Source organism: Amblyraja radiata, chromosome 6 (genome assembly GCF_010909765.2).
Source record: "Amblyraja radiata isolate CabotCenter1 chromosome 6, sAmbRad1.1.pri, whole genome shotgun sequence".
Classification (NCBI taxonomy): Eukaryota; Metazoa; Chordata; class Chondrichthyes; order Rajiformes; family Rajidae; genus Amblyraja; species Amblyraja radiata.
The window spans coordinates 66,906,932-66,979,020 of record NC_045961.1 but is presented as its reverse complement, the minus strand read 5'-3'; positions in this window follow the sequence as shown (position 1 = coordinate 66,979,020).

The following is a 72,089-nucleotide window of genomic DNA, read 5'->3' as shown; positions in this document are numbered from 1 at the left end:
TGGCCAGGATAGACTAGTAACTTGTACATAAAGGGTTGACGGTGGAGATGCAATGGCAAAGATTTAAAGACCGCATGGATGAACTTCAAAAATTGTTCATGCCTGTGTGGCGAACAAAATAAACGGGTAAGGTGGCTCAACCGTGGCTAATGAGGGAAATCAAGGATAATGTTAAATCCGAGGAAAAGGCATATATTGGTCAGAAGAAGCAGCAAACTGGACTGGGATAAATTTAAAACTCAACAGAGGAGAACAAAGGGGTTAATTAAGAGGGGGAAAAGAGCATGAACGAAAGCTTGTGCGGAAAATTAAAATTGACTCAAAAAGCTTCTTTAGATATGTAAAAAGGTTAGTGAAGCCAAATGTAGGTCCCTTACAAATCAGACAGGTGAATTTATAATGGGGAAACAAAGAAATGGCAGAACAGTTAAACGAGTACTTTGATTCTGTCTTCCTTGGTGAAGATGATAATTGCTTGTTTCTAAGCTTCCCCCCCCGGTCTAATTTCAGTAAAAACACTGAATCAAGCACCTGAAACAACTAAATTTTACAACTACTGTACCTATCCCACCATTGGTTCGATCCTCGTGTCTGCCTGTTCAAGCCCTCTAGGCCTTGCTCACACAGAGACACTCCAGAGGTTCACGCAGTCCAAAGCGTTCTTCCACAAGGTCGACGCTGAGCCTCGTGATCGCAGACTTTTACATGTCCCGGGACCTCAAGGGGCTGAACCACAAGTGGGTGGTCTCTCAATAACCCAATTACAGATATTGATTAACCCCAAACATAACAGGTATTTCCCTAACCTAATGGTACAACAGTTCAATACATTGTATTCAAAACGGACTTTGAGAGGAAGCCAATTTAGCAACATTTACCCTGATTTATAGAAAACCCAGACAAGGCTCAACACCTCATCCAATCAACACTTGGCAAACTCAAAATCTGCGACATTATTTACAACTATTTACAAGGTGTATGTCTGGTTTGCAGCCATCCAATCCATCCTATGCATTTTGCACCAAATTGACAGGGTTTGCAGGTCTTCCCATTCTTTGCTTGCAATTTGTATCTATGCTCCAGACACTCTGGCACCTCTCCGCAGCTTGTCCCAGCTCTGCAAAGAGCAATTCCAATTTGAACAAATCGCCCAGCAACCCTGAAACTTAACCCCATTTTGAGGTCCTAGCTGCTCCAATTTCGCCACAATTAACATTCCTTCCTTTTCTCACAATGATAACCCATCATTAATGATAACAAAAGTGGCTCAATAATCACCTAACCAGATATACATAAGTGTGCTTTACATTAGAGCGAGTGACTAAATAGTGACTAAAATTAGAGCACATGGTATTGGGGCTGGGTGTTGACATGGATAGAAAATGGTTGGCATACCAGAAGCAAGAGTAGGAGTGAACGGGTTATTTTCAGAATGGTAGGCAGTGGCGAGTGGAGTGCCACAAGGCTCGGTGTTGGGGCCGAAACTGTTTACCATATATATTAATGATTTGGATGAGGGAATTAGGAGCAACACTAGCAAGTTTGTAGATGACACAAAGCTGGGTGGCAGTGTGAACTGTCAAGAGGATGTTAGGAGGTTGCAGGGTGACCTGGACAGGTTGAGTGAGTGGGCAAATGCGTGGCAGATGCAGTATAATATAGATAAATGTGAGGTTATCCACTTTGGCGGCAAAAACAAGGGGGCAGATTATTAACTCAATGGGGTTAGGTTAGGTAAGGGGGAGGTGCAGCGAGAACTGGGCGTCATTGTACATTGGTCACTGAAAGTTGGCTTACAGATACAGCAGGCAGTGAAGAAATCTAATGGAATGTTGGCCTTCATAACAAGAGGATTTCAGTATTATAGTAAATAGGTTCTTCTGCATTTGTATTGGGCTCTGGTGAGACCACATCTGGAGTATTGTGTACAGTTTTGGTCACCTAATTTGAGGAAGGACATCCTTGTGATTGAGGCAGTGCAGCTTAGGTTTCCGAGATTGATCCCTGGAATCACAAGTTCTGTCTGAGGAGTCTTCAACTCCCGGGTTTTTGTGGGCATGAATTCCCTCCATTCGTGTTCCTGCCCAGTCTTCCATCACCTTCCACAGTCGAACTTAACCCTGAGAACCTTGGGACAAAGCAAGTTACGATCATGCACTCAAGGTTTCACACACATTTGCTATTTCTATTTCACTGTCATATGAGGAAAGATTGAAAAGGCTAGGCTTGTATTTACTGGAGTTTAGAACGATGAGGGGGGGATCTTATAGAAACTTATAAAAGGTCTGGACAAGCTAGATGCAGGAAAAATATTCCCAATGTGGGGCGAATCCAGAACCAGGGGCCACAGTCTTAGAATAAAGGGGAGGTCATTTAAGACTGAGGTGAGAAAAACATTTTCACCCAGAGAGTTGTGACCTTATGGAATTCCCTGCCATAGAGGGCAGTGGAGCAAGTCACTGGATGGATTTAACAGAGAGAGTTAGATAGAGCTCTAGGGGCTAGTGAAGTCGAGGGATATGGGGAGAAGGCAGGCACGAGTTATTGATAGGGGACGATCAGCTATGATCACAATGGATGGCGGTGCTGGCTCGAAGGGCCGAATGGCCTCCTCCTGCACCTATTTTCTATGTTTCTATTTACCATCTATCAGTAACACAAAACGATGATGTTTCTTCTCAAAATCTTGTCAAGTGTCCTGAGTTTTCACGGGCATAACATCACAAGTTCTGTCTGAGGAGTCTTCACCTCCCGAGTTTTTGTGGGCGTGAATTCCCTCCATCCGTTTCCCTGCCCAGTCTTCCATCACCTTCCACAGTCGAACCTAACCCTGAGAACCTTGGGACAAAGCTAATTACCATCATGCACTCAAGCGTTCACACACATTTTCTATTCCTATTTCTATGCCTTCTCATACCCACACAATGTTATAATATGTATATCTGATGACAGGTAATCATATAATTTCAGCTGGGTTCATTCCAGATGCGTGACTTTAATTAAAAGCAACCCATGATCAATGTTCCAATTTAAGCAAATTCAGTCTCAGCCTTCAATTTACTCTTTTGAATTTCAATGCCCATTTCCACTTTCTCATTCCACAGCATTGTAGCCGATAATACATTTCCATTCCAATTCCTGTGGAATTCCCAGCTGTTCAAATTTAAACAATCAATTTCCTTTTCTATTAATTTTAGAAACATAGACATAGAAACATATAAAATAGGTGCAGGAGTAGGCCATTCGGCCCTTCGAGCCTGCACCGCCATTCAATATGATCATGGCTGATCATCCAACTCAGTATCCTGTACCTGCCTTCTCTCCACACCCCCTGATCCCTTTAGTCACAAGGGCCATGTCTAACTCCCTCTTAAATATAGCAAATGAACTGGCCTCAACTACCTTCTGTGGCAGAGAATTCCAGAGATTCACCACTCTCTGTGTGAAAAATGTTTTCCTCATCTCGGTCCTAAAAGATTTCCCCCTTATCCTTAAACTGTGAACCCTTGTTCTGGACTTCCCCAACATCGGGAACAATCTTCCTGCATCTAGCCTGTCCAACCCCTTAAGAATTTTGTAAGTTTCTATAAAATCCCCCCTCAATCTTCTAAATTCTAGCGAGTACAAGCCGAGTCTATCCGGTCTTTCTTCATATGAAAGTCCTGACATCCCAGGAATCAGTCTGGTGAACCTTCTCTGTACTCCCTCTATGGCAAGAATGTCTTTCCTCAGATTAGGAGGCCAAAACTGTATGCAATACTCCAGGTATGGTCTCACCAAGACCCTGTACAACTGCAGTAGAACCTCCCTGCTCCTATACTCAAATCCTTTTGCTATGAATGTTAACATACCATTCGCCTTCTTCACTGCCTGCTGCACCTGCATGCCTACTTTTATTGACTGGTGTAGCATGACACCCAGGTCTCATTGCATCTCCCCCTTTCCTAATCGGCCATCATTCAGATAATAATTTTATTAATAATAATTAATTTTATCCTAAGTCCAATCAAAAATGCCAAATCCAGGGACAATTTCTTTCCATCTTGATAATATAAGCCGCTTTACCATCAAGGATTAAACAATTCAAATCCATCGGGCGAATATACATCGGCTTTGCAATTCCCAATACAATTCAAGTTTATCCATACAGTTAACCAAGTATTTCCTACACTAACTCCTCTCATTAATGCATGCACTCCTCACTATGGTAACTTGTTACTATGTTGATTCTTCATTATGTTGGCTGTTTACTATGTTGGGTTTGTTCTTTGTCTAGGGGTTCTCGCTTTTGCTTGTTTGTTTTCCTATCAGGTAATTTCCTCGATGGTTAACATTGATCTTCCGAGGGGAACTCATTATCAACATTTTCAATCTACCTCATCATTTTATGTACCACCACCTTGTGTTCCCATGATACTTTCTTAGTTACTAAATCGGCATTATGATTTCCAATGTCCAGTAGGGTCTATCCTTTAGTATGGGCACTACATTTTATTACAGAGATGTGTCAGGGTAGCATTAAGGCCTTCAATAAATTTGTCACCAATTGTTTGTGTGATATTTGGGTTCCTGCAGAAATTAGAAATCCCCTATTTTTCCATAATTGTCTGAAATCTTGCACCACCCCAAATGCATATTGAGAATCAGTGTAAATGTTTACTTTTAGATCTTCCCAATAATACAAGCCATAATTAAAGTGAATAATTCAGCTTGTTGTGCTGAATAGGGTGATTCAAAAGCAGCTGCTTCTACAAATTCCATCTTTTGATTAGTAATTGCATATCCAGCCAACCTCTCACCCCGCAGTCCAATGGATGCACTACCATCCACATATAATGTGATGTCAGGATCTTCCATGCGTACATCCCTCATGTCCTCTCACTGATGTTTCCTCTATAACAAATAGGCAGTCGTGTCCTGGGTCTGCTCGCTCTTCTGGGGGTGAAATAAGAAAAGAGACTGGGATAATTAATGTACAGTGTTTAAACTGCAATTTCAGATTATTTAGCAGGTAGATCTCATACTTATTTTGTCAGGCCATTGTTGGGTTTGAAGCCCGTGCTTTCTAGACTCGGTTGTAATGATCTTGATTAGACTCTTTCACAAGCCTGCGAATGATCGATCTGCTCCGACTCACGATGTGCCGAAAATCAATGCGAAAACCGCACCGTGGGCCGGATCGCTGCACTCGTGATCGAAACAGCTCAACACCCCTGAATGCAAACTTGTGTTTGGGGGGGTTTTGAGATCCCGTATGAGCCCTCAGTGATAATTGCTTGTTTCTAAGTTTCCCCCAGTCAAGTTTCAGTAAAAACACTGAATCAAGTACTTGAAATAACTACATTTTATTTTACCAAAAGTGCGTTACAGATCAACTACTGTACCAAACCACTGCGGGTTCGATCCTCATGTCTGCCTGTTCAAGCCCTCTAGGCCTTGCTCAGACAGAGACACTCAAGAAGTTCACACAGTCTCAAGTGTACTTCCAGAAGATCGACGCTGAGCCTCGTGATCGCGGACTTTTACATGTCCCGGGACCTCGAGGGGCTATATCACATTGGGGTGGTCTCTCAATAACCCAATTACAGATATCGATTAACCATATACACAACAGGCATTCCCCTAACCCAATGACACAACAGTTCAATACATTGTATTCAAAACTGACTGTGAAAAGAAGGGTTTCGGCCCGAAACGTTGCCTATTTCCTTCACTCCATAGATGCTGCTGCACCCGCTGAGATTCTCCAGCATTTTTGTGTACCTTAGAAACATTTACCCTGATTTACAGAAAACCCAGACAAGGCTCAATACCTCATCCAATCAACACTTGGCAAACTCAAACTCTGCAACATTATTGACAACTATTTACAAGGTGTATGTCTGGTTTGCAGCCATCCAATCTATTCTATGCATTTTGCACCAAATTGACAGGATTTGCAGATATTCCCATTCTTTCCTTGCAAATAGTATCTAAACTCCAGACACTGTGGCGCCTCGCCACAGCTTGTCCCAGTTCTGCAGAGAGCAATTCCAATTTGACCAAATCTCCCAGCAACCCTGAAAATTAACCCCATTTTGAAGTCCTAGCTGCTCCAATTTAGCCAGGATTAACATTGACAGCACCAATCTCCGAGATATACAAGGGGACCGAGGACCTCGTGGGAGGGAGGAACTGAAGGGAATCCACATTAGTCAGGAAATGGTGTTAGGTAAACTGTTGGGACTGAAGGCAGATAAATCCCCAGGGCCTGATTGTCTGCATCCTAGAATAATCACGGAGGTGGCCCTTGAAATCATGGATGCATTGGCGATCATTTTCCAATGTTCTCTCAACTCTGGCTACCCTCCAGTCCACAGGAACTGATCCAATGTAGCCCCACTTTTCAAGAAAGGAGGGAAAGCGAAAACGGGGAATTATAAACCAGTTAGCTTTGCATCGGTAGTGGGGAAGATGCTTGCGTTGATTGTTATCTGCTCGAATTCTTTGAGGAAGTAACAACCCGGGTGGATAAAGGGGAACCGGTGGATGTGGTATACTTGGACTTCCAAAAGGCTTTTGACAAGGTGCCACATAAGAGACTTTTGCTAAAAATAAAAAATTATGGGATTGGGGGTAATATATTAGCATGGGTAGAGGATTGGCTAACAAATAGGAAGCAGAGAGTGGGGATAAATGGTTCATACTCGGGATGGCAACCGGTAACTAGCGGGGTTCCGCAAGGGTCGGTGCTGGGACCCCAGTTGTTCACAATTTATATAAATGATTTGGAGGAGGGAACCAAGTGTAATATATCAAAATTTGCGGACGATACAAAAATGGGAGGAAAAGTAGGGGATGAGGAGGATAGGAAGAGTCTGCAAAAGGATATAGATAAGCTAGGTGAGTGGGCAACAACTTGGCAGATGAAATTTAATACTAATAAATGTGAAGTCATTCACTTTGGGAAAAAAATGATAGGGCAAGTTATTTTCTAAATGAGGAGGAGCTGCGTTGTAATGCAACGCAAAGGGATCTAGGGGTATTAGTACATGAATCACTAAAAGTTAGTATGCAGGTGCAGCAAGCAATTAGGAAGGCCAATGGAGTTTTGGCCTTTATTGCGAGGGGGATTGAGTATAAAAACACGGAGGTCTTGCTGCAGCTGTACACAGTATTAGTGAGACCACATTTGGAATACTGTGTACAGTTCTGGGGTCCATACTTAAGAAAGGATGTACTAGCCCTGGAGGCAGTGCAGCGAAGGTTTACAAGATTAATTCCTGCAATGAGGGGATTGACATATGAGGAAAGGTTAAGTAGGCTGGAACTCTACTCTTTGGAGTTTAGAAGAGTGAGAGGCGATCTCATTGAAACATATAAGATCGTGAGGGGCCTTGATCGGGTGGATGCACCGAGGATGTTCCCAATGATCGGGGAAACTAGAACTAGGGGACATAGTCGCAGAATAAGGGGGGGCTCTTTTAAAACTGAGATGAGGAAGAACTTCTTCACCCAGAGGGTGGTTAATTTATGGAATTCACTGCCCCAGGGAGCAGTGGAAGCAGAAACGTTAAATATATTTAAGTCTAAAATAGATGGTTTTTTAGCTGCCAAGGGGATAAGGGGCTACGGGGAGAGGGCAGGGATATGGACCTAGGTATGGTTAGTATAGTAATAATAATAATAATAATAATAAATTTTATTTAATGGGCGCCTTTCAGACATCTCAAGGACACCTTACATAGGTTAATAGAAATAAAAACATATAATCAGAATAAAATAAGTAATAAAGACATCACAGAGACACAAATTAAAAACAGAATTCATTCCAAAAACAGAAAATCAAAAACACAGTGTGAAGAGGGAGCAGCGGCAACCAAATCGTGCCAGCGTCCACTCTCTCTTCACGGCAGCCATCTTGGACACAGACTTACAGGATTACATTAGACAAAAAAATCATCCCCCCACAATGGATACCACTGTGGGGGAAGGCACAATGTCCAGTCCCCATCCCCAGTTCACCCCAAAGTCAGGCCTATTGAGGCCACCGCAATTGCCTCTACGGAGGCCCGATGTTCCTGGCCGTTCTCACCGGGTGGTCTTGCCCCGGCGTCGGGAGAGTCCTCTCGGCGGCTGGGCTACCTGGAACGGCTGCTTCCTAGCTTGAGACCGCGGCTTCCGGAGCCGACAAGGCCGCGCCGGTTTGGAGCTCCTAGGCTCCCGATGTTAAAGTCGGCGCCGCCTCTCCGCTCCGCAGACCCGCAGCCCGGAGATGTTGCTCTCGCCGGTCCAGCTCACCAGAGCTCCAGCGCGTCGCTCCAGCGCGGCGACCCAGGCAAGGCATCGCCCGCTCCGCTCCGCTCCGCGATAGCGCTCCAACACTGTGCCGCCACCGAGGCCAAGCTGCTGGGCGGTGCCCACCAGGAAACGGCGCTCCAAGCCCGCTGGTAGGCCACGAGGACGGGTCAGCGGGCAGCCCGGAGAAAAAGCTGCCACACCGACCAGGTAGGGACCTAGAAATACTGTTGAGACCTACCCCCCACATTAAAAAGTCCATATCCCCTACAAACGAAAAACAGGACTCACTAAAAACTATAAAAAAAACGAATTAAAACGGACGGCTGCTGGCTAGCAGCTGTTCACCAAGATGGCTCCTCCTCCTGAGTGAGACCTGAGTGATCTCCTGGACAAGTGTCGATCGCCTGGATTGGGGTCGGAGAGGAATTTACCGGATTTTTTTCCCGAATTGGACTTGGGTTTTTATCCGGTTTTTTGCCTCCCCCAGGAGATCACGCGGTTCTTGGGGTGGAGAGGGGTGATAGCGGTATAAAGGGGAGGGTAGTGTCTGGTGTTCTGTGTCTTGTGTCTACTGTTTGTGGGTAAGTGTGTCTGTTTAGTGTTCAGCCATGAGCGAATGGCGGTGCGGGCTCGACGGACCTGGTGGTCTACTCTCGCACCTACTTTCTATGTTTCTATGTTTCTATTAAAGATGTTATAGCAGCGCATTTGGAAAGCAGTGACAGGATCAGTCAAAGTGAGCATGGATTTATAAAGGGGAAATCATGCTCGATTAATCTTCTGGAATATTTTGAGGATGTAACAAGTGGAATGGGTAAGGGAGAGCCAGTGGATGTGGTATATCTAGACTTTCTAAAAGCCTTTGACAAGGTCCCACACAAGAGATTAGTGTGCAAAATTAGAGCACATGGTATTGGTGGTAGGGTATTGAAATGGATAGAGTACTGGATGGCAGACAGGAAGCAAAGAATAGGAATTAACGGGTCATTTCCAGAATGGCAGGTAGTGACTAATGGTGTGACACAAGGCTCGGTGCTGGGACCCCAGTTATTTACAATATAAATTAACGATTTAGACAAGGGAATTAAATGTGACATCTCCAAGTTTGTAGATGACACAAAACTAGGTGGCAGTGTGATCTGCAATGAGAATGCTATGAGGCTGCAGGGTGACTTGGATATGGTGGGTGAGAGGGCAGATGCATGGCAGATGCAGTATAATGTGGATACATGTGAGGTTATCAACATTGGTGACAAGAACAGGAAGGCAGATTATTATGAGATTAGGAAAAGGGGAGGTGCAATTTGCAGCTGGTGATTTCTTGCAAGCTCTTCCAAACTGAAGAAGAGTCACTAGCTGAGAACTTGTTCCTCAACTTCTCAGAGTACTTTTCCTTGACAGCTCTGATTCTTCTTCTCAGCTTTTACTTGGCCTGCCTGTAGAGGTCTGCATCCCTGCTCCTGTAGGCCTCCGCTTTAGACTGTCCAAGCTGTCTGAGTTCTGCAGTAAACAAGGGCTTGTTGTTGAACCAGGTCCGGGTCCTAGTTGGAATGCAACTGTCCTCACAAAAGCTGACATATGATGATACAGTGTCCATATACTCATGGAGGCTTGTGGTTGCTTCCTTGCACACATTCCAATCCGTACAAGCAGGATTGTGGGTTCTCAATGCCCTCGCTTGTCCACCTTTTCGTTGTTCTGACCACAGGCTTAGCAGATTTTATTTTCTGCCTGTAGGTCGGAATAACCTAGACAATGAACTAGACAATGATCAGAGAGACCCAGACCGGCCCGGGGAACAGAACGATATGCATTCTTGATTGGCGTGTAACAATGGTCAAGTGTTCTCTCCCCTCTGGTGGGGCAGGTAACATGAAGTCTGTACTTTGGAAGGTCACGGCTGAGGTTAGCTTTGTTAAAGTCCCCAATACAATGACCATGGAGTCCAATAATTCACTCTCTACCTTCATTACCTGGTCAGCGAGTTGCATTTGCGCCTCATGTATGCAGTCCAGCAAGAATAAAGGAGTTAAATTCCCTTGGAGAGTAGAAGGGTTTGCAGTTTATAAAGAAGGATTCTAGTTTGGGAGAGTGGAAATTTGACAGTACCGTAATGGCGCTGCACCAGTCCTGGTTGGTATAGAAGTATATTCCACCGCCTCTTGATTTCCCCGCTGCCTCCACTTCGCGGTTCGCTCTGTGAAGTTGGAAGCCAGCCAGTTGCAGCACGCTGTCGGGGGTCAACTCGCACAGCCAGATCTCGGTGAAGCACAGGGCAGTGGCTCGAGAGAAGTCCTGTCTGTCCGGCGCAGGAGTTGCAGTTGGTCCACTTTGTTATTGAGAGAATGTACGTTTGCCAGGAATATGCTCAGGAGGGGTGTGCATGATCCTCGTCGCCGGAGTCGGGTGAATGCTCCAGAGCGCTTCCCACGGGTCCTCTGTCTCAAGACCTTGAACGCAGCCACAGCCCCACCGACGACCATGTCCAAATAATCCAGCGAGAGAGAGAAATCCGGAACGATGTTTGGAGGTGCTGCATGTCAGATGTTTATGAGTACCTCTCTCATGAAAGCAATCTTTGTAGGGTTTTCACAGATGACACAAATGAACAAACACATACAAAACAGCAAGGAGCAGTACACCATGGCCGCCATTGTCGGCGCCAGCAGCAGCAGCTACACTGCAAGTAGCAATGTTACAAAATGTTGAGATTTTAAAAATCAAGTCTTTAATTTATCCCATCAGATAAAGCATAAAAGTAAGTTTAATTTGACACCTAATTCACTTTCATATCTTCACTATTAAACAAGTTATGGCCATTTTCATACACGGAAATTGGTATCTTGTTCCCTATTGCTTTTTCATTGACTTAACACAAAAGCTGTGATCGAGAACATTTAAAATCCCATAACTTTCTTAAAATTTAAGAGAACTGAAAGAATATTTCAGTTATTATAGATTGAAGCATTTTGAAACAAATATGAAACAATCTTACTTAGATGACTTGAAATTAAAGCATATAATTAGTTAGTTACCTAATTGTAGCTAATTACAAAATTCAATTACTAGATCTAAACATCTATCCATTTCTTAAGAATAGATTAACATTTTTAAATAGCTTAAGTGTCCAAATAACATTCACACAAGAATTCAGAATATAACATAATTTATAAATCTCATTGTCATGGGTTTATAGGCCAAATGGAAGGAATTTAAAGTTTATACCTGTAAATTAATGGCCATTTAAATCAACTCGCCTGTGGGATTTTCTGGAACGGGACCATTTAGAACGTTGAGGTTGTGGTGATTTTAGTCCCCATATCGGCAGCAAATACACTGCCGGTTCTTCGGGGGGAAAAATCACCGTTTCGCAACCTAAAATGTGAATTAAATGCATCTTAAGAAACACTTTTATACATAAAAATAACCTACTTTCTTTTACCTGTCCCCTACATAAAATCCGGCCCCGTTGTCGGCATTGATGGCTTCGGAAGCTGATTTTAAAATTACTCCAGCAATTAACTTGTCGGGCGAATTAAAAAAAAAAACGCACAGAACGGCCGTCGGAACGATTCTTTAGCAACATCTTGCACTCCAACAAATATAATCCAGGACCTAGTCGGAAAAAAAATCGCGTTTTAACCCCGCCCCCCCCCCCCCCCAAACGCACCAAAACCGCGCACATGGCCAGTGGCAGAATTGCAGCGCCGCTGAAGGTAAGTATTGTAACATTCCTACTGCAAGCAGCTACAAGTTTGCAAGAGGATTTGAGTTTAGGAGCAAGGAGGTCCTATTGCAGTTGTACAGGGCCCTGGTGAGACTGCATTTGGAGTATTGTGTACAATGTTGATCTCTTAATTTGAGGAAGGACATTATTATTGAGGAACCTGCTCCCTTATACATCAAAGGAGACATGGTGGAGAGAGTCAACGACTTTAGGTTCCTGGGAATAAACATCTCTCAGGACCTCAAATGGCAAATGAACACCGTCACTCTCTTGAAGAAGTCTCATCAGCGGCTGTATTTCCTGAGGTCTCTACGGAGAGCTAACGTCTCACAGCCGTTGCTGCTGTCCTTCTATCAATGCGCCGTGGAAAGTATCCTCACCTACGGAATCCTGGTGTGGTTTGCCAGCTGTACTGTGGCTGAGAGGAGGGCGCTGCAGGGAATTATAAAAACTGCGCAGCGCATTACAAACGCTAACCGCCCTCCTTGGATGACATATACAAGGCCCGATGCTTGCGCAGGGCCATAAATATCAAGAAAGACACATCCCACCCTGCCAACCACCTTTTTACTCTGCTACCCTCGGGGAGGCGACTCAGGTCTCTGCAGGTTCGCACCGGTAGACTAAAAAATAGTTTCTACCCATGTGCGGTAAAAGAGCTTAACTCCAATAGTGAACACTGGGAAGCAAGAAGTAACTTCGAGGAATACCGCTAAATTCTTTTAAACTTTTTTTTTAAATGTATCTATTATTTTACTATTAACTGTACATATGTGTATTGGTTGTTGTGTTGTATTTCTTTTAACGGAGGAGAAGCAAATGGAATTTCGTTGCTCAGTTTTGTGCAATGAAAATAAACATATTCTATTCTATTCATATTCTATTCTATTCTATTGCTATTGAGGGAGTGCAGCATAGGTTCACCAGCTTAATTTCCGGGATGGCTGGACTGACATATGATGAAAGAATGGGTCGACTGGGCTTGTATTCACAGGAATTTAGAAGGATTAGAGGGGATCATATAAAAACATATAAAATTCTCAAAGGTTTGGACAGGCTAGATGCAGGAAAAATGTTCCCAATGTTGGGGGAGTCCAGAACCAGGGGTCACAGTTTAAGAATAAGGGGTAGGCCATTTAGAACAAAGATGAGTAAAATCTTCTTCACCCAGAGAGTTGTGAATCTGTGGAATTCTCTGCCACTACAGACAGTGGAGGCCAGTTCACTGAGCTCTTAGATTTAGCTCTTAGGGCTAAAGGAATCAAGTGATATGGGGAAAGAACAGGGATAGGGTGCTGATTTTAGATGATCACCCATGATCATTTTCAATGGTGGTGCTGGCTCGAAGGGCTGAATGGCCTACTCCACCTATTTTTCTATGTTTCTATAATTTATACTCCAAGCCAATTAACCTACATACCTAAGGTCTTTGGATTGTGGGAGGAAACCGAAGATCTTGGAGAAAACCCACGTGGTCACGGGGAGAATGTACATACTACAAACTCTAATGCTGCGCCACCGCGGCTGCATAATGTTAAAGGCATTCTACTTTTTTTCTTTGTTGCAGATACTGGCTGTTAGCACCAGGTATATTGCCAATCCTGATTGCTCTTGAAAAGTTGTTGCTGAGCCACATAGACTATTGTTCATTGAATTCTGAAATAGACAATTGACAATAGGTGCAGGAGTAGGCCATTCGTCCCTTCGAGCCAGCACCGCCATTCAATGTGACTTTGACTTTGACTTTGATCATGGCTGATCATCCCCAATCAGTACCCCGTTCTTGCCTTCTCCCCATATCCCCTGACTCCACTATCTTTAAGAGCCCTATCTAGCTCTATCTGTGGAAATATCTTCTACAATCAATATATATAGAATTAAAATACATTTTCAGCAGTGGAAGTGCAATGCAAAAAAAACCTGAAACTACATCTGTTGTGATTCATTCTTATTACAGCCTCTGTACAGATAGATCTAGATTTGCTCTGAAGAATCCAAGTTTGCTTAACTGATGTTACAGAAATAAAGATGAAAATAAATGCCAGCAATGAGATTCTTATAAGTTTCTGCACAGCTAATTTGAAGAAGTGGAAACAAAAATCACATCACAAAGAACATAAAATTGAAACTTCATTGTCACCCAAAAAAAAGATGAATGTTGGACATAAATTACAGAGGGAGTGAGGTTCACTTAACCTTGACCTTGCTGTGTGGTCAATCACTGCTCTGTCTATCTAACTTGCGCTAACAGGCATCTACCATTGGTGAGCAATGCCAACCATGGCATTTCCTAAGGATGACATATGAGAGCAGCTAATGGTAACTGAGTCAGCAATTTTATAACATACTGCAACAATTGTACGCATTTTATGATGGAATTGAATCTAAACTGATCATTGAAATATATATGCTTTTATGCAACTGTGGGCTAATGTGCATTTAATGCCTGATTACTCAATTCCCTTATTTCCATTTGTAATGCACATGACATATTCATTGTACTTGTGGCCTTGAACAAAATGGAGTCAATTAATTGTATTGGGCCAAGGCAACTGTTGTTGTCATGAGACAGGAATTTGCAAAAGTTGGAAGAGTCTGTGTGCAAGCTGAGGAACATTTGCCAAGTTGGAGGTTTTTAAAACTGAAACATGGAGAGTTCAGGGACAACATCTTTACACGTAGAGTGGTGAACCTGTGGAATTCTCTGACACAGAAGGTAGTTGAGGCCAGTTCATTGGCTAGAATTAAGAGGGAGTTAGATGTGGCCCTTGTGGCTAAAGGGATCAGGGGGTATGGAGAGAAGGCAGGTATGGGATATTGATATGTATGATCAGCCATGATCATATTGATTGGCGGTGCAGGCTCGAAGGGCCGAATGGCCTACTCCTGCACCCATTTTCTATGTTTCTAACATGTTCTTGTTAGAGTGAAGGTCAATAATGGCAGAATTTTGGAACCCTTGTTGACGAGGGATATTGAGGCTGCATTCAGAAAACGAGGCACATGGCAAGTATAGAAAGCTGAGATCAAGCAAATTGTTTGAGGAATATATGAGATTTAGGAGAACACTTAAGAGGGATATTTTAAGGAGCATAAAAGGAGGACATGATATAGCTTGGGCAGATAAGGTGAAGGAAAATCCCAAGACATTCTGCAGGTATGGTAAGAACAAAAGTTTAAATGACGAAAGAATAGGTTCCCAAAAGGATCAACTATGTGTGGAGTCATAGGAGATGTGTAAAGTCTTAATTAAATATTTATCATTCGGCGGCGGCGCGACTCACTGTTGCAGCGGCCCCTACAGCCTGTCTGTCTTTTTTTTTATTTTTGTCTAGTTAAATGTAGTTGTTTGTGTTTTTTAATAGTGTTTTTAACTGTGTATATGTGGGGGGCGGGGGGGTGGGAAGGGGGAAACTTTTTAAAATCTCTTCCCTGTACGTGAGACCCGACCTTTTCCTTGTCGGGTCTCCGTTGTCGTTGGGGCCTAGCACCGTGGAGCGGCCTCCAGCCTGAACGACCTGGGGGCTCCAGTCACGGAGCCTGCGGAGCTGCGGACTTACCATCGTGGGGCTGGCCGGCATAGAAGCGTGGGGAGCGGTAGTGACTCGCTGCTGCGGCCCGACCACGTAGCTCGGAGGCTCCAGCTGCAGCCGCAGGTCCGGTAGACTGGGACATCGGGAGCTCGCGGGTCCGGGGGGACAGAACGCTTTCCGGAGCTGCCGCAACGCGACTTCTCTAGCCCGTGCCGCAAGGTTGGAACAACCCAGAGCGGGGCCGTACATCGCCCGGCGCGGCTTCATGGCCATGGGACATTCCAGCGCCTGCCGGGGGCTCCAACTTTGTGACATTTAGACTGTGAGCGGGGCCGTAAATCGCCCAGCACGACCTAAAATGGCCGTGGGACTTATCATCGCCCGCCTGGGGCTTCGACATCGGGAGAGAAATGGAGAACAGGGGAGAGAAAAGACTTTGCCTTCCATCACAGTGGGTTCACTGTGATGGATGTTTTTGTAAATGGAATTGTATGACTGTAGGATATTGTCTTTGTTGTATGGCTGTGGAAACGGAGTTTCGTTTGAGCCTCACTGAGGTTCAAATGACATGTAATAAATATTGAATAAATATTGAATTGAATTGAATCTTGTGTACTTCACATGGAGAAGATCATGCAAGGCTATAAAGAGCCTGTCCCACGGGCATGCGACCTGCATGCTGCAAGCGCGACCTAAAGGGCCGGTCCCACCAGCATGCGCCTGCATGCGGCAAGCGCGACCTAACGTGGTCGCTTGAGCCGTACGGCATGCGGCAAGCGCGACCAAACCAGAAGCGGGAGCCGCGCGGAGGTCGAGTGAGTGACACGGCGTCGAAGCGGCTGTGGGCCGGTAGGCCGTTGCCGCACAGAATTTTTAAACACGGTCAGTTTTTCGGAGCCCCGCGCGATGTCGGAACCAGCTCCGCACAACTCCATACGGCTCCGGCGATCGGTGGGACCGGCCCCTCGAGGCCGTACGGCTCAAGCGACGTTAGGTCGCGCTTGCCGCATGCAGGCGCTTGCTGATGGGACCGCCCCTTTAGGTCACGTTTGCCGCATGCAGGTCGCATGCCCGTGGGACAGGCCCTTGAGGAATTAGCAAAATAATACTGATATAATGTAACATATCCACACAATAAAACTGGAGGATCTGGCTGTCTTGAGGCATATTTGATCAAGTGTATCTTCAGACATTGGGGGAAGCTAAAAAAAAAATGTAGGGGGCAATATTTGAATCATCTTTGTCATGGGAAATTACTGGAAGATTGGAGGGTGGGTAATGTGCTTTTATTTAATGAAGGTCGCAAGGACAAGTCAGGGAACTAGAGGCATGCAAGCCTAATAAAGTGGTGGGAAAGTTACTGGGAATAATCCTGAGACGTGGGATTAACCAACATTTAGAAAGACACAGTCCAATTAGCAACAGCGAGTATGTCACCGCACGTGGGAAATTGTGTCTCATAAAATTGATTGAGTTTTTATGAAGTGGTTGGAGAAGAACTGAGCAGTAAATGATGTATACACATACTTTTGCAAAGCCTTTGATAATGGAACCTGGAAAATGGAAAATGGCATTTGGAAGCTGATCTGGAAGATTAAGGGCCTGTCCCAATTGCATGATTTTTCCAGTGACTCGCGGTACTCGTCATTAGTTCCAGCAGGTGGCTGAAAATTTCAACATGTTAAATATCCAGCCAGGTGGGACATGTCGCGGGGTGACGCCTGTATGGTCATGTGTAGTTGCCCAAAGAGTCATATCTTTTTCTGGTTGCCTTTGGATTTTCAACATGTTGTAAATTTTCAGCCACCTGCTGCAACTAATGATGGGTACCGGCAGTCACCGAAAATGTTTTGTAAGTAGGACAGGCCCTTTAGATCAGATGGACCCAGGATGAGCTAGTGCATTGGATACAAAATTGGGAGAGTGAAATGAGTCAGAGGGCAGTGATAGAGAGTCATTATTCAGATTAGAGGCCATTGAGCGGTGGTATGTTTCAACAATCAATATTGTATCCACGATTACGTGTCATCTATTTTAATGATTTGGATGAGACTGTCATTGGTGTGGTTAGTAAGTATGAGGATAACACAAAAACTGATGGTGTAGTGGACAGGGTAGAGGCAATGAAAGATTACAACAGGATCTGGCTATCAATTTCTGGAAGCGAGGTATGGGTGACCATGAGCCCTTATAGAAACATAGAAAATAGGTGCAGGAGTAGGCCATTCGGCCCTTCGAGCCTGCACCGCCATTCAATATGATCATGGCTGATCATCCAACTCAGTATCTTGTACCTGCCTTCTCACCATACCCCCTGATCCCTTTAGCCACAAGGGCCACATCTAATTCCCTCTTAAATATAGCCAATGAACTGGCCTCAACTACCTTCTGTGGCAGAGAATTCCAGAGATTCACCACTCTCTGTGTGAAAAATGTTTTCCTCATCTCGGTCCTAAAAGATTTCCCCCTTATCCTTAAACTGTGACCCCTTGTTCTGGACTTCCCCAACATCGGGAACAATCTTCCTGTATCTAGCCTGTCCAACCCCTTAAGAATTTTGTAAGTTTCTATAAGATCCTCCCTCAATCTTCAAAATTCTAGCGAGTGGGTGATCACGAGCCCTGTTTTCTTTTTAAACATGCCTACCTGCAGCAGCTCTCGTTGGATATCCGCCTGCAGCTTACCAGCGACCCTTTCACCGACATGCAGTTGGTGGGCGAACGCGTCGATGAACTTTGACTGGTCCATCAGCAGGCCCTGGATGCGCTGAAGGGTGCCGGGCAGTGCACAGCAGGTCTGTGCTTCAATTGACCACGTCCCTGCCACGCCTAAACACCATTCGCGGCGGGATCCAGCCGCATTGCGCACCCTGGCGCCTGCACGTCATTTCAGTGTGGCATGCCGTCAATTCATTTGGACGCCACCAGAGATCGCTGGTGGTCGGATCAGCCTGCACCTCCACCTGTTTCTTCAGACGCCAGCAGGGGGAGCATGTGCTACTATCACTGCCACTGGGGGGCTGCAACTCGTCAGTGTCGGCAGCCCTGTATGTTCCCGGGAAACGCATGGGCCGGTCGACAGTGATTGCTTTGGCGGCCGGCCAGATTCATCGTGTGTTTGCGTGGGATCGCCGCACTGGGGCTTGTTTCCTCGTTGCCACCGGGCAGAGATAAGTGTGCTGCCCCCTTCTAATGGCGACGTCCATCTGTGGCCTCCTCCTCACCGCGGCAAATGGGAGCCGAATCAGCTCATATGGGGTGCGCACGCTCTACCACAACTTCGGGGATGGCTTTTCATGGCCATTCGTCATTGCTGATGTTTCCCAGCCGTTGCTGGGCACGGACTTCCTACGCGCACATTCCCTGCTTGTGGATGTCAAGCGACAGCGTCTGGTGCACTCTGTAACATTGGAGCCTGTTTCCCTCAGCATGGGTGACCCGGTCGTGCTGCCTGATGGGCCCCGGTCATCCGTGGATGCTACATTTTTGCATGGGGTGGAGCATCACATTCCGACTACTGGTCCGCCCTTGCACGCCCGGGTGCAGCGTCTTCCACTGAACAAACTCCGTCTAGCTCGGGAGCAGTTCTACCTCATGGAGTCGTGCGCCGCTCAGACAGCCCGTGGGCGTCCCCGCTCCATATGGCGGATGGTGGCTGGCGCCCATGCGGAGACTATCATCGGCTTAATGATGCCACCATCGCTGACAGGTACCCGGTCCCCCACATTCAGGATTTCAATGCGCACCTGGCCGGGGCTGCGGTGTTCTCCAATTGCGTGGTGCGTGGCTACAATCAAATTCCTGTCCACACCGACGGTGTGCCCAAACACCATTCGGCCTTTACAAGTTCCTGCGCATGTCATTCAGGCTTAAGAACGCTGCGCAGGCCTTTCAGTGGCTTATGGGCTGCGTGTGCTGTGGCCTGGACTTTGTGTTCGTCTACCTCAATGACATCTTGGTGGCAAGCCGCTCGCAGCAGGAGCTGTGTACCCATCTCCGCCTGCTCTGCCAGCGTCACAGCGATCATGGGCTGGCCGTCAATATAGCCAAATGCCGTTTCGGGGTGACGTCCATTGATTTTCTGGGCCACCACATAACTCCGCAGGGTGCGGTGCCATTCCCGGCCAAGGTAGATGCTGTGCGCCAGTTTCCATGACCAGCCACTGTGAAGAGCCTCCAGGAATTCATCGGGATGGTGGCCTTCTCCCACCATTTTTGTGCCGTCCGCGGCCAGGATCACGCGCCCGCTGTTTCACCTCATGGCGGGCAAGCAAAAGGAGGTCGAATGGACTGACGAAGCGGTGACAGCATTCCACCAGGCCAAGGAGGCCCTCGTTTGGGCCACGATGCTTGTGCACCCGCGGGCGGATGCACCAATCGGGCTGACGGTCGATGCTGCTGATGTAGTGGTTGGAGCGAAACTCGGTGCTAGAGCAGCTAATCGACGGGCGTTGGCAGCCTCTCGCCTTCTTCAGCAGGCACCTCAGTGGTGCACTGCAGTGCCCATGACCGCGGGCTCCTCACCCTTTACCACAGTGTGCGCCACTTCCGTTACTTTTTGGAGGGGCGGACATTTACCGCTTACACGGACCACAATCCGCTCACCTTTTCATTCGCCAAGGTTTCCAACCCGTGGTCCGCTCGCCAGCGGCGGCAGTTGCCGTTCGTCTCTCAATACATCACCTCCATTCGTTTCATCAAGGACAAAGACAACAGAGTAGCTGACGCCTTTTCTCGTCCCGCAGTGAACGCCATTTTGCTGGTGTCCAATGGCATCGACTGCTCACCCCTGGCTGCTGCCCAGCTGACGGATGATGAGATGTCCGCCTATCGTATCGCAGTTTCGGGCCTGCGATTGGAGGACATTCCATGTGGCCCCGGGGGGGGGGGGGGGGGGGCAAGGCTGCTGTGCAACATCTCGACTGGTCAGCCATGACCACATCGTCCCCGTCGCCTGGCGGTGCAGAGTGTTTGAGGTGCTCAACGGGCTGGCCTACCCACCGTTCAGATGACGACGGCACTCGTGGCTTCCCGTGTCATGTGGCACGGGTTGCGCAAACATGTTGGGCATTGGGCGCACACCTGCATCCCGTGCCAAACTGCCAAAGTAAAGCGGCATGTGCGGGCACCGCTCCAGGAGTTCTGTGTCCCTCTCCAGCGGTTTGACCATATTCACGTGGACATCGTGGGGCCGCTGCTGCCTTTTAATTGGAACATAGGTGATTTACTTGAACTATGGGAGAGCGAGAGATAAGATGACACATGGGGAAAGAATGCCAGTTATTCTTTTTATGAAGTGCTGAACGTTGATAGAAGAATATTATTAAAATATGGTTGAGGATTTGGATAAATAACTTATCAGAGGAGAGGGGCTTTGCAGGGCGAGGGATAAAGTAGTGTGGACTTATTAATATATTGGCATTCTTTGTGATATTAAATTTATTAACAGTCTGATCATACAACTAGAGTCATGCCTGATTATTTGGGATCTGTAAGAAAGCAGGTTGTATAAGTTTATTGATTAACAGGGAGGCACAGTGGTGCAGCGGTAGAGTTGCTGCCTTACAGCGCTTGCAGCGCCGGAGACCCAGGTTCGATTCAGACTACGGCTGCTGTCTGTGAGGGATCATACGTTCTCCCCGTGACCTTCTCTGAGATCTTCGGATTCCTCCCACACTCCAAAGTCGTACAGGTATATTGGCTTTGTAAATGTAAAAAAAATGTCCATAGTATGTGCAGGATAGTGTTAATATGTGGGGATCACTGGTCAGCGTGGACTCAGTGGGCCAAAGGGCCTGTTTCCATGCTGTATCTCTAAACAAAACTAAACTAAAAACTAAACTAAACAGTGCATTTTCCATTCATTGGAGGCCATAAAGCCTATATCTGGCAGACACATTCAAGAATCATTCACAATTATTTTTTCAGGAGAATTCTACAACGTCCTTTCCCCAGAGAGAATTAATGGCTACGGGTTTTCCAACTAACATGTTGGAAAATAAAATGATTCTTCATAATACAACCAAATGATTGCAGGTATGTTCAGTATTTACTTCTGCTTCATACCAGCAACCTCCACCCTGAACCTATTAATGGAAATTAAAAGTTGTTTAAAGAAAATGAAAACATGTTCTCTTCATGCTCTATAATTACAGACATATGCAGGGGAATCTTCCTGGGTTAAAGGCTCTGGCTAACATATCTATAAATTGAGGTCCCCTTCTCCTACAATTACCTGCCTGTTGTTAGGCTGCTTTCTTCCACTATGGCAAAGTAGATCAGCAAATAAGAAAAGCAAAAGTGAATGCTGAAAATATGGGATCCTTTTTCATATATTTCTATTTTTTAGGGAATTGGATATGGGGTTTGAATCCTATGGTTTAATTTTTAACTTTTATAAAACTATGATGCAGAAATAATGTTCATACATCTAGCCAGATTCTAATATATTGTTCTCATGAAGAATATCTGAATTAAATAAAAGGGAGTAAAATTTGCTCAAGGTTGCTCGGCTCCAGTGCCATTCACTCAAGCTCAACCAAACCACCATAAAAGATGATACAATTTTAAATCCAAATTACATTTCATACCTAAGTTTAATTTGATTTTCCTCAATGTAGAAAACTTCACACTGAAATCCAGCTGAGCTCAAGACTGGCCTTGCACAATATTCAAGTAAACTACATGGCAAACATCTCCTAATACAGTCTATTAGTGGTTCTTTGAGAAAGCTTGTAAATTTCATTATATTTCCACACAAGCTATCTTTTAAACATTTAAACTTTTACTATATTTAATTTATAAAGAGACTGCCTGGCCCACATCACTGAAACTAATACTAAACATAGAACATGACACCACAGGAACAGGCACTTTGACCCATCATGTCTCTGCCTGCCATGATGCCAGTCTCAATGTATTCCATCTGTCTACATATGTTCCATACAGTATATCTGCCTGTTTATATGCCTGCCTCAATTCCTCTTAACCATTACTATTCTATCTGTTTTACTACCAACTCCTTTGTCAGTGTATTTCAGGCACCTACCACTTTCTGGAACAAATGTGCTACAAATCTCCTTTAAACTTTCACTCTCTCAAATTTAATCTGTGCCCTTTAATATTTGACATCTCCACCTGGGAAAAATAAATGTACATGACTCTTAGTCCTACATGCTTTTAAATCATTTTTAACAAAAGCTTAGTTTTGGAAAGTAAAGAGAGTTTTTTTTTAAAATAGCTTATTCTTGTATTACGTCAGTTGTCAGATATATGGATTGCACTGCACCAAACAGAACACCTAAATAAATAAATCAATATTTTAATGTATACAAAATTCATAATTTTAAAATGTGCTCAATGTTGCTGATTCCTACACAAATTTATATACTCAGTTATGAAAATAATTTAAACTAGAATCTTGAACCATGAAATCAATTTTACGTGATCATGTATGATGTGGCTTTTGATTTTTGGTTTTAGTTTTAAAACCGTATTGCTTTGTTTGTTTCTATTTCAATGCTATTACCTGTTGCTACAAATGAAAAGCCACAAACTTATTTATACCATGTTATGTGGCATGTCTGAAAGGTTGACAGCACAATCTACTCTCACACATCAGTTACTCATTCACATTGTAGTAAAAATATAATACAAAATATATAACTCAATGATCAAAGCCTGCCCTGCAGTAGTTAGAGAAACCTGTATTAGAAACATAGAAACATAGAAAATAGGTGCAGGAGTAGGCCATTCGGCCCTTCGAGCCTGCACCGCCATTCAATATGATCATGGCTGATCATCCAACTCAGTATCCCGTACCTGCCTTCTCTCCATACCCCCTGATCCCTTTAGCCAAAAGGGCCACATCTAACTCCCCCTTAAATATAGCCAATGAACTGGCCTCAACTACCTTCTGTGGCAGAGAGTTCCAGAGATTCACCACTCTCTGTGTGAAAAAAGTTTTTCTCATCTCGGTCCTGAAGGATTTCCTCTCTATCCTTAAGCTGTGACCCCTTGTCCTGGACTTCCCCAACATCGGGAACAATCTTCCTGCATCTAGCCTGTCCAACCCCTTAAGAATTTTGTAAGTTTCTACAAGATCCCCCCTCAATCTCCTAAATTCTAACGAGTACAAGCCGAGTCTATCCAGTCTTTCTTCATATGAAAGTCCTGACATCCCAGGAATCAGTCTGGTGAACCTTCTCTGCGCTCCATCTATGGCAATAATGTCCTTCCTCTGATTTGGAGACCAAAACTGTACGCAATACTCCAGGTGTGGTCTCACCAAGACGCTGTACAACTGCAGTAGAACCTCCCTGCTCCTATACTCAAATCCTTTTGCTATGAATGCTAACATATCATTCGCTTTCTTCACTGCCTGCTGCACCTGCATGCCTACTTTCAATGACTGGTGTACCATGACACCCAGGTCTCGTTGCATCTCCCCTTTTCCTAATCGGCCACCATTTAGATAATAGTCTGCTTTCCTGTTTTTGCCACGAAAGTGGATAACCTCACATTTATCCACATTATACTGCATCTGCCATGCATTTGCCCACTCACGCAGCCTATCCAAGTCACCTTGAAGCCTCCTAGTATCCTCCTCACAGCTAACACTGCCCCCCAGCTCAGTGTCACCCGCAAACTTGGAGATGTTGCATTCAATTCCCTCGTCTAAATCATTAATATATATTGTAAATAGCTGGGGTCCCAGCACTGAGGCTTGCGGTACCCCACTAGTCACTGCCTGCCATTGTGAAAAGGACCCGTTTACTCCTACTCTTTGCTTCCTGTTTGCCAGCCAGTTCTCTATCCACATCAATACTGAACCCCCAATACCATGTGCTTTAAGTTTGTATACTAATCTCTTATGTGGGACCTTGTCGAAAGCCTTCAGAAAGTCCAGATATAATACATCCACTGGTTCTCCCCTATCCACTCTACTAGTTACATCCTCGAAAAATTCTATAAGATTCGTCAGACATGATTTACCTTTCGTAAATCCATGCTGACTTTGTCCAATGATTTCACCACTTTTCAAATGTGCTGCTATCCCATCTTTAATAACTGACTCTAGCAGTTTCCCCACTACCGATGTTAGACTAACTGGTCTGTAATTCCCCGTTTTCTCTCCCCCTCCCTTTTTAAAAAGTGGGGTTACATTAGCCACCCTCCAATCCTCAGGAACTACTCCAGAATCTAAAGAATTTTGAAAAATTATCACTAATGCATCCACTATTTCTGGAGCTACTTCCTTAAGTACTCTGGGATGCAGCTTATCTGGCCCTGGGGATTTATCGGCCTTTAATCCATTCAATTTACATAACACCACTTCCCGGCTAACCTGGATTTCACTCAGTTCCTCCATCTCCTTTGACCCGCGGTCCCCTGCTATTTCCGGCAGATTATTTATGTCTTCCTTAGTGAAGACGGAACCAAAGTAGTTATTCAATTGGTCCGCCATGTCCTTGTTCCCCATGATCAATTCACCTGTTTCTGACTGCAAGGGACCTACATTTGTTTTAACTAATCTCTTTCTCTTCACATATCTATAAAAAGTTTTGCAGTCAGTTTTAATTTTCCCTGACAGTTTTCTTTCATAATCTATTTTCCCTTTCCTAATTAAGCCCTTTGCCCTCCTCTGCTGGTCTCTGAATTTCTCCTTTCTCTGGTAGGCTGCTTTTTATGGCTAATTTGTATGCTTCATCTTTTGCTTTGATACTATCCCTGATTTCCCTTGTTATCCACGGATGCACTACCTTCCCTGATTTATTCTTTTGCCAAACTAGGATGAACAATTTTTGTAGTTCATCCATGCAGTCTTTAAATGCCGTCCATTGCATATCCACCGTCAACCCTTTAAGAATTAATCGCCAGTCAATCTTGCCCAATTAACGTCTCATACCCTCAAAATTACCTTTCTTTAAGTTCAGAACCATTGTTTCTGAATTAACAATGTCACTCTCCATCCTAATGAAGAACTCAACCATATAATTGTACAATTGTAATGTAACCATTACAAGTAGATTAAATATAATAATTTCAACAGTTGTTTGTGGATATGGAAAAATACTCTGGCTTTGAACTCATGCCATAATGATGGAGTTTTAAATAGATTTTTCAAGACCTGTCATTGGTGAGGTACAACCAATTTCTAGATGAAGCTCATCATTTGTTGTGTGCGTTCTACTGAATTATTGTCACAAAACTTGTTTACATTTAAGTATAGGTTATATGGGAATTATTTTGCTTTGCTATGGGACATAATCATGATAAAACAGACAAATGTTTTTGATGTAGGGTAACCGGTCTCACTGTAATAATAAAAATCCTATTCCACAGCACTGAAAGAAATGTAGCCTGCTATTCAACAATAATCTTATTAGCAATGAATGTCATTGTCATGTAATAAGCTAAACAGGAAAGGAATACAATTCTCTACAAAAAATCTATTATAAGCATGTTGAATGAGAATAATATTTTGGAAATAATTACTTTCATTATGCATGGTATTTATCCATTTGAAGATAGGAATGTAAAACATTAAAGACCACCATCGTGCAGCAAATGATCTCGTAGTCAATGTTAAAACTAAAGTAAGTTGTAGAGCAAATGCACTTTCACCTTTCTATGCCACGTTACTTTTTGATCATGGCACATAGCTATCAGTAAAGTTATTTAAACAGGTTTCATTTGCATCAGATTCCAATTATATCTGTGTGAGATTGAAACCCTCCTGTTCCGAAATTAGATGTTGGCTTTTCAGAGGAAAATAGCTTGATTAATGCAAATCCCCAAACATAAATAGCATCAGCTATAAAGTCAGTTAATTATTTGAAACATATAATGGTTTTGATCCAATTGTTTAAAAAAGCAACTATATCTTTCCATCTCTTCTACCAAATTGAATAATTCATGCTATAAAAATAGTTCAATTTTAAAATATACTAAGATAGCTGTTTGTCATTATTATTCAGTTCAAAGGCATTGATTGTGCAGAATTCAAGCTGATAATTGTGATCTTACGTAAAATGAGTAATTAATCTTAGGCCCCTGCTGTTCTGAGAACACACTTACATTTAGAGGGCGCATGAAAAAATAATTTGATCAATAGGGATTTTATTTTAACATGGGAAGTTGAAGCATACTCTTTCACTATTTTCTTAACCCTGGAAAATCATTCCATTTTTGCTTGTCTCCAATTAAGTAAGCAACTCTGTAGATACTTTGCTGAATGTCAGGTTTATAATTAATGAAATGAAATATCCGAAGCCAGACCTACATTGTCAAATAGGATAATGTTTGAATCAAAAGATTGCTTTGATTTCTGCTTGCACTTGAAATATTTGAAATAATGAAGTCTTTAGACAATGCTCATCCTTTACTTGAGAACTTGACTAAAAGCATGATTGAGCACCAAAGTTTCAAAGTATAAAAAGGACTTTACAATGGAGCATGGTTTTAATAATAGTTTACCTGTCATAGAGTCATAATGTCATACAGTGTGGAAGCAGACACTTTGGAACTAACACATTCCACCTACACCAGTCTCACCTGCCTGTGTTTGGCCCTTATCCCTCTAAATCCATCTGATCGTGTATCTGTCTAAATGTTTCTTAAACATTGCAATAGTACCTGCCTCAACTACCACCTCTGGCAGCTTGTTCTACACACCCACCACTCTTTGTGTAAAAAGGTTACCTCTCAGGTTGCTATTAAATATTTCCCCCCTCACCTTAAACCTTTGCCCTCTGGTTCTTGATTCCCCTACTCTGTTCATTTACCCGATCTATACCTCTCTTGATTTTTTTGTACACCTATATAAGACCACCCCACAGCCTCCTGCACTCCAAGGAATAGACTCCCAGACTAAGGCCATCGAGTCCTGGCAAAGTCCTTGTTAATCGTCTCTGCACCCTTTCTAGCTTGACAACATATTTCCTACAACATGGTGCCCAATACTGAACACAATACTCCAAATGTGGCTTCACGAATGTCTTTTATAACTACAACATGACCTCCCAATTTCTATACTCAATACTCTGACTGATGAAGGCCAATGTACAGAAAGTCTTTTTGACCACCTTATCGACCTGTGATGCCAATTTCAAAGAACTATGTACCTACACTCCTAGATTCCTCTGCTCTACAAAAATCACCAGAGCCCTACCATTCACTGTGTATGTCCTACTAATGTTACACTTACCAAAATGCAACACCTCACATTTCTTTGTATTAAATTCCATCAACCATTCTTCAGCCCATCTGCCTAATCATTAAAGAATATCAATTTCTAAACTCACATGACATAACTAAAGCACCAAAAAAGGATAACAGCACAAAATAAATGGGTTACAGGAAAAATGTTAAACATGTTAGACATGTTAAAAACATTTTTTTTTATAGTTTAACTCTGATTGGGTTTTGCCAAATATATTCAGCCATTGTTTGTTTGATGATCCATTCAATTGGCAAATAGCCTTGATTGCAAGTTTCAAAAGAATGAAGAGTTTAAATTAGTACAGGTTTGTAGGTTAATTGGCTCGGTAAATGTAAAAATTGTCCCTAGTGTGTGTAGGATAGTGTTAATGCGCGGGGAATCGCTGGTCGGCGTGGACCCGGTGGGCCGAACGGCCTGTTTCTGCACTGCACCTCTAAACTAAACTAAAGGTCTATGTAAATAACGTACTTGTATTAATTCAATTAAGAAAAGCAGGGGACATATTCATATATTTAGTAAACCATAGAACCAAGTTAAATCTCAGGAAGTTTAGTAGTTTGCTTTGGATAACAAAATCTTTGGAAAGATTCCAACCTTTTGCCATAACCTTGTTTACAGCACTATTCAAAAGGGATCTAGACAAAACCCTGATATCATACCTTAAGCAGGCTGGTGAGAAATTAGACATAGTGCTTTATACACATTGTGGTTTTCTGGAACTCATTTTATTTGCTATGGAGGATCAGAGATACATTTCTTGAATTTATTTTCCCCCTGGATTAGTCTAAGAATTATCTTTTCATGTGTCATTTCTCCCAGGAGACTACAAAATTGCTATCATGGAGGAACATTATGAATCATTGCACCATCATTATGCAAGAATAGCTGCTCTATTTGTTCCATCATATTTTATGTTAACCATGATGTACTTTATTGTTTACAGTACCTGGCACCAACAGAGGGAAATCTTGCGCAGTAATACAATGCTAATATAATAAAAATCTAATTGAAAGTGTAGCGTGATACAATAAAGTTTGAAAAAGGTGTGGTTTATGACTGTAATTAGTATCTCATTATACATAATAGATTTAATATTATAAACCATATAACCATATAACAATTACAGCACGGAAACAGGCCATCTCGACCCTTCTAGTCCGTGCCGAACACATAATATCCCCTAGTCCCATATACCTGCGCTCAGACCATAACCCTCCATTTCTTTCCCATCCATAATTACTTATTATATCTACTTTATTTGGCTTACAGGGTAAATTAAACAGAACCTTTGTCTGTACTGTTAATGCTCTATGATACATTTATGTACTTGAGATTCCAGTAAATTTCTTGAAGTTTTCAGGGACATGGATCTCATGGTTGAGAAATTATGCCTAAAATGTGAATATGCGGAGGCTCAAGATATTTGTTTTTAACTCCTTTCTCTGTTGGGCTAACAGAAAATAATTTAAACGTTAAAGGTTGAAGGTTATTTTATTAGTCACATACACCTAGGTGTAGTGAAATGCTTATTGCCAATGCAGCACATAAAGAAAGAATACAGACATAACAGTAATAAAGACATTTAAACATAAAAACATTCTCCCACAATGGTTCCCATTATGAGGGAAGAGACAATGTCCAGTCCCCATCCCCAGTTCACCCATAGTCGGGCCTATTGAGGCCTCCACAGTTGCCTCTACGGGGGCCCGATGTTCCAGGCCATTCTCGCTGGATGATGGTGCTCCGGCGTCGGGAGAATCCTCTCAGCGGCTTGGGACACCTGGAACGGCCGCTGCTGTACTGGAGGCCATGGCTTCCGAAGCCAACAAGGCCACGCCGGATGGAGCTCCACAACTGGTGATCTCGGCGAGAGATCCCAGGCTCCCGATGTTAAAGTTCAGCGCTGCCGCCCGAAGCTGGCCCTTCCGCAGTCCCGCAGCTCTGCGATGTTTTACTCGGCGGTCTTCAGCTCACCGGAGTTCCAGAACGGCGACCCAGGCAAGGTATCGCCCGCTCCGCGATAGCGCTCCAGTGCTGTGCCACCTCCGAAGCCGAGGTTCTGGGCGGTCCCCGACAGGAAACGCCGCTCCAGGCCCGCTGGTAGGCCGCGAGGACGGGTCGACAGAGCAGCCTGGAGAAAAGCCGCCTCTCCGACCAGGTAGGGAACCCTAGAAAGCAGTCCCCCCCCCCCCACCCCCCACATAAAAGGCTAGAACTCCAGAACAAAAAACTCAACTAACAAAAAACAAAAAAAAGAGAGAAAAAAACGGACAGCTGCAGGCTGGGCGGCCATACCACACAGGACGGCGCCCCCTTGAACAATTTATTTTATCTCTCAGTATAATTAGTATTCATGTGATTATAGCCAAGGAAATGTACATCAAATCCTCACAGTCAAACTAAAGGTTATGTTCCACACAACTGAAAAGTCACATTTTAATTGAGCAAAGGCACTTCCCTCTCGGTTTAAGATTCTCTTGATATTGCATTTGTTCCAAGGATAGTGCAATGGCTTATAAAATTATGCTACACCTAGTAGATTAATCTTCTTCTGGTCTGGACTTTGAAGAGCATTGAGTACATTGACTTAAACAAATTCATAAAGCTGAGCCTTAGGCAGGCGGTTCTGAATTTGACTGAATCCATATCCTGCCTGGCTTTGTAAAATCAGTTGGTTTCAGGCATTTCATTCAAAGTCCGTTTCAAGGACAAAACCTTAACTTTCTCACCTTGCTATTTGATTTTTGATCTATTATTATAATTATGAAATTGTGGCAATGATTGCTTGTTACAGTTTGACAGTATGCTTTGATTAAGAAGATTATTTCACAGCATTACAAATGTAACATAATTAAATGCAATGTATCTGAAAATACTACTTTGGCTTCATTTTCCCCTTCAACATTTTTTTTAGCTCTCAGTCAATAAATGCCGGCAGCAATTTTATGGAATTGCCCTCCTGTGACATATTGCAAAGAACACTCCATCTAGTATTTTTAAAATCCCAAGTCAAAATCTGTATTCAACAATGAGTTTCTTCTAAGTAGGCATAATGACAATACCTTGAAGAGACCACTTTGCTAATATACTTAGAAGATGGATCTATTTCAATCATTTGTAAAGATAAATTGGATTTATAATCATTTTGCACATGATTACCCATTTCTGTTTCAATCCTGTTCAATAGCAAATTGGACTGAAAGCATTAATTCCTGATTCACCCCAGCATCAGTGTCAGTTGCCCAATGTATATTACAAACATAATGATATCATGAACATGCTTTTCTTTTTATTAACAAGTGAAATTGTCACAGAAATGTGCTATCTATAGCTGCCTTTTCTTACTCACTGACAAACGAGGAGTAAAATGTGCAATGAATTACCAACATGATGTCATTGCAGCAGATCAGTTTTGCGAATGTAATTACTAGAGACAGGATGTTTAGGCGCTAAAATGAAATAGGCAGGCAAAAAGGCATAATAAAATTACAAAAAAGGCACACAAAAGACATTTATTGACAAAAAAGGCATAAAAAGGCACGTATTTCTACCACCAAAATATGGTTTAAAATGATAATATTGAATTGAATTGATTTTATTAGGGACAGTGCATATTAATAAACATTTGCATGTAATATGCAAGATTGTAGCCAGTAGCTAATTTCCATCTTTAGTCCCACACAAGATAAACACATCCCAAACAAGGTAAAAACAAAAGACAAAAACAAAAAACAAAACAAACAATATGGTTTAGCCTGCAGTCATAACATAGAATAAATAACAAACACTCAACACAGTTTAAAGTCCCAAAGTCATTGTCTCTTCCCTCCTGGCTTTCCCTCTGCGCTGAGGCAATCCAAGCCTCCGATGTTATGACCCCGCCGGGTGATGGTAGGTAAGTCCCGCAGGCTGAATCCGAGCTCCGCAAACGGGCCGGTTCAAACTCCGCGGCCCGGGGCGGTCGAAGCTGCCGAAGCTGCCGTCCTCCAGTCCAGCGGACGCAGCTGTAGTTGCGGGAGCTCTGGAAAACAAAACTCGAGCTCCCGATGATGTAGTCCACTGGCCCACTGGCCCGCGGCCGAGCCTCCGGGGCTCCAAAGTCGGGTCGGAAGTTGAGCCGCACCGCAACCACAGCCCCGAAGTCGGCCAGGCTTGCATTGGTAAGTCCTGGCTCTGCTCCACAGCCTCCACAGCCTCGAGGTCGGTCGCAGTTGGAGGCCGCCAGCTCCGCGATAGGCCTCAGCGCAGACGGACACGGAGACGGGGATACGGCAGGAAAAGTCGCATCCCCCCGAAGGAAGAGCCAAAAAAACACACCACACCCACCCCCCCACACACACACACAGCCAAACAAACCGAAACAAACCGCAAAAACAGGACAAAAGAAAACAAAAAACAGAAAAGACAAACGGACTGCAGGCAAGCCGCAGCTGCAAGGCAGCGCAGCCACTCAATATAAAGGTATATGACATTAAATGACCAAAGTTGCCGTTGCACATATTTACTAGCATATTTTTCAAATTATCTGGTGTTAAACTATGCCGTCTGTCAGACAGAATATGCTCCAGTTGTGAAAAACGTCCATCCACCTCAGCTGAGGTCACTGGTGCATACCCGAAACAAGCTACAGACGCCGTCTCCCTCCTCCCCCTTCCCAGCTCTCCTTCTAGTCCTACAGTCTCCGCCTCTTCCTTTTTCTCGTCCACCAAACCCCCCCACATCAGTCGGCAAAAGGGTCTCAACCCGAAACATCGCCTATTCATTCCCTTCATATATGCTGCCTCACCCGCTGAGTTTCTCCCGCATTTTTTGTCTACCTTCGATTTTTCCAGCATCTGCAGTTCTTTCTTAAATAGATCTTGGAGAAGACTGAACCAGCGGGCAGTGGCGCAAATGAATGAATGACCGATGGTGGCCGCCCCGGTGGTGGAACATTTATTTTAAGTTATACTATGTTGACGTGTTAATAATAACATTAACATTAATGTGTTAACATAGAAAATGTCATTGTAATCACAACTAGAAAAAATAGCACAACCTTTAAGCAAAACGGCAAAAAATGGTTGATTCAGGCACTCGATCGTGAAAAAGGTATTATCTTGGCGAAATCATCAAAAAAAGGCATGAAAAGGCACATGGCATTTATGGCAAAATCCTGGCTCTAGTAATTACTTACTGCAAATTTTTGTTACTGCCACCTCTGTCTGCATAATGAATCCATCTTAAAATGATCCAAAACTAGCAAATGGATGGATGTGTGGACAGGTTGGTGACACGTGGAGTGACCAGCCAGGGACCAGACAAAGAAACAACATGACTCCGTTTTTGCTACCCCAGCCTACATTTTTGCCTTTCTATCCTTGGCAGTTGTTCATGCTGCCATGGACAATGTTTTTCAAGGCTTCACCACATTTTACATTGTTCCTAACACTAATGACATGGCAGCTAGGATTTCGGTGAGATTTGTGCCAAATTTGCTATGGCTATGGGAAGAAAACCCTCCTGACTTTTTAAAGATAAATTTCACCAATTTGGTGATCTTTGTATTCCTGATTGGGCATTAGGATGGATTTCTAACAGTATTTTTTTTATATAACTCCATTTATGAAATTATCCCAGATGACTTGATATGGAATGTTAATTTTCTCAGTACACCAATGAAGACTAATGAATCAGAGTTGGTATTATGGTTGAAAGGTAGCTGCTTCTGAACCTGGTGTTGTGGGACTACAGGCTTCTGCAGCTCATCGCTGACAGTAGCATGCCTGGATAGTAGGGATCACTGATGTTAAATACTGCCTTCCTGAGGCAGCACGTCATGTAGATGCTTCCAATAGTGGAGATCACAGGTATAATAGATTGTAACATTATTTGTGTATTAGTCACTATCCTGTCCTCTATCCGAATGTTGCTGTTGGACACACCCATATGCCAGTGAACCTGCGAGGATTCTGTAGGTGGTCATCCTACAACTATCCGCGGATTTCTGCGTAAACCTCTCTGGGTGGGTTAAAACTACAATGGGATCCTGGATCAGAACTCCGAAAGAGAAAAAGCAAGTTAGTTTTATGTGGCAGAGAAAGGATTAAGGGGTGGGTAGAACAAAGAATATTGTACATTACCAAATGACTTAATGTGGCTCGTACGTAGCAGCAAATATCAAGTTAAGTTCCTTCTCCTCTGTTGTGTGTTGCTAATAGTAAGATAATGGAACATTCTCAGTAATCCAACCATACAAAAAAAAAGATTAATTAACCAAAATATTGACAGGTAGAAATGAATAAGCATGGGCTTAATCTTCTCAAGGTAGATGAATGTGTAGGAGAGAAACTGCAGGTGCTGGTTTATACAAAAGATAGGCACAAAATGCTGGAGTAACTCAGCGGGACAGACAGCATTTCTGGAGAGAAGGAATGGGTGATGTTTTGGGTCGACGCTTCTTCAGAAGATAATGTTACAGTGGGCTTGAACCAAAAAGATTGCTCAAAATTTTGCAGTAGGTAAGTAAGAATAAGTGAGCAAATTAGAGATAATGAAGCAGCCAAATGTTATGCCACTTATGGAGCATTGAGGGTGAACAAATATTTTAAAACAGGAGAAAGTCCAGTATGTTGGGGAAGATTCATGGCCAAATATTTGGACATGGAGTAGATATTGACCAAAATGTTCATATCCTAGCATGCCCTGGGAGAACTAAGTGCTCTGTAAATACAAGCAATGAGATCAGAATGTGAAAAGGAGTGATGCTTTTTCTTCATATATTTTATTCTTTGATCTCCTGTGACTTTTGACCATCCACAATGCATTTATAAATATGATCAGTTGGTCCCATGATGTTTGGAAATGCTGATCATAAGCTGTTTTATAAAAGAACCAATGGAAAGCATACTTCATCTAAGCAAGCAAAGAGGCTGCATAAAGTAATCCTGTTTGTAGGATTTGTTTATTTGCACATAGCATTTCATATTAATATGCATATAGCTGTTCTCAACAACAGTGGTAGGGGAAGTTTTGAAGTTTGTATCCTCCCCTCTCAAAAGTAATCTAATTGTGAATATCTAATTCCATTGAAACTACCTTCCTATCTCAAATGCTAATAAAGTGTAACGTGATAGTAATGATTGAAGTCACGTTTGACCATCTGGAGGGTAATTCAACATTGTAACTTTGTAATACCTGTATGTATAAAAAATATCTAAAACAGTTGACACTGTTAACCGGCATGAGAGAGAGAAAGAAACAAAGCCCCGTTCAATAACTGGAGGAGGAGAGAAGAGAATGCGACCCTTAGTGGTGTAGGAAATTCTAAATTGCAATAACGGATATTAATGGCTGATGGAGATATATTGTGAAGGAAAATTGCTAGAAATATTAATCACATTGGACAGCATGTTTTGAAGGATTGAGTTCATATTTATGTGCGGAGGGTGTTTGTCAGAATAGGGAAAAGCTAAAAATAAGTTGGTTTTAAGGATAGAATGGGTAGGATGAACAAAACTAAGGAAATATTTCTGATAAGATGAGGTAACAATGCTGTGGAGATGAACAGGGTAACCAATTCATTGGTTAATGGGGATAGTTAGAGAAAGAGAACATGAACAAACAAACCTACCATCGATGAAATGAAGGAAACTGGAATGCAAGAGAAAAAACATAGGAACATAAATATTATGAAAAGTAGGTGAGGCAAAACTAAACAGAGACAATATCACCAACCGTATTTGGTCCCAGTTTGACTTAATCCTTCCTGTCACTCACATCTGAGACACTTCAGCTGCAGTCTACATCTTCGATAGTTTCCACATGTTCTGATGACATTAATGAAGAAAATTTTATTGCATCATGTCTATGCTGACTCATGGAACAATCTCATTCCCCGCTTCCATTGGGTGGGCATGGTGGCGCAGCGGTAGAGTTTCTGCCCTGCAGCGTTGGAGACCCGGGTTCGATCTACTATGGGTGCTGTCTGTACGGAGCTTGTACGTTCTCCCTGTGACCGTGTGTGTTATCTCCAAGATCTTCGGTTTCCTCCCACACTCAAACCTACAGATATGTCATTGGCTTGGTGTATGTGTAAATTGTCCCTCGTGGGTGTAGGATAGTGTTAGTGTGCGGGGTTTGCTGGTGGGCACGGACTCAGTGGGCCGAATGGCCTGTTTCCGCGCTGTATCTCGAAACTAAACTAAACTAAGCTAATTTGCCCTGGAGCCTATTTTCTCCATATTCCTACCAACTGTATCCAGATTTTACCACTCGCTTACATATCAGGTGTAATTTACAGTGTCTCATTAAACCACCAATTCACGCATCTTTCGGTGTTAATATGTAAGAAGTTCCAAAATGCTTGCCTGGCAATGATGAAAGGAAAAAAATACTATTAAAATGCTGTAAGCCTGAAATGAGAACTGAATATGCTAGAAACACTCCGCGGTCACCTGTGAAATGTTTCCGATCAAAGGCCATTCATCAAAACTGAGCAGCACAGTGGTGTAATAGATGGAGCTGCTGCTCACAGGTCTAGTAACAGGAGTTCAATCCTAACCTCAGGCGCTGAATGTGTAGAGTTTGCATCTTCTTCTTGTGAACATGTGGGTTTACTCCAAGTGCTCCAATTTTCTCCCGCACCCCAAAGATGTGTGGATTGGTAAGTTAATTGTTCACTGTAAATTATCCCTCGTGTGTTGGTAAGTGTTCGAATCTGAGGTAAACTGATGAAAATAAAAAGTAAATAAAATTAAAATGGTGTGGGATTATTTTGTAATGGCCACTTTATGAATGGTTCTCACACATTGGGGAAAAAGGATGGTTTACATCATGTACGATTTAATAATTAATGATGGAACAATGATGATGTGGTAAGACATTTAAGTTATTGTGGTGTTTAATTCTGAGGTGATCTTGCATGCAATGACATTTCAAAGTTCCTGGAGCCCTTATCCTAATACATGTAGAGGTTGTAGTTTATAGATTATGAAGTTGCTGTCCATGACATTTTGGTGAATGGGTGCAAATGCCCACTGGTAGTCATAAGGTCATAAGTGATAGGAGTAGAATCAGGCCATTCGGCTCATCATGTCTACTCTGCCATTCAATCATCGCAAAGTTGCATCTTCAGAGGAGAAAACAAATGTCTACAGTTGTGATAGGGTACTGACCATGTAGTTTCCAACTGAAATGTACGTAATAGATTGGTAAAATACTCACGAAATTAGACACTGCATCACTTGTTGTAGAATATCAAGTTTTGGATCTCATATTAGCCTTACATTTAAGGAACACATTCAGCTAATTCAGCAATGACCCAAGGCCAAAGGTGGAGGGAGCTTCAGTAAATGTGTGCCATTAAATATCATGGGGTGATGTTTAGACCTTTTCATGCTTGAGTTGGTCACTGTTGCTATTTGAGTGGAGTGAAAGTAATTAGTTTTTTGTAATATGTTGGTATATTTCAGTGCATGCACACACAGAACGTGTAATGCTCTGAGAAGATATGAATGGATCTTGGTGAAATAGTTGAAGGAAGCTTAGGAATGTATGCAATTAAAGGATTGACTGACAAGTGTTTTGCCTGCTAGCACTCTTGTAAGAGGAAGCATTGATTTTACTGAGTAGAACTTTAATTAACAGCATCTTGTAACAACAAGCTGAACAGGAATAAATAAGTCTTTGTTGAGGATATTGAACACTTAAACCTTTGCTCAGATTGCACTGTTCAGTTAGTGCTGGAAATTGACAATATGCCATGTTTCAAGAACACTTTTGAATTAAAATATAAGACCCTTTGGATTTTCAAATGTTATGCAAAAAATAAATTTCTTCCAAACCTTTATCTCAACTGAGCTGGATGTACACTCTTGGTCAAGGCATCATTCTAGAAACCTGCTCAGAGGCGTGGGCATGGGAGAAATAGATGCCTAATTGGAGCTTTTGGTGTTTAGCTTTCAGTCATCCATGAAAAGACTCTTTGTTGCAACAGGAGAGAGAAGCAGGAAGGAAAGGAGGACTCTTCGTATGAGAACATATCTATCCAAGGTCATCAGAGAATGGTGGGGTCAAGGAAAGAGCGTTCACGTCACGGCCCTGTTTCCACCAATCTTTCACCACCACACACAAGAAGCACAAGAAACGCAAGACAAACACCATTGTATGTGGATGCCGAGAAGTGTGTTCAGCTCTGGCTGAACAACTTCGAATCTTGTGTGTAGACTCGACAAGAAGAAGATCAGAGAATGGTAGACATTTAAAACAGGACCGCAGCATGTGGGGACCTCAGTGAGGCTGCTATACTAAATTGGGACCTTGTGCAATAAGGCCTCACACCTGGCAGCACATCAAGGCAATTCTTAATGTTTATCATGAAAATATACTCTAGATTGCTTCCATTGGTTACATCATGATCTTCTGTTCAGCACTGCATTAGGAAGATTCCCGAGTCCCTATATTTCCAAAGGCATGATAACATAAATCCCATTGAATGAGAAGACATTCTAGGGGACTAGGGGAGATTATGTGTTCGGCACGGACTAGAGGGGTCGAGATGGCCTGTTTCCGTGCTGTAATTGTTATATGGTTATTATATGGTTATAAGACCAGAGGGAAAACTTTAAGATATCAAAAAAATTGCAGAATTCTCGGTGGTCTGCAGAGCCACTGATAGTTATCTCCTGGCCATGTAGGGAGATCACCTGGAAGCTTCCAGGAACTATTTCCTCTAAGTATACCTTATGTCCAAACAACAGCCATACGTCTTACAGGTGAACAACTGTTAATCTGAGATGACCAAAGAGTTGACGTGGAAAAGCTTTTCCCACTGAGAGTAGGGAAGATTCAAACAAGGGGACATGACTTGAGAATTAAGGGACTGAAGTTTAGGGGTAACATGAGGGGGAACTTCTTTACTCAGAGAGTGGTAGCTGTGTGGAATGAGCTTCCAGTGAAGGTGGTGGAGGCAGGTTCGTTTTTATCATTTAAAAATAAATTGGATAGTTATATGGATGGGAAAGGAATGGAGGGTTATGGTCTGAGCGCAGGTATATGGGACTAGGGGAGATTATGTGTTCGGCACGGACTAGAGGGGTCGAGATGGCCTGTTTCCGTGCTGTAATTGTTATATGGTTAATCAAGGAGCATCCATAGTGTCCTTATAATGAAGCAGGCATTGGTCCCACAGATGTTTTTGAGCCAAAGAGTAATTTGAATAGTCAGGTGAGAAGGAATGCCATCTGATGTAATTAGGCTCATTAAACTCGCTTCATTAAACTCCAGAAGAACATGTGGAAACTAGTGACTGCTCATCACGATAGAATTTTTCGCCAAGATTATTATTAGCCATTGGAATCTTCATGAAGTTTTGTCAACAACCAATGAGCTAAAATATACAACTTGGCTGAGGAGATCTCCTGATGTATGATGACCAAATACATGTTTCACATTTTGAAGATCATTCCTGACCAACAGCTACCAACAGAAAATATGCCAGAGTTCAACCCAGGAGGCATGGCCTTGTGGCGATTGTGCATTTGCCCTGTGGCCACACAGATTTCTTCAGGTACTTTCTTGACTTCTCAAATTCTGAAGATGTGCAGGTCAATTGATTATTTAATGACTGTAGATTGCCCTAGTGTGCAGGTGAGCGCAGGATTTTGAGAGAGTTGATGGGGATGTTGGCATAATAGGCTACAGATCCTTACCTGAAATGTTTCCTGAAAGGAAGTGAACTGATACAGCTCTTTCCAACCTCTTATTTGTTAATTGCTCCATTGTCTTGAAAGTCGAAGAGAGATGATTGGGTGTGAAAGATGTTTGGATGTGAACAGTGCCTGCGAAGGATGCAATAGCATGGGATGTGTGGTTATGAATGGTGATTTTGATGCAGCTGGTGATGATGCAGTGGGATTTTGCAATATTGAATCTTAATTTGACCTGTCACACAAGTTGAGTTCCTTGCAAGGTCAGAGGCTTCTTTCGTGGTCCACCTCCGCGTACTTTAACATTGTCTGTGGCCTCCCTCAGTCCCCTCAGCAGAAACAGAAAATCCCCTTTCTCTAATGCCATCTGATCAAATGATTGTCTGTCAGCCAGCACATCCTCAATGGAAATGTAAGAGTAAAGTCTGCATATATGACTCCAGAAAAATATTACTTCAATGCAATATGTTCCAATGCCTGCTTTAGTATTTGCAGGCAAATTTAAACAATGATAATCTGTAATTAGCTCACAGTTAAGTTCTTATCCAAATTCTCAAACAGACAGTTGTTATTAACATAGCACCCACTTTTAAAAAATCTATTTTTGCTTTTTTGGCAAAGTAATAGTTTGCATGTAAAAATAATCTCAAACATGTAATCATGTAATTGTCAACATTAATGCAAGTTTTCCTGCTATCATTGTGATCCATTCTGTGTTTCTGTCTCAATGCAAACAAATTTAAAAGGAAATCACTTAAAGTTGACATGAAAACACCAGTGATGCAACTTTTAGTCCAAAACCCACAAACAACTCTAATTTTAAAGTAATTAACTGTTCAGAGCTACATGAACTAACTACAGATGGGTTATGTCAGTTCCCAGCCGAACAAACCCAACACTTAATTTCCCCTCTCTCCATTTTCCTGTAGCCATGCCACTTAATTTTTTCTCACACTGGCTCATCAACTCTTTGAGTCTTTTGCCACTTACAGTAATCAATTAACCTGCAATCACATATTTGGGATGTGGGAAGAATCCAGTGCACATGGTGGATATGCACCACTGCAACAAAAAAAGTGAATATATACTTCACTATGCTAAAATCAGCACTGAAACAGGTCCCTGGAACTGTAAGGCAGCATCACTACTGTTGCACTATATTGTCTTCCATCGTTTTATGTGCTGCATTGCAAAGGAAAAGAAAGAATGAATGAACTTCACAAATGTTATACTTTTCTTAAGGGCTATAATTGTGGTAATTACTGCCAGAGTGCTTTATTAAAGATTTCACAAGGTGTTACGTAAAAGATTGATGTAATTGTAATGTAAGGACATTTTCATTTTGTAAAGTAAGGGAAATGATTATAACACATTTCATGAACGAAAATATGGCGTTGGGTGGTGGTGAAATGATTTCATGGCTAGCCTTCTGGAAGTTCTCTGCCAACTTCACAAACATTAAACATCCTCTCATATCTCCCAATTAAATTGATAATTAAAATACACTATATTACTATTTGGATCTATGTACATCACCCACAATTTATTTCAAATTGTGTCCTTACTGGGAACAAAGGAGACAAAAAAGACTGCAGAAGATGGAATTTTGCGTAAAAATAACAGACTGCTGGAGGAAATTAATGGGGCGTGCAACATTCACGGAGAGAAATGGACAGACGACATTTTGGGCCAGTATCCTTCTTTGGAATAATGGTGGGAAGGGGAGACAGCTGGTAGAAAAAGGTGAAGGGAAGGGGTGGGACAAGAACTGGCAAGTATCAGGTAGATCCAGGTGAGTAGAGGTTGATTGACTGATGAGTCAAGTGCAGAACAGAAGAATGTGGATAGTTAGGCTGAGGGTGATAAGTGGAGAAGACAAAAGTGTCATACGGCACAAAAAAAGGACCAACTTGCTCATGTTGACTTAGATTCCCCATCTGCACTAGTCCTACCTGCCTGCGTTTGGTTCATATCCATCTAAACCTTTCCTATCCATGTGCTTGTCCAAATCTCTTTTACATGTTGTTATAGTGCCTGCCTCAATTACCTCCACTGGAAGCTCATTCCATATACCCACAACCTTCTGTATGAAAAAGTAGCCCCTCGGTTCCTATTAAATCTTTCCCCTTTTATCATAGGCCTACTGAATATCCTTTGGTCCTTGATTCCCCTACGCTGGGTAAGAGACTGTACATTTACACTATCTATTCCTCTCACAATCTCATACACCTTAAAAAGATCACCACATCACATCCCTAAGCTCCAAGCCTGCCCTGCCTCTTCCCCAGGCACACCATTACTCAAAAGCCTCCAGTCCTATAAACCACCTTGCACCATCACTCTCTGTTAATGGTGAACACTGGCAAGGAATGAAGATGGGAAGCAAAATGTAGAACCTGAGGGAGGGATCATGAGTAAGAGGGAATGGGGGAAGGGAAGAGAAAAATTGGAACCCAGAGTAAGGAGAGGTGAGAAACAAGCGGAAAGAGGGTGTAGGGAGTTTATCAAGAAATATAGTGTGGCGGCACCTGGTGGCAAGCCACGGGCATAACGAACCCTTGGCTCGGGAGGGTGGCATCTCGGTGTGGTCTAGTCACGGGGTTTGTACCTGAGTTGGTATTTAAGGCCGGACAACACCCATGACCTTCGAGGAGTAGGGAGCTGTAAACACGTCTCCTACATACAACTTGTGTCCGCTTAGTTTTTGGCTGGACTCCTGCAAGTCCCCACTACAATAGACTAGAATTGACCTGCAATCTCAATGCTCTTCCACAGTAACCTAATCACCAGATGTTCCAGCTCTAGCGTTGGGTTCTCGGCAAGTGTGTCTTCCTTTTGCCTTTTGGGGAAGTAGTTTCCTTGCATTATCTTTGAGGAATTCCAGAGAAACATCGAAATATTAGAACAGACTTATTAAACTTCCCATCTGAAAAAATAAATATAATTAACAAAGTAAGAGCATGATTTACTCTTGTATATCAGTCATTCTCACAAATGTTGTTCAACAGGAAATGGTTCAAAGTCGTGTAGAAGTTTTTCATGGAAGTTATTCTCAATTGTTCAGTTAATTAACTCTAATTAGCTTCTAAATCAGTTCAAGCATAAAAACTATGCATGCTAACATTTCATAAAATCAACACGTGTTTATTTTTAATTATATGTTTGAAGAATCTGATTTAAAATTAAAGTATGTATGGAAATTAGATCCGATTTGACTGCCAGAAGCAGAGCATTATTTAATTTAGTCTCATGAAATATATTATATTGGATAATATAAATAATGTATCGTTTGTAGATTCCTATCTTACCGTGTTGTTTGTTTTATGAGATATTGAACTATAGCTGGTGACAGTATTGAGAATGCTTTGTTTAAATCTCTTTCTACATGGAACCAAATATTAAGGTTGATTCCCATGGCACTAACCTTGCTTGTCATCTCACACAAGGTTGAATAGCAGCTCTAAGATTGGGTTCTGGGGAGTGTAACTGCTTCTTGTCTTGACCCCTTGCATCATCCACAAGGATCTCGAGAGGCATCCAAAACTCAGGGTCAGCCCTGGATCATTTCAGTCACTTGTTCCTTCTTCCGACAGCAGAACATGTTGTAAGGAACAGAACTATAGCTTGCGGGGTGCATTGTCAGTTTTATTAATTGCATTGGCAGCCTGTGAATCATATTAAACAAATCCTGGGAATTAAAATCACATGAATAATAAATGCACTATGTCATGGAGACATCCCACTCAAGTCATCTCTTGTTGCAATATCCCAATATTAACGGTAATATTATTTGGAACTGTTATCCTTTGCTTTCATGATCTCTGGTTCAGATTTAATCTGAAATACAGATATATCCTTCACTTTTACTTGCAAAATGTCCTTCTCTAATTCATTTGTTCTTCCTTTCCACTTTCTCACCAAAACGTGGCCATCTGTTCAACTGCCAAAAGTGATTCCCTCCGTTCTCCACACCATCCAGCTGAACAAGACATGAGGTTCTGCAATTTTCAACATGAACCCATAATCAGTCTAATCTTCCCACCCTTTCCCCTTTCTGCAGAAACCACTCCCTCCACAAATCTTTGGTTTACTGACCACTTCCTACCCAAACTGTCCCTCCGCAGATACTTTCTCATGCAACTGCAAGAGTGTAACGCATGTCCCTATGTATATTCCCTCACTTCCATTCAGGAATCCCAGCAGCCTTCCAGGTGAGACAGAAGTACACATGCACCTCGTCAAACCATGTCTACTGCATTTGGTGATCCTGATGTGGCATCTTTTATATCGGTGAGACCACATTAAGACTAGGTGACTATTTCGCTGAATACTTACACTCAGTCTGTCAAAGCATGCCGGATCTTCCAATTGCCAACCATTTTAGCTCACCTTCCAAGATACAAGATACAAGATACAAGATACATTTATTCGTCAAATGTGCCAGATGGCACAGTGAAATGAAATTCCCATACAGCCATACAATAAAAATAAAGGACACAACACACGATAGAATTTAACATAAAACATCCCCACACAGCAGAATCAGAGTTTCCCACTGTGTGGGAAGGCACCAAAGTCAGTCTCTTCCTCCATTGTTCCCCGTGGTCAGGGCCTCCCCGTGCTCTCCGCAGTTGCCGCTACGGGCGGCCCGATGTTCAGGCCCGCTCGCCGGGGTGTTGTAAGTCCGACGTTGGGGCTGGGGACGTCCTCAGTGGCGAGGACACAGAGTCGGCCCCCTCCTACCAGAGTCGGCGGCTCCCAAAGTCCGCAGGCCGCGCCGGGTGGAGACTGCTGCTGGCGGCCCTCTGCAAGCGCCCCAGGACTCCACGATGACGGTCAGCGCCGCCCGCGTTGGAAGCTCTCCGCACCAGAGCTCCACGATGTTGGAGCAACGGCCCAACGCTCCGGAGCTCCAAACGGCGACCCAGGTAGGCATCGCCCGCTCCGCGGTGACTCCAGCGCTGCACCGCCGCTGTAGCAGCCCTGGTCCGGTACTCGGTCCCCGGCAGGAAAGGCCGCACTGATCCAGCTGGTAGGCCGCGAGGTGGGGGGGCGAGGACGCGACTCGGAGAAATAGTAGCGTCCCCGCCAGGAAGAGACTGGGAAACGGTTTTCCCCTTACCCTGCCCCCCTCCCCCACATAGAAAAGTTAAAGTTTCCCCCAACACAAGACTTTAGACTGGCTAAAAATTAAAAAAAAGATTGAAATAACCGACAGGCTGTAGGTAGAGGCTGCTGCTAGTGCAGCGTTCCTATTCCCATAGCAACCTTTCTGTCCCAGGCTTCCTCCATTCCCAGAAGCCACACACAAATTGGAGGAGCAGCGCCTTATATTCCACAAGGGTAACTTATAACCCAACAATATGACCATTGAATTCTCCAATTTTAAGTAATACCCCTCACCTCCTTCCTGCCCCCATTTGTGCACCATTTCTCCCACTTCCGTGTCCCTCTCGCTCCACCCACATTCTTTTCCACCCATATCCCTCTTTCTGGCTTTACATTTCACTCCTCTTCTCCCTTTATCTGAGCCACTTTTTCATCTCTAGCCTTTCATTTCATCTCAACTTTTTCATCTCTAGGTCACCTACTCCACCTTTTAATCCTCCACCACTTAATTATTCCACCAATTAATCCCCCTCTATGTCTATTCACCTATCGCTGTCAGACTCTTACCTCTTTTCCAGATTTCTCCTCCTTACTACAATCAGTCCGAGGAATGATCCCTACCTGAAACAACGCCTGTCCATTCCCTCCTCAGATACTGCCCGACCCGCTGTTCTTCCAGCACTGTGTTTTGCTCAAGATTCCAGCATCTACTGTTCCCTACAATTCTTCAGTTGACGTAATGATTCTGCAACTCAGCCGTAAGCTTGCCTTTTAAGTTTCTCTCCACACTTCTGCACATTACAAGCTCATGTTGCCACAACTCCTGTTCCAACAAATATTTTCTGATTAACAACCCTGCTTTGCTGCTCTCCACTTTGACTTTTATTGCTTGGGGCTAATTCTCGGTTGGTAAATGAAATAAAAAGATAAAGTGCTGGAAATACTCTCCATGTCAGGCCACATCTGTAGGAAAAGAAGTAGATTCAACTATTCAGGTTGGAAATCCTTTTTTGAAACTGAGATAGAGACAAATGAAGCTTGTCTACGCTGCAGGAAGGGGTTGTCTCTGACAGGGTGAAACCAGGATGGTCATGGGGATAAACTGTAAACTAGATTATCCGGTCAATGGGGGAACAAGAACAGTTAAAAAGAGAGAACATAGATAAAATAATGTAGAAGATATAATATACGGAGAAGGAAGGCATGCCCTGCAAGTCAATCTGGGCATGACCCTCAATTCCAAAGTCCTGGCAACATCCTTGTAAATCTTCTCTGTACCCTTTCTAGCTTGACAACATCTTTCCTCTGACATGGTACCCAGAACTGAACACAATACTCTAAATGAGGCCTCAACAAGGACTTTAAAAAATGCAACATGACCTCCCAACTTCTAAACTCAGTTAATGAAGGCCAATGTGCCAAAAGCATTTTTGACCACCCTATCTACCTGTGACTTCAACTTCAAGGAACCTGCACCTGCACTCCTAGATCCATCTGCTCTACCACACTTCCCAGAGCCCTACCATTCACTGTGTAGGTCCTCCCTATGTTAGACTTCCCAAAATGCTACATCTCACATTTCTCTGTATTAAATTCATTTCATTACTGGGCCCCTCTCGGTAGGCCGTCACAGCAGACGCCTTCCGGGAGGCCGCGGAGAAGCCGGGGCCGAAACTTCGCAGGTCGGATGTGGAGCTTTGTGGGTCAGACGCAGAGCTTTGCGGGCGGGAGCCCGGGACTCGAGGGTCAGAGGCGGATACTCGCGGGACGTGGAGCCTCACAGATCGCCAGAGCCTGGGTCGGTGGAGCCCGAGGACAGACCCTGGGTCGACAGACCCTACGGCTGGGGCCTGGGTCGGCACCATGGGTCAGGAGGGGATCCGGGTAGGTGATAATGGAGAGGTTGGTGCGGCAATCGATGATGGTGGGCGGCCGAGGATGGACCATGTGCAGGCTCGAAGGGCCGAATGGCCTACTCCTGCACCTAATTTCTAATTTCCAAGTGGGAGTGAGGATGCCGCTGCCAGGGGGGGAGAAAAGGAGGACCAAGCATGGGGGGACGGCCGTGAGGGTGGGGGAGGGGGAAGGGTTGTGGGGAGAACGAAGGCGGACCAGGAATAGGATACTTTGTAACTTTGTCTCTGCCCTTTATGTGGCGACTATTGTATACCTTGGACATGCAAGCAAATAATTTCACTTTGTTACATATGACAATAAAGTATAAAGTATTAATTAATCAATTGATTGATCGATTGATTGATTGATTGATTAATTAATTAATTGATTCATTCATTCAACCATTCCTTAGCCTATCTGGGCAATTGATCAAGATCCTGCTGCAATTTTTCACAACCATCTTCACTATCTGCAAAACCACCTACTTTTGCTACTTTTGTATCGTCAGCAATGTTGCTAATCATGCCATGTAATTTCATATGTTTTAGTCTACTCTGCCATTCAATCATGGTTAATCTATCTTTTCCCTCTCAACTCCATTTTTCTGCCTTCTCCCCATAACCCCGATATACAGGCCCTCTCATCGGGATGATCAAAACTCCAATGACGGGACATGTCGGAACACATACTCCGCGACTTGGAGTTCCCGAATCGGCCACTTTCATACTGGAGACCGCGGCTTCACGATGTTATAGGCCACAGGCCGGCAGTCGGAGCACATCTTCTGGCGATCCCCTGCAAGGGATCCCAGGCTCCGCGATGGAAAGTCCACACCACGCCCGCGCCTATAAGCTCTGCAGACCACAGCTCCATGATGTTATAGTCTGCAGGAGCACTTTTTCTGGCGATCCACAGCAAGGGATCACCCCGCACCACGATGTTAAAGCCTGCGCCGCGTCTTCTGCTGAAGCTCTGGGTCGGTCTCCGAGAAAGGCTGCACCAATTCAGTTGTTAGGCCGCGAGGGGGCCGAAGATGCGAAAAGAGAAAAGTTGCATGTCCGTCGAGGTAAGTGACTGAAAACGGTTTCCCCCTATTCCCCCCTACCACCCCCCACACTAAAACATACATTTAGACATACTAAAAAACAAAAAAAGCTGAAAGGACGAACACGCTGCTGGCGAGGCTGCCGGGGAGAACCCACAAACTCCAAACAGATGGCACCCCTAGTCGGGATCGAACCTGGGTCTCTGGCTCTGTCAATGCTGTAAGGCAGAAATTCTACTGCTGCACCACTGTAACAAAATAAAAGTACATTAATTAATTACGTTTTTTTAATTAATGGGTAAAGAAGTGCAAAAAGGAATTGGGAAAAGAATTGCTAAAGGGAATGCTTATTACTAAATGGTTGTCATCTGTCCAAACATTTTACCTCTTGTTGCAGGACACCACATATTCTTTCTGTGATGTTAGCTGGTAGGAGAATGCAATGCTTGAGAATCGGTATATTTTCAGATAGTAGCCTAATAGATACCTGAATTCAAAAGATGCTGGTAACACAGACTGAGTTTTAATTTGGAGGAGGAAAATTTTGCCCTTGACATTGCAGAAAACAGGCGCATCTATGAAATTTTATCTGAGGTGATTTATGAAGAAAAGGATTTGTGCCTCAGGCTGAAATATCAATGAAGGAGCAGCACCACAACTCCAAGCACACGGGAGAATCAAAAGCAGAAGCATGAATCATTTCTAGATTTCAATCTGTTCTCTTGCCAACTTGGAAATGAAATCTATTGCTTTCTCACTCAAAGAATACCCATCATCCCATTAATTTAGTGGCATGGTATATTTTATAAATAAAATCTTGTTTATATTGTAAACTAAAATGCAAATAACTTAGTGAAGACTGTAAACCTGGGGCTAGTATCTAGGCTAAAATGTATAACATCAGCATTTCACAAATATTCCAATGAAATTCTAACCATATCCCTGCAGCACATTTCAAAAATAACACAGTTGAAATATATGCACACACAGCAACTGCATTCTGCTTTATCCTGACAGGCATTTCATAGTTCTTAAAATAAATTCCTGACATTCCTCAGAGAGTGTTTAAGCTTGCTACTTCAGGAGTGTAGAGGAGGTGATCCTTACCAATCAATGGATAATCTTCAACGATCGCATTGCTATGATGGTGATCTTTACTTCCAGTCACTCCTGCGAAATAACAGCAACAGGAGCAATTTATACCCATTTGGTTCCTGGCAGAGCTTACACGCTTTAAGTGATAATCATTTTAATAACCCTTTGAACTCTAAGGCCATTATGAATTGTGAGGTTAGAAGGTTGAGCACCCCCTCACTTATCAACATCCATTTATAGTTTGATCTATGGTACCACTGGCAATGATGACACCTCACAGCTCAACTGCCTCCTTCTAAGTCACAGCAAGCCACAAGAATATTGTTCTATGATTTCCAATCACTGGCCGTCTTATAGTCCATAGTGGATTTACCTCGTAGGACTTTTTAGAGTCATAGAGTTATACAGCATGGAAACAGGCCCTTTGGCCCAACTTGCCCGTGCTGACCAAGATGTACCATTTACACTAATCCCACTTGCCTGCATTTGACCCAAATCCCTCTAAATGTTCCTATCCACATACCTGCCCAAATGTTTTTGAAATGTTGTTATAGTATCTGCCTTAACTATCTCCTCTGGCAGCACATTCCATATACCCACCACCTTCTGAGTGAAAAATAAACTCCTCAGATTCCTAAAAAAATCTTTCTTCTCTCACCTTAATCCTATGTACTTGATTCCTCTAGTTTGGGTAAAAGACTGTGCATCTACCCAATCTATTCCCCTTCTGATCTTATGCACTTCCGTAAGATCACCCTTCATCCTCCTGTGCTCCAAGGAATAATGCCCAAGCATGTCCAATCTATTCCCAGAGTTCAGGTTCTCAACCTCTGGAAACAATTTTGTAAATCTTCTCTACACTTTTTCCTGCGTAACAACATCTTTCCTACAGCAGGGTTTAGTTTAGTTTAGAGATATAGTGTGGATAGCCCCTTCGGGCTACCGGGTCTTCACCAACCAGCAACCCCTGTACACTTACACTATCCTACACACACTGGGGACAATTTACAATTATACCAAGCCAATTAATCTACAAACCTGCACGCCATTAGAATGAGGGAGAAAACTGGAGATCCCGGAGAAAACACACATAGGTCACGTGGATAATTGACAAACTCCGTACAGACAGCACCCATAGACAGAATCGAACCCTGGTCTCTGACGCTGTAAGGCAGCAATTCTATCGCTGCGCCACCATGCCACCCAGGGTGACCAAAACTGAATACAATACTCCATATGTGGCTACCAAATAGGACTTTTTTGCAAATGGCCATTCAGTTTTGTTTCACAAGCATTAGGTAGGAGAGCACAATATATTATTATTGGCACAACTCAAATGTTACAGAATGAAGAGATTTGTTCCTTCATAAAATGTTTAAATCATTTAAATCAAATCATTCAGCCAAATATTATGTCCATCTGGCAATGAAATATGAGGAACATTCTTTTTATTCAAGGCTATTAGCTTCAATTGATTGGAACATTTTATTTTAAAAAAACCTAAAGACCACGTTCTAGAGTCAAGTCGCTTCTACATATTAACCCTCAAGCATTATTTCTCAAATACCGAAGAACATTGCTATTGTTTTCTTAATAATTGGTTCATAGATGTCAGGGCTTTGTAGAGGTAATTTTTCTTTCAGTCCGTCACAGCCATCACTTCCTACCTTACAGTCCATCCTCACAGTGTGTTGCATCAGAAAGGTTGGAAGTATCATCAAGGATGCCTGCCAACCGAGCCATTCACTTTTCTCTCTTCTACCTTCTTGGAGAAGATCCAGGAGTTTGAAAGTCCGGATGTACAGAATTACAGTAAGAACAGCTTTTTTCCACATTGTTATCAGGTTCTAGAACCAATCACCACTTTCCCAACTCCTTCTTGGAGGTGCTGCCACGTACTCTTGCTCATAACAACCTCATTCCTTTATTCCGTTATTGCATTTTAGGATTTTTATGCACTTCATACTTCAGATAGCACAACATTCTTTGCATAATTTGTCTATTTTGCATTCATTACTGCATTAATAGTTGTCTATCATTACCATGTAAACTGTTTGTTCTATGAGCTTCATGTGAACAAGGAATTTCATTGATCTCTGGTGCATATTACAATAAACAAATCCACTATCTGGTAAGTGGGGAGGACAGAGGAATCCAAAGTAAATGTTTTCGACAAACACCGTAAATATGCTGTCAAACAGGTACAATCAGAAATAAATTGAAGAGGAGAGATGTGATACCACTGTAAATAGCTCGGTCTAAGCTTCCCCCAAGTCTAGTTTCAGTAAAAAATCACTGAATCAAGCACTCGCGCATCTAAACTTTATTTTGACAAAACACAATTACAGTTCCAACTACTGTACCTAACCACCGCGGGTTCGATCCTCGTATCTGCCTGATCAAGCCATCTTGGCCTCGCTCAAACAGAGACACTCCAAAAAAGTCACGCAGTCCTAAGCACTCTCCCAGAAGATCGATGCAGGATCTCGAGGTACCTGGACTTTTATAGGTCCCCGGACCTCGAGGGGCCGAACCACATGGGGGTGGTCCCTTTACAATCCAATTACAGATATCGATTGACCCCATACATGACAGACATTTCCCTAACCCAATAATACAGTGGGTAATACATTGTATTCAAACAGTGTTTCTCAGAGGAAACAAACATCGCAACATGTGCCCTGATATGCAAGAAAACCAGACAAGGCTCAATACTTAATCCAATCAACATTCAGCAAAGTAAAGCTTTGCAACATTATTTAAAGCTGAGTCTCACGTTGCGAGTTGACACAAGAGGTACCCCGAGTGAAAGACTCGTGGTTGTGTACGAGATTGCAAGTGTATGGTCAAGAGTTTAACCGAGTTCCCACGTGTATGACATTTTGCCGTTTACTTGTCATTTCTGCGATGTTCCAAGTTCGTCTCCCGAGTTACTCTTGAGCCAATCCTGATTGAAGGTTTGTTTTAATAAGCAACAGTGTTATGTTTTAATAAGCAACAGTGTTAAAGAAGACCCCTCCATCCTGTGGCTTTGTTTTAAAGATAGAATTCAGCGCGGCCGCATCTATTGATGTGACCTACAAAGGGAAAATGCGCACCATCCAGTGCCAGAGCAGTTATACTTATGATTTGTTTGAAACACACAGGTTTGATATGTTTTAATTGAATTTACTGCCATGTCTACACACTGCGGGGAGACGGGAGATTAAATCTTTGAATGTGGACGGATGTGCACATCAGATTGTTGTGAGACGGAGCTCAGGGTTTGCCTCCTGAGCTGCTTTGGTGCCCATTCGTGAGTTGAGGTGGAGAGAGGTTGGGGCGGGGGGGGTTCATTGATCTGTCTGGGGTGACATGGCTCTTGGGTTAGGCTCGGATCATTCTCTGCGGGGTGATCTTAGTGATTGCCCACCAGTCTCAAAAGCCGCTGTGTCTCCCTGTCCCTGGGATAGCAGGGGGCGATCAAACAGCACAATACCCCCTCCTCCTCCACGCCAACACGAAGGGCAACGATCCCAAGGCTTTAGCGTCAGAAACAGCGGACAGGCGACAATCACCTGCCATAACGCGAGAGAGATCATGCACTGTTGTAAGTCTCCTTTGCACGTCGGTGTTTCTGTCTTTCTCCACTCATTGTTGGCCCTATCTATCACCACCCCCATCTACACCCGTCTGCTTCCCAGCCATGTGTGTGACCCCTTCCCTCCCCTCTCCGGCTCCCCGCCCATTGCACCGGCACGGGGGCTTTGCACTGTCTTCACGTCGACGATGCCAGCAGGTCAGTGCCAGTCGCACTGGGGCAGTCGCTCCCTTCAGTTTCCCAGGGGGTCGGGACGGGACTGGAGTTGGGAGGGAAAGGTGGGGGGGGGGGGGGGGAGGATGGGTGGGTTAGGTGAGCAGGTGAGCAATCCGCTCCCCGATGGGCTGCTACGGCGAAAAGTGGCAGTTCGCCCACAGCCCGAGCTGCGCCCCCTCATCCGCCACCCCAAGAACAAGACGTATCTTGCACACCATCAGCTTCTGCCCCTCCGGGGAGCGTGTTCCTCTGGAGTTGGAGCGGGGCTGGGCTGGAGTTGCTGCTGGCTGTGGGTCTCTGGGTTCTCCGTGCTTGCAGTGGGCCTGGTGGGCCTGGTGGTCGGTGTCCCGTTGGTCCTGACATCTCCGGCCACCCTCCTGGACAGGAGATGAGACTGGGAACTGTACCGCCCTTGCCCCCTCCCTCTGCAACTGCAAACAACCCCACTCTCCTGCTCACCTAACCCCCCCCCCCCCCCCCCCCCCCCCCCCCCCCCCCCCCCCACCACCACCTTTCCCTCCCAACTCCAGTCCCATCCCGACCCCCTGGGAAACTGAAGGGAGCGACTTCCCCGGGGCGACTGGCACGGACCTGTTGGCATCGCCGACGTGAAGACAGTGCAAAGCCCCCGCGCCGGTGCAATGGGCGGGGAGCTGGAGAGGGGAGGGAAGGGGTCACACACATGGCCAGGAAGCAGAGGGGTGTAGGTGGGGGTGGTGACAGATAGGGCCAACAATGAGTGGAGAAAGACAGAAACACCGACGTGCAAAGGAGACCAACAACAGTGCATGATTTCTCTCGCGTTATGGCAGGTGATTGTCGCTGGGAAACTGAAGGGAGCCACAATCTGCTGCTGCCTGCCCGCTGAGTTAAAGAGTTCCCACGGTAGACTCACGATACACTAAGGTAAACGCACGGGCCACTACGTTATTACAACGTTAAAATGTTTCAATTCTTAACCACAAGAGTAAAATTGACTTGTGGAAAATTTCAAACATGTTTGATTTTTTGCAAGAGTCGACAAGTTACACGAGTACCTGCCATTAGCGCCACGAGTCTCTCAGTTGCGTCCATGAGTTCCGTACGTTAATCGTACGTTATTACCACGAGTTTTAACTCGGGTTACCTCTTGTGTCAACTCGCAACGTGAGACTCAGCTATTACAATGTGTATGTCTGGTTTGCATTCATCCATTCCATACTATGCATTTTGCACCCAATTGTCAGGGTCTGCAGATGTTCCCATTCTCTTCCTGCAGCTCTGATCTAGGCTCCAGACAAACCAACACTATTCTGCAGCTTGTCCCATTTCTACAGAAAACACTTTTAAATTGACCAAATGGTCTAGCAGCCCTAAAGCATTTACTCGATTTTAGGGTCCTAGCCTCTCCAATTTGGCCAGAATTAACACCACAAGCTATTTCACCCACTCTGCCCACGTTGCTTGTTTGTCAATGAAAAGCTCCTAAGTGATCAGTGCCCACTGGCTGACTACATTTCTTTCAAACAGTTGCAAGAACCATGAGCCAGCTTCATTTGTCAGTAGGTCAAACTGGATATTGAGACTCATGCCTCCCATATGTCAAGAGTCAAGAGTGTTTTATTGTCATATGTCCCGGTTAGGACAATGAAATTCTTATTTGCTGCAGCACAACATAATATGTGAATATGTAAACATTGTATTTAACGTGGGAAAAAGACAAAGTTCAATAAGTAACAAATATAGTACAAACTAGACTAAATGGGACCCGTTGGGTCCCAGCATCACACGGGAGGGCTGGTCCCCCAATGCAATATTCCACCTCTCCACCAATTCCAATATTGGTGGCCAATGGGGGGGGGGGGGGCTTTCTGGAACGCTAGTATGGGTGTTGCGGGCTGAAGGGATTGGTTTCCAGAGGGCTAGTATGGACATTGTGGGCCGAATGGTTTCTTGGGCTGGCGGCTCACTCACTCAAGCCTGTTGTGCTGGCAGCTCACTCACTCACGGCTGGTGGGCTGACAGTTGACATGGCTATTCCTTGAAATTCCATTTCAAGCAGGGTGCAAGGCCATCAAATTCAAGTGTGAAGTTTCTTGCCACTTCAAGCAGGGTGCAACGCCACCAAAATCAAGTGCAGTTTAATACAATTTCAAGCATGGTGCAAGGCCACTAAAGACAGCGAGTCATGACCTCTCCTTCCTCTATCTTACAGACTGAGCCACGCCCACACTTCTGGGTTTATAGTCCCTCCCCCCCCCACCAGAAGGGGCGTGGCCTTCATGGCGTGATTGATAGGAGAAAGAATCTCAACATTTTTTAAACACTAATAACTCTTTTATTTTTCATTGATGGGAAAAATCCTCGGCACCTGATGGGCGGAGGGGGGCTCTGAGTATGGTGGCCAAAAATCACAGTCGTACGTGGTAGCGTTTTTTCTAAAATCAACATAAAGCGCAAACAGGGTCAAGATTAGACGTAATTATATAGAAGGCAAGGCAACTTTAATTAGGCAAGGCAACTTTAATTAGTCAACACAGCTTTAGCATTTCCAAACCAAAGGCAACACAGGTTTAGCATTTCCAAACCAAAGGCAACACAGGTTTAGCATTTCCAAACCAAAGGCAACACAGCTTTAGCATTTCCAAACTATATTTTCAAACCACATTAAGGGCACTGACAGGTCAGTAAAACTACTTACAGTTTAGTAAACATGTGTTCAGTGTTATTCACAGCTCAGACTGAGAGATGTGACCCTCTCGCTCCCCCATCTTGCAGAGACTGACTGAGGCATTCAACACCTCCGGGTTTTATAGTCCCTCCGGAAGGGGTGTGGCCTTCAGGAGAGAGAATCTCAACATTTAACACTTCTTTAACACTGTTGCTTATTAAAACATAACACTGTTGCTTCTTAAAACAAACCTTCAATCAGGATTGGCTCAAGAGTAACTCGGGAGACGAACTTGGAACATCGCAGAAATGACAAGTTAACGGCAAACTTGTCATACACGTGGGAACTCGGTTAAACTCTTGATCATACACTTACACTCAACATTTATTTAAACATTAATAACTCTTTTATTTTTCATCGATGGGAAAAATCCTCTTGCCCTGCGCAGCGGAGGGGGACTCTGATAAGATGGCCAAAAATCACAGCCGTAAGTGGCAGAGTTTTTTCTAAAATCAATATACAGAACAACAGGAAGTGGTCAAGATCAGACTTTTAGTAATATAGATAACAAATAATAATATAGTCTTTTGCAGTTCAGAGCTCATAGCTTATTCATTGGGTTTAATAGCCTGATGGCTGTGGGGAAGTAGCTGTTCCTGAACCTGGGCGTTACAGGCTTCAGGCTCCTGTACCTTCTTCCTGATGGCAGTGGTGAGATAAGTGTGTGGCCAGGATGGTGTGGGTCCTTGATGATTTTGGCTGCCTTTTTGAGACAGCGACTACGAGAGATCCCTTTGACGGTGGGGAGGTCAAAGCCGGTGATGGACTGGGCGGTGGTCACAACCTTTTGTAGTCTTTTTCGCTCCTGGACGTTCAAGTTGCCGAACCAGGCCACGATGCAACCAGTCAGAATGCTCTCTACCATGCACCTGTAGAAGTTTAGGAGAATCCTCTTCGACATGCCGTATCTCCGTAATCTTCTCAGGAAGTATAGTCACTGATGTGCCTTCTTTACAATTGCATCGTTGTGCTGGGTCCAGGAAAGATCTTCTGATATATGCACGCCCAGGAATTTGAAGTTATTGACCCTCTCCACCACGTCCCGTTGATATAAACAGGATTGTGGGTCCTCATCCTTCCCCTACCAAAGTCCACAATCAGTTCCTTGGTCTTACTGATGTTGAGAGCCAGTTTGTTGTGCTGGCACCATTTGGTCAGTCGGTCGATTTCACTTCTATACTCTGACTCGTCCCCATCTGTGATTTGTCCAACCACAGTGGTGTCGTCGGCGAACTTGATGATGGAGTCCGCATTATGACCAGCTACACAGTCATGGGTACAGAGTGAGTAAAGCAGGGGGTTGAGCTCACAGCCTTGAGGCCCTCCTGTACTGATTGTTACTGAGGATGAAGTGGTTCCTCCAATTCGAACAGACTGGTCTGTGGGTGAGGAAGTCGAGGATCCAATTGCAGAGGGATGCGCAGAGGCCCAGTTCCGTGAGCTTGGTAACCAGCTTTTTTTTTTTAATCAAAAAATGTATTCAATTATTAAAAAATAATATTTACACTACAATAAAACAATACAAACATATATCCATAATAAACTATTATACAATTATGATACAATCCTTATTGAGGATACATTCTACATCCTGCGGAGCCCAGCGGTCACGGAACACCCTCAGGGTGCCCGTGGACAGGGCGTATTCCCTTTCTAACCACACGTGGGCACAGACGTATCCCAGGAAAAGGGGCAGGCAGCCGGCTCAGGTAAAGCCCTCCACCCTCTGGCGCCTTGACTCGCGGATGGCCAGCCAGGCCCAGGAGTTGGTAACCAGCTTGGCAGGGATGATGGTATTAAACGCCGAGCTGTAATCTATAAACAACAGCCTGACGTAGGTGTTTTTATTGTCCAAGTGGTCCAATGCCGAGTGGAGAGCCAGTGAAATTGCATCCTCCTTTGACCTGTTGAGGTGGTAGGCGAACTGTTCTTGTTTTTGGTCGAGGTTTTTGTTGAGGGAGGAGTTGATGTGCACCATAACCAACCTCTCAAACCACTTCATCACCACAGACGTTAGTGCCACCGGTCGATAGTCATTGAGGCACATCACCTTACTCTTCTTGGGCACCGTATTATTGATGCCCTCTTAAAGCAGGTGGGAACCTCAGACCTCAGAATTGTGAGGTTGAAAATGTCTGCAAAAACTCCCACCAGTTGGGCTGCACAGGTCTTGAGAACTCGACCAGTTATACCATCAGGTCCAGGCGCTTTCTGAGGTTTCACCCACCTGTAGGATCTTCTGACATCTGCCTCTGTGACTGTGACTGTAACACCGTCAGGGCGAATAGGGGCTCGGGAAGTCACATCAGTGTTCTCCCTATCGAACTCTCCATGCATAGAACGCATTGAGCTCGTCAGGGAGTGATGCTTCACTGTCGTTTGAGCTGCCTCCTGATTTCGACTTGTAGGAGGTGATGGCATTCAAGCCCTGCCACAGTTGCCGAACATCCGTCTCATCCTCCAGCAAACAACCCATTGTTTTAAGAAAAAAGGGAACAGACAGAACTGAAGAACTCCCATTTCATGTTTCCATTGAATTAATCCAAATTTATTGCCCTGGGGTTAATTCAATAGTTGGGACATGTCTCCTTAGAGCAAAGGAGGATGAGAAGAGATTTAATAGTACAATACATGATGGGTAAATAGAACCATGTTGTTCATAGAGCAGAAGATTCAAGGATACAGATTGAAAGTGATGGGCACTAGATAGAGAAGGAATGTGAGGATTTATTTTAAGCACAGAGTGGTTATGATCTGAAACACTGTGCCTCTGTGGGTGGTGGGGAATTAGCATTAATGAGGGCTTTCAAAGTAGATTGGGCAGAAACTTAAATTACAGAGCTCAAGGGAATAAGGAATGGAAATGAGCTTGCTTTAACAGCGGCACAAAAGGATATGATGGGCCAATGGATTTCTTTGCGTGATAATTCCATGAAATAAATCCTAACATGTCATTGTAAATATATTAATAATAATAATAATAATAATAAATTTTATTTATGGGCGCCTTTCAAGAGTCTCAAGGACACCTTACAAAAATTTAGCAAGTAGAGGAAAAACATGTAAGGGGAATGAAATAAATAGTAGAGACATGACTAGTACACAAATTAAAGACAGAATTCAATTCAAAACACAATATGAGGCAATGCAAGCACAGATGAAAAGGGAGGGGGACATGGGGCTAAGGATAGGCAGAGGTGAAGAGATGGGTCTTGAGGCGGGACTGGAAGATGGTGAGGGATACGGAATTGCGGATCAGTTGGGGGAGGGAGTTCCAGAGCCTGGGAGCTGCCCTGGAGAAGGCTCTGTCCCCAAAACTGCGGAGGTTGGACTTGTGGATGGAGAGGTGGTCAGTGAGATATGGGGGGGCCAGATGGTGGAGGGCTTTGTAGGTGAGGACCAGGATTTTGTAGGTGATCCGGTGGGAGATGGGAAGCCAGTGAAGTTGTTTGAGGACTGGAGTGATGTGATGCCAGGATTTGGTGTGGGTGATGAGTCGGGCGGCTGCGTTCTGGACCAGTTGGAGTTGGTTGATGTACGTGGAGCTGATGCCAAGGATTAGTGAGTTGCAGTAGTCAGGTCGGGAGGAGATGAAGGCATGGATGAGTCTTTCAGCAGAGAGAGGTGAGAGAGAGGGTCTGATTTTGGCGATGTTGCGGAGGTGAAAGAAGGAGGTTTTAATGACATGGCGGATGTGAGGCTCAAGGGAGAGGGTGGAATCAAAGATCATGCCAAGGTTGCGGGCCTGGGGAGATGGGGAGACAGTGGTGCCGTCTATGGTGAGAGTTTATTACATCTTTATTACATTTATTACCTTTATTACATCATCTAACTTTGGTACCATGATTGCAAACATTCTTTGGAACATTCTGTGAAATGGTATATGGAAGAAAAATAATTTGAAAGCCCTTAATGCTATTTCCACAGAAAAAAAAAAAAAAAAAAAAAAAAAAAAAATAATAATAATAATAATAATAATAATAATAATAATAATAATAATAATAATAATAATAATAATAATAATAATAATAATCACAAAAATAATAATAATCACAACAATAATAATAATAATAGTAATAAAATTAATAACAATCATAAAAATTATGATTATTATAATAACATTGTCTTCCGACTTTCCCCGGTCCATCTCATCCAAAATTCAAAGGTTCAAAGGTTCAAAGGTTATTTATTGGTCACATACACCTAGGTGTAGTGAAATGCTTCTTGCCAATGCAGCACATAAAGAAAGAATACAGACATAACATTAATAAGAGATTTAAACATAAAGAACATCCCCCCACAATGGCTCCCACCATGAGGGAAGGCACAAAGTCCAGTCCCCAACCCCAGTTCACCCATAGTCGGGCCTATTGAGGCCTCCACAGTTGCCTCTACGGAGGCCCGATGTTCCTGGCCGTTCTCGCCGGGTGATGGTGCTCCAGCGTCGGGAGAATCCTCACAGCGGCTTGGGACACCTGGAACGGCCGCTTCCGTACTGGAGGCCGCGGCTTCCAAAGCCAACAAGGCCGCGCCGGTTGGAGCTCCACTACTGGCGATCTCGTCGCGAGATCCCAGGCTCCCGGTGTACAGTTCAGCGTCGCTGTCCGCGGCTGGCCGCTCCTCAGACCCGCAGCTCCACGATGTTGTTCCCGGCGGTCTTCAGCTCACCGGAGCTCCAGCACGGCGACCCGGACAAGGCATCGCCCGCTCCACGATAGCGCTCCAGCGCTGTGCCGCTGCCGAAGCCGTGGTTCTGGGCGGTCCCCGACAGGAAACGCCGCTCCAGGCCCGCTGGTAGGCCGCGAGGACGGGTCGAATCTGCACCCCGGAGAAAAGCTACCTCTCCGACCAGGTAGGGACCCTGAAAGGTAGTTTCCCCCTTCCCCCCCCCCCCCCACCCCCCACATAAAAAAGTCTAGAACTCCAGAAACAAAAACACTTTAACTAACTAAAAATAAAAAAAAAAGATGAAAAGACAGACAGCTGCTGGCTGGGCAGCCGCGCACAGGTCAGCGCCCCCTAGATTCAGAGAAACATTCAGAGAATGACTCCTATCTGTGCTTGTAAGAATATCAGTAATATCATTTTCTCCCACGTCAAATTATTACTTACAGTACAAGAGACCATTCAGCCAACGTCTATGTTTACTTTCTGAGCAATCCTGTCAATCCTATCCCCTTGCTAATCTATTTTCTCTCATCTATTAACTTCTCCCTGATTCTTCTGACACATGTCTGTAACAGAGGCAATTTGCAGCAGCCAATTAACCTAACAAAGAGATCAATTACTAATTTTACAATAAGGTGGGTAAATAGGAAAGGGAAGGGAGGGTTGTGGTAGTGATGAGGGGTGCGCTTACCTGTTGAGAGCACAATGCAAGTGTTGGCATTTTCTCACCGGTTTCTGCCCATGTGAATGTCAATGCTGTTAACTGTCTTTACCCATGTTCATAGGTTTATAAATTCATAAGATGTAGGAGCAGAATTAGGCCATTCAGCTCATTGAGTCTGCTCCTCCATTAAATAATGATTGATCTATGTTTCCCCCTCAACCCATTCTTCTGTCTTTTCCCTGCAACCTGTGATGTTCTTGCTAACCAAGAACCTACTAATCCTGATTTAAAAATACCCAATAAGGTTGCCCTCCACAGCCATTTTAAGTAATGAATTCCACAAATTCACCACCCTCTGGCCAAAGAAATTCCTCCTCATCTTCATTCTAAAGGTATGTCCTTTTCAAAGGCCGAGCCCCCTCCGAGCCTATCATACTACTGGAAACATCCTCACCACATTCACTCTGTCTTCTCTAGACCTTTCATTATTCAGCAGGTTTTAATGAGACCCCTCCTCATCTTTCTCAGCTGCAGTGAGAACAGGCCCAGAGACATCAAACACTCTACATGCATTAACCCAACCATCCGTGATATCATTCTCATAAACCTTCTCTGGACCCTCTCCACTGCCACCACATCATCTGATATGTGGTTCACAATATTTGACGAGTGGCTTATAAAGCTTCAGCATTAAATTTTTGCTTTTATATTCACAAAATGAATGCTAAAATTACATTTGCCTGGATTACTACCGATTCAACCAGCAAACTAACTTTTGGGAAACGTACACCAGTATAATACTTGAGACCAATACTCTCAAGTCCCTTTGCAACTATAATTTCTGAATCATATCACTATTTAGAAAATAGACTATGCCTTCATTCCATCTACCATAGTGCATGACCGCACACTTTGGTATGATGTATTCCCTCTGCCACTTCTTTGTCCATTCTCAATCTATCCCAAACTGTCCAAGCCCTTCTGCAAACTCCTTGCTTCCTTAACACCACCTATTCCTCCACCTATCTTCATATCATCCACAAACTTGCGCACAAAGCCATCAATTCCATCATCTTGTTGTATGAAAGAATTGCAAATGCTGGTTTAAACCAAAGATAGACACAAAATACTGGAGTAACTCAGCGGAACAGGCAGCATCTCTGGATAGAAGGAATAGATGATGTTTCGGGTCAAGACTCTTCTTCAGACTGAATCCAACATCCTGATCATTAACATAAAACAAGAAAAATAGTGGTGATCCCTGCAGATCACCACAAGTCACTGGCTGCCAACCAGGAAAGGCCCCTTTATTCCCTCTCTTTGCTTCTGCCAGTCACCCAATCATCTATGCATGCTTGTAACTTGACTCTAATACCATGGGTTCCTATCTTTTTTAGCAGCCTCATGTGTAGCACCTTATCAAAATGATGTGGGGTAGTTTTGGTTTTAATAATAATTGTCAAGCCTGAAAATTGAAGCAGATTTACCAGAACGGGCAGGTGCATCTGTAAATATGCAGGCAATTGTTTGGTGATTATACGTGTAATTTGCAATTGAGTAATGTGGTCAGAGGACAAAATGCTATTGTACCCGATGCACAGGACATAAGCACCATGAGTCATGATTTCTGTGTTGTTGAATTAAAATAGAATTAATGGCTTTATTTAAAGCTCCATTGTAACCATAATACTTCCCATATTTCATCCAGTATTTATTTCATGTAAACTAAATACAAGTGCAGCATTCTGCTTTTAGAGCAGCTAATTCAATTCAATGGTGTCAAGTGGGATTATTATTGGTTAGGACTACAGCTAACGGAAAGATGCCATTAAACTGGAAAGAGTGCAGAGATTTACGAGGCTTTTACCACCTTGAAAGCCTGGGTTCTCAGGAGAAGTGGGAGCTAGGACTTTATTGCTTGGAGTGCAGGAGAATGAATGGTGATCTTATAGGTGCATAAAATCAAGAGGCCACAAATAGTGTGAATGCACACAGCCTTTTCACCAGGGTTAGAGATTTAAGAAATAATGTTTCAATCGCTTAATTGTATGATTTGATTTTATTTAAAATTAGTTTTTCTATTCTCCACATATCAATTGAATTAAATCATACATATTTAGTTCACTGAATCTCAAATGTGACTGATGTTTTGCGGATGATCCAGTGCAGCAGAAATATTGTACTTTCAAAATGTTCATGACATGTCAACAGTCTGTCTGTCCCTTTCTTCTTCGTTTTTTTTAGTATGTGTTAAATTTATGTTTTTAGTGTTCTTTAGCTTGTTTTATGTGGGGGTAGAGGAGGGGGTTGGGGGAAACTTTTACTAATCTCTCACCTCGACGCAGATGCATTTTTTTCCGTATCGTATCTCCGTCCGCATTGCGGCCTAACATCGGGGAGTTGGCAGCCTTTGCTGGAGACCGACTTTGAGAGCTCCACCATGGGTGCCTGCGAACATAACATCACGGAGCCCGTAATTCCTTTGCCAGGGTTCGACCTCTGAGCTGTACGCAGGTGCCTGCGGACTTTAACATCGTGGACCTTGCGTTCTCTGGTCAAAGTTCGACTTCAGGAACTCCAAACCACAGGAGCTTTGACCGCCCCGACGCGGGAACTTCGACCGCCTTGATGTGGGAATACTTTGACCGCCCGACACAGGGGCTTAGATCGCCTCGACGGATGGTTCCACTGCGCCGACCGTGGGAGAAAAATGAGGGAAGAAGATTTGCAGGGAAGAAGATTGCCTTCCATCACAGTGAAGAATGTGGGGGATCCCCTGTTGTGGATGTTTATGCTAACTTTTATGTAGTTGTGTGTCTTGTTGCTTTTTTAGTATGGCTGTATGGTAATTCATATCACTGTACTTTAATTGGTACACGTGCCAATAAAAGACGTTTGAAACTGAAACCTTTGAAACATGCACAAAAAAAACAAGATTATGGAATAAAGGATTTTGCGTAATGATAATAATGATAATGATAATGATAATGATAATGCGAAAGTTCCACCACCGGGGCAAAACCGGGGGCACCACCATCGCTCATTTATTCGTTCATGCTGCTGCCCACTGGTTCAGTCTTCTCCAAGATCTATTTAAGAAAGAACTGCAGATGCTGGAAAAATCGAAGATACACAAAAAATACGGGAGAAACTCAGCGGGTGAGGCTCAGTGGAGAGTAGGAATAGGCGACGTTTCGGGTCGAGACCCTTCTTCAGACTGATGTGGGGGGGGGGGGAAGAAAGGAAGAGGTGGAGACTAGGACTAGAAGGATAGCTGGGAAGGGGGAGGGAGAGGAGGGTGTAGACTACCCAAGCAAAATACCCAAGCTTGTCTCCTCACTTCATTTACTGCTGGCTCCAGTCGCAAATCTGAGTTTTCGAGTGATTTGTGCAAAGCATTCATTGATGCTGGAATTCTACTGTGGAAATTGGAAACAAATCTCTCAGAGGTATTTTAGAGAAATACATAGAGGAACATATACCAAGTGAGTCATCATTATGGAAATATTATGTTGACAGCAACTTTAACATTCTTGTGCAGAAAATTAGAGATGAATTTGCATGCAACAAAAAATGGATCTCAATAGACGAGACGAGACGAGACAACTGATGCTGTGGGGAGATATGTTGCCAATGTGGTCATCGTTGCACTGGAGGCAGGTCAACCATCAAAGGATTATTTGTTGACATCAGAAGTATTGGGGAAGTGAAACTGCTCAACTATTGCCCAGTTATTGCCATCTTCACTTGTTGTAACATATAAAACACAAGAGTGTACTTTTGTTTGTGACAAAGTTTTATTCCACAAAATGTTGCATTTGACATGCTTAGCTCAAGGACTTCATAGAATTGCCAAGCACATACGTAGCTTGTTTCCAAATGTCGATCGCCTAGTTTCCAATATCAAGAAAATCTTCCTCAAAGTATCGTCACGTGTGCAGTTGTACAAGGAAATGGCACCTGAGATTCCTCTACCTCCTCAGCCCATTTTGACTAGGTGGGGTACATGGCTCTCTGTTGTACTCTACTATACTGCAAATTTTGAAAAGATAAAATAAATTATTAACTGTTTTGAAGAAGAAGAATCTGCTGCAATCAGGATCGTCAGTGAAATTGTGCAAAAAAAGTCTCATCTTGTGTTTATAGCTTCCAATTTTGCAAACTTCCCACAAACTATCACTTCCCTTGAGAAATGTGGCAAAACATTAGTGTATAACTTGCAGGTTTTCAACAAAGTAACTGACGATATTCGTAAAGTTCTTGACGATGTAGGTAAAGACATACAAGGAAAATGTAAGAGAGTGATTTTAGTTAACAAAGTTCTTGAAGAAATACAAAACATAGCTAAAGTTCTCAAAGGTAGTTGTAATGTACAGGATATAGACATGAATATATTCTGTAGCTTGTTTTGGGTATGCAAAAGTGACCTCAGCTGGGGTAGAAAGAAGTTTTTCACAACTGAAGCATATTCTGTCTGACAGACGGAATAGTTCAACACCAGAATGCTAGTAATTATGTGCAACCAGGCAACTGTGGTCATTTAATGTATTATACCTATATATTATTATTTTTGACCATATTTTGGTTGTGGAAATAAATGCCTTTTTCATGCCTTTTTTGTAATTTTATTATGCCTTTTTGCATGCCTATTGCAGAGTTTTTTAGTGCCTAAACATCCTGGCTCTACTCATTGGCTACAACATAACTTTAGTGGAATCTTGGGCATGCCTAGGATCTACAACCAACATAGATTTGATGGAGAAAATAGCCTCTTTCTCTGTTGTATTATTTCTTCAATTCTTTGCTAATGTACAACAAGCCCAATGCCCTATGTTTTACAAAAAAGTAATTTGTAAATTGCTATTTGCCTGGTCGCACAAATTCTCCACGGTGTTGGATAGAATTGGGTAATTTTATAGTGGGAAGAATACAAAGCAATGGACAGGACAAATACACAGAATTTACAACATAACCTATGAGTAAGTCATCTCCTGCCCATTTGGCAGGGTGTGTGTAGATGTGCAATTTGGAATCCTTGGACTATATCACCAATGTTTTTTAAGACCTCTCAGTATTTGGATATTGCAGTAGTTCGTCTCTATCTGCTTCTTGAGGGTTAGAAATCCATCTTTGGATTTTTTTTCTTTACATCATATACACCAATATAGAAGAAAATCGTTCACTCCAAACACCAGCTCAGAGCAATATTCATCTCATAAAATCTATTCTAAACTACTTCCATGACTCTTTCCCATCTATGTAATATTTTCCTTCGTCAAGTGTGCATCTAATTTCTTTCTAAAATATACAATAGTTTCAACAGTAAAATGCAGCAATGCATTTTGTTTTCTTTGCACTTAAAATGGTATCTATAGTACAATGATTCTGATTAGATCATTAAATGACTAATATATCTGGTAGCATTCAGCAGTTTGCTTCATCTTTGATCTCCTGCTGTAACATGGTAGCGCCACGAATGGTTTATACATTAATGTATGTGTTGCAGTTTGAATTTATTAATCCATACACTATTGGCAGATCCTGAAAAATGATGGGACATGAGTTTGATGGCGTGGTTTTCAGCCTCTACACTGATGTGCTGAAATAAACATCATTACCACTGTAATAAAGTTAGCAGAAGTCAGGAACAATTTTATATGATTAAATTAAATTACATGTACAATTTAGAAAACTGTACAAAGTTCAGTAATGGCCTGCCAATAGATTTATTTACATAGAGTGATTCATATTTGACCTTCACTGCAGAAGCTTACTTTTAAAGATGGAGGATTTATATTCCTGTCCTAGTGATAGGAATGCATTAGTGAAATAAAGTATAAGGTTACCTTCAAGGACTGAAATAACCCTGATTTATCGCTAAAGTGGGAACTGGTGTTTAGTTGGGAGCTCCGCCTTCAATAAAATTTGTTCTGTTGATGACAAACAAATTTGCAGACAAAGTTGTACTTTGTGTAGCATAAACGTGAAAGACAGAAAAAAAGAAGAGGACCTAGCGATGTAGCACACCACATGGTCAGGAGTGATGCTTTCAACTGAAAAACAATGAGAAAATATTCTGGCCACTATGAGTGAACAAGATGGCGGCGCGACCTGTGTTTGCAGCGGCCTCTCTCAGTGGAAATTCAGTGCTTTCGCGTGTTATTGGAGCGAGTGGTGTGACTGGAGAATGTGTGTTGAGAGAGAGTATGTATGTGTGGCAGTATGAGCGACAGTTCCTGTTAGACACTCACAACAAAGCTTCTTGCTGTAACAAACACTTATGGAGCGTTCTGGGCGAGCTGGGACTTCTGCGCCGCGTAGGCCCATGGAAAACCGCGGCTGCATCTGGAACAACATTGGTGAGGAATCACCGCAAGCGGTGTAACAGGATGCGGAAGCGGGGGAAGCGCGGAGGAGTCTACGCTAGGCTAGTCGCAAATCCATATACATCAGCAGTGCCTACACTCATGTTGGCAAATGTCCGCTCCCTCGACAACAAGATGGACTACATCAGAGCATGGAGAGCTACTCAACGTAGCGTGAAGAACTGCTGTGTCTACGTCCTTACGGAGACCTGGCTGAACCAGAACATCACGGACGCTGCGATCCAGCTGGATGGGCTAATACTACACAGAGCTGACAGAGTAGCTTCGCTAGCTGGTAAGTCAAGGGGGGGCAGTCTGGCTGTGTATGTCAATAGATCATGGTGTCGGGATGCCGTGGTGGTTTCCACTTACTGCTCACCCACGTAGAGCTAATGACTGTGAAATGCCGACCCTTCTACTTACCGAGGGAGCTAACGGCAGTCTTCATAACGGCCGTCTATGTGCCATCGAGCGCGGACGTGAAGGATGCTATGACAGAACTCTACAACAACATCAGTGAGCAGCAGAGGGAACATCCCGATGCTTTCTTCATGGCAGCTGGGGATTTTAACCAGGCAAGTCTTACATCTGTTCTGCCTAAATTCTACCAGCATGTGAACATTGCAACCAGGGGAAAGAACACACTAGACCTGGTGTACATAAACATTAAAGATGCATATAAAGCAGCCCCCCTCCCCCATATCGGCAACTCTGACCACCTGGCGGTTATGCTCACACCTGCATACAGACCCAGGGTGAAACAGGACAGGCCAATGGTCAAATAAGTCAGAATATGGCCACAGGGAGCCACAGCAGCACTGCAAGACTGTTATGAAACCACACAATGGGCCATTTTCAGAGAGGTAGCATCAGGTGACAGTGGCATTGACCTCCAAGAATATACAGAATCCGTCATCGAATACATCAATAAATGCATTGATGATGTGACGGTGGTTAAAACCGTCAAGAGGCGTGCCAATCAGAAACCTTGGCTACTGGGGAAGTCCGGAAAGCTGCATTTAAATCTGGGGACAACGCAGCATACAAACTGGTACGGAGTAACCTATCCCGGGGGATCAGGGAAGCGAAGAGGCGGTATGTACAAAAACTTAATAGCCACTTCACAAATGACAAAGACACACGTCGCTTGTGGCAGGGATTTCATACCATCGCTGACTACAAGCCCCCCCCCCCCCCCCGCTGCGGATATGCCAAAACAACTCCTCTCTACCAGATGAACTGAACGAGTTTTAAGCACGGTTTGAGGTTAAAAATACCACCCAGATACAAGCACTCCTGCCATCACCCAGCAACCAGTCACTCAGGCTGTCCACAGCCGGCGTTAAAAATGCCTTTGCCAGCATCAATCCACGCAAAGCTGCAGGGCCGGATAACATCCCTGGATGCATTTTAAGGGACTGTGCTGAGCAACTAAAAGATGTCTTTACAGACATTTTTAACATCTCACTCAGCCAGGCAGTAGTGCCCAACTGTCTTAAAAGTGCCACCATCATTCCTGTCCCGAAGAAACCCAACCCAGCCTGTCTCAATGACTTTCCTCCAGTGGCTCTCACACCCATTTTAATGAAGTGTTTTGAGCGGCTGGTTATGCAGCATATTAAAAATTGTCTCCCTGCCGACCTAGACCCACTGCAGTTTGCTTATAGAGCCAACCGGTCCACAGAGGATGCAGTCTCCACAACACTCAACCTCGCACTGTCACATCTCGACCGGAAAAATACCTATGCCAGGATCCTCTTTATAGACTTCAGCTCCGCTTTTAATACAATCATCCCACAGCAGCTGGTGGAGAAGCTTAAGCTGTTAAAGGTGGATACTGGCACTTGCAACTGGGTCCTTAACTTTTCATCACAACGGCAGCAGACAGTCAGGGTGGGCAGTCGGACATCAAGAACCATCGCCGTGAGCACTGGCTCACCCCAAGGCTGTGTCCTAAGCCCCCTGCTGTTTAGTCTGCTTACACATGACTGTACTGCTAGACTCAGTAACAACTATATTAACAAGTTCGCTGATGACACAACAGTGGTGGGTCACATCAGCGACCATAATGAGTCAGCGTACAGGATGGAGGTGGAGCTGCTCACAGGATGGTGCAGATCCCACAACTTCACTCTTAATGTGGAAAAAACTAAGGAGATGGTGATCGACTTCAGGAGGGCGGGAAAACAACACCACACTCCGCTGTATATTGATGGAGCTGCTGTGGAGAGGGTCAGCAGTGTGAAGTTCCCAGGACTCCAGCTGGCGGATGACCTGACCTCTACGACCAACACCACAGCAGTGGTCAAAAGAGCCCAGCAGCGGCTCCACCCTCTCCGGAGACTAAGGAAAGCAAGTCTCCCTACTGCTCATCTAAGAACCTTCTACAGGGGCACAATCGAAAGCATAATGACCTACAGCATCACTTCCTGGTTCGGGAGCTGCAAGGCTTACGAACAATATCAACTCAACAGGATAGTGAAGACCGCCAGCAGGATCATTGGTGCCCCACTCCCTTTCCTGTTGGAGATATACAAGAAGCGGAGCATCAGCAGAGACATCTCCATCATCCAGGACCCCTACCACCCATCACACCACATCTTCTCTATTCTGCCATCTGGGAAGAGGTACAGGAGCATCAGCTGCAAAACCAGCAGGATGCTCCACAGCTTCTTTCCACAGTCAATAAGACTGATTAACAGACTTTGTCCCCTCCCCAAATATCGCTCACCAACACATTCAACCTCGTCCATACTTTGACAGTTAGGCACCTGTCAAAGTAAAGCCACTGTAAAGCCACTGTCAGTCGGAATGTCTGTTTTTATTCTATTGTAAATTTTAGGCCTACTTTCTGTTTTTAGACATGGTAATTTTAATTTGTTTTTAAAGCTCTATGTATTTATCCTTTCTTATTAACTACACTGAATGGAAACTGATCGAGCAACGTTTTTCGTTTCCTCTGTGTATGCGAGTACTCAGTGAAAATGATATTAAAGAAATACTGAATACTGAATACTGATTTAAGGGCTAGTAAAGAATGTAGAAGTGGTGAATTTATGGAAGTACTGGAACCATACGCTGAATGCAGCTAAATGTTCATGCGGGTCAATTAGTACACATGCAACATTCCCAAGAAGATGGTGAATAAGAACACAATGTGCAAGATGAGCATGAATCTGTTACAGGATGGGTTCTGTAAGGCATCAGGCAGGGTGTAGATCAGAGAACACAGCAAGCTAAGAGGATGATGCTCCAAAGGAGGCAATTCACCAGAACTGAGGACAACTGGAGGGGACACATCAGGAATAACAAATGCATCTTTAAGTTTGATAAGGTATTGAAGACCTATAGCTCCATTGAAATTCATAAATAATTAAATTGATAACTGTGTACATCAGTAAATATTAGGTCCATTGACTACATTTATAAATGCAAATATTTGATCTGTATGAGTTTACCTCCATTTTTAAAATGAAACACTGCCTAGCAATTTAAATGACTGAGAGCCATTTTCATTCTTTATTTTGCCATACATTGCTGTTTTGTTGAGAGTTCTTGCCTTCAGCTGAGCGAAGGGGTCTATAGACACCTCACAGCTCACTACAATTAAGGGGGCTGTCCCACTTGGGCGACCTAATCTGCGAGTTCTGGCGAGTTTGCCCTCGACTCATACTCGCAGCATGGTCGACACAAAGTCGTAGGAGGTCTTTGTAAAGGGGCTGTCCCACTTGGGCGACCTAATCGGCGAATTTAGAAGAGTTTAGGAGAGTTTGAAAAAAAAATGGCATGTTGAAGGCCTCCTTCGACTATGTAGAAGACCTCCTTCAACCTCGTTCGACTATGTTCAAGACTAGCTTCGACTAGCTATGACTAACTTCGGGAAAATTGGACACTGAATAGTGGAGAGTGAAGACGACCTCCTTTGACCTTCCTTTGAATATGTTGAAGACTATCTATGACTACCTTCAACTACCTTCGACTATCCTCGATTATCTACGACTAACATGCCGACCTACTAGGACTAAACCTACGAGTAAAAAAAGTATCGATTTTTTCCATGGCAACCTTTTTTTACTCGCGGACATTTTTCAACATGTTGAAAAATACACCACAACCTAGCTGAGGCCTTGAGTACATGGGGACTACTCTCAAGCATGAAGGAGAGTTAAGGGGCTGTCACACTTGGGCGACTTAATCCGCGAGTTCTGGTGAGTTTACCCTTGACTCATACTCGCAGCATGATCGACACAAGGTCGTAGGAGATCTTTGTAACATGTTGAAAAATGCCCGCGAGTAAAAAAAGGTCGCCATGGAAAAAATCGATACATTTTTTACTCGTAGGTTTAGTCGTAGTAGGTCGTAGTAGGTCGGCATGTTAGTCGTAGGTAATCGAGGGTAGTCGAAGGTAGTCGAAGGTAGTCGAAGGTAGTCGTAGATAGTCTTCATCATAGTCGACGGGAAGGCGAAGGATGTCGTCTTCACTCTCCACTATTTGGTGTCCAATTTTCTCAAAGTTAGTCATAGCTAATCGTAGCTAGTCGAAGCTAGTCTTCAACATAGTCGAAGGAGATCGAAGGAGGTCTTCTACTTAGCAGAAGGAGGTCTTCAACATGACATTTTTTCAAACTCTCCAAAACTCTTCTAAACTCACCAATTAGGTCGCCCAAGTGGGACAGCCCCTTAACTCAACAGCTATAGCACTGTAGGAAGCCATTCAATCTGTCAAATCTACATGAGCTTTTAGTTTAGTTTGGTTTAGTTTTCTCTCTTTACACTGGCATCAGCCAATCTTCCCTGTCCCGCCTGCAACTGGTCCAAAACGCCGCAGCGAGACTCCTGATGGGCACCCGAAAAAGGGACCACATCACCCCGATCCTGGCCTCTCTCCACTGGCTCCCTGTATGGTTCCGTATACATTTCATGACCCTCCTCTATGTCTACAATGCCCTCAATGGGCTTGCCCCCTCCTACATTAAAAGTCTTCTCACCCACCACTCCACCTCCAGGTCCCTCAGATCGGCCGACTTGGGGCTGCTGAATATCCCGCGGTCTAGGCATAAGCTTAGGGGCGACCGCACCTTTGCGATTGCAGCTCCTAGACTGTGGAACAGCATCCCCTTTCCCATCAGAACTGCCCCCTCCATCGACTCTTTTAAGTCAAGACTTAAAAACGTATCTATACTCCCAAGCCTTTCCTGATGTCCACTGAGCGAGGGCTATATGTATATATGTATGTAGTTTGTTTGTTTATACAATTCTTATAACAAATGTAAAGCACTTTGGCCAACGAGA